At 44.8% G+C, this 71,465-nt stretch overlaps 4 protein-coding genes across 10 annotated transcripts; 1 reads left to right on the top strand and 3 right to left on the bottom strand.

Annotated features, from left to right (window-relative positions):
• Positions 1-44,339: 44,339 nt before the first annotated feature.
• LOC136535671 (nuclear intron maturase 2, mitochondrial-like) lies at positions 44,340-50,646 on the bottom strand. 6 transcript variants are annotated; one of them, XM_066528027.1, is made up of 3 exons: positions 47,522-50,646; positions 45,294-47,193; positions 44,340-44,804 (listed from the first exon to the last, which is right to left on the bottom strand). In XM_066528027.1, exon 1 carries the CDS (start codon positions 50,478-50,480, stop codon positions 48,252-48,254), a length of 2,229 nt encoding a protein of 742 aa, XP_066384124.1. In that variant the 5' UTR covers positions 50,481-50,646; the 3' UTR covers positions 44,340-44,804; positions 45,294-47,193; positions 47,522-48,251. The 6 variants fall into 6 exon arrangements, with proteins under 6 accessions (XP_066384124.1, XP_066384123.1, XP_066384121.1 ...); XM_066528026.1 differs by lacking the exon at positions 44,340-44,804 and adding an exon at positions 45,026-45,181 and having other exon boundaries at positions 45,290-47,193; XM_066528024.1 differs by lacking the exon at positions 44,340-44,804 and having other exon boundaries at positions 45,026-46,619; positions 46,689-47,193.
• Positions 50,647-50,857: 211 nt separating this feature from the next.
• Positions 50,858-57,081, bottom strand: LOC136540620 (SH2 domain-containing protein B-like). Of its 2 annotated transcripts, none has more exons than XM_066532615.1 (12): positions 56,763-57,081; positions 56,155-56,346; positions 55,563-55,763; positions 55,393-55,482; positions 55,080-55,154; positions 54,828-54,995; positions 52,533-52,850; positions 52,164-52,450; positions 51,917-52,079; positions 51,468-51,814; positions 51,314-51,379; positions 50,858-51,233 (listed from the first exon to the last, which is right to left on the bottom strand). In XM_066532615.1, the coding sequence occupies exons 1-12, from the start codon at positions 56,940-56,942 to the stop codon at positions 51,200-51,202; spliced, it is 2,121 nt and encodes a 706-aa protein (XP_066388712.1). In that variant the 5' UTR covers positions 56,943-57,081; the 3' UTR covers positions 50,858-51,199. The 2 variants fall into 2 exon arrangements, with proteins under 2 accessions (XP_066388712.1, XP_066388713.1); XM_066532616.1 differs by having other exon boundaries at positions 51,941-52,079.
• Positions 57,082-61,732: 4,651 nt separating this feature from the next.
• LOC136540619 (uncharacterized) lies at positions 61,733-64,849 on the top strand. Its single transcript, XM_066532614.1, has 6 exons — positions 61,733-62,216; positions 62,303-62,449; positions 63,777-63,872; positions 63,985-64,116; positions 64,202-64,312; positions 64,411-64,849. The coding sequence occupies exons 1-6, from the start codon at positions 61,751-61,753 to the stop codon at positions 64,479-64,481; spliced, it is 1,023 nt and encodes a 340-aa protein (XP_066388711.1). The 5' UTR covers positions 61,733-61,750; the 3' UTR covers positions 64,482-64,849.
• A 3,559-nt stretch (positions 64,850-68,408) lies between these two features.
• LOC136540618 (EPIDERMAL PATTERNING FACTOR-like protein 4) lies at positions 68,409-69,774 on the bottom strand. Its single transcript, XM_066532613.1, has 2 exons — positions 69,334-69,774; positions 68,409-69,240 (listed from the first exon to the last, which is right to left on the bottom strand). The coding sequence occupies exons 1-2, from the start codon at positions 69,431-69,433 to the stop codon at positions 68,966-68,968; spliced, it is 375 nt and encodes a 124-aa protein (XP_066388710.1). The 5' UTR covers positions 69,434-69,774; the 3' UTR covers positions 68,409-68,965.
• Positions 69,775-71,465: the final 1,691 nt, after the last annotated feature.

Genomic DNA, 71,465 nt, shown 5'->3' with positions numbered 1-71,465 from the left:
ACAAGAAGAAAGCCAGCTACCCAATGCCGTCAAAGCCCTTCAGCAAGAAAGAGATATCCAAGCTCGCAAGGCTTTAGCCATGAAGAAAAAACTCAAGCCTGTGGAGGGTACTGCCGATGACGATATCAAAGAAATGGAGGAAGCCGACCAGATTCGCCTGCGTGCGATATTAGCTATCCAATCCTTGTTGAACGTGTAATCTTATTTATTGTATCGGCACTTTATGAGACATTGACATCCTTGCATAATTCTAGCCGATAGTACTGTTATCGGCACTTGTACTTTTATGCATCTATCCAGATACTAGGGTAATATTTCTTTAAATATTTTCCATTTAACGCTCTGGGAAACACAACCCCTTCGAGGGTTTCTAAAATATATGCATTACCAGGAACAGACTGATTTATCCGATATGGACCTTCCCAATTGGGAGACCACTTTCCAAACTTTGAACTTTTAGTCCCAATCGGTAAAATCAATTTCCAGACCAGATCTCCATCGGCAAACTCTTTTACTTTCACCTTCTTGTCATACCATCTAGCTACTCTTTTCTTATTTTCTTCGATACTAACTAAAGCCCTTAACCGATGACCCGCCACATCTTCCAACTCATCCTTCATAAGAGTATTATAATCATCGGCTGTCAGCTGATTTTGAGAATGTATTCGTCTAGAGCCAACCTTAATTTCCCAAGGCAATACTGCATCGTGTCCATATACTAACTGATAAGGCGTTACTTTGGTTGCACCATGATATGACATCCGATATGACCACAAGGCTTCATTTAATACTGTATGCCACCTCCTAGGATTTTCTTCAATTTTGCGCTTAATGAGTTTGATGATCCCTTTGTTAGAAGCCTCAGCTTGACCATTAGCTTGAGCATAATATGGAGAAGAATTTAAAATTTTAATTCCCATACCTACAGCAAACTCATCAAATTTTCCTGATGTAAACATAGTACCCTGATCGGTAGTGATAGTCTGAGGAATACCAAATCGGTAAACAATATGCTCTTTCACAAAATCAATCATATTGACCGATGTCACCTTTTTTAAAGGAATTGCCTCAACCCACTTTGTGAAATAATCGGTAGCAACCAGAATAAATTTATGTCCTTTACTCGATGGCGGATAAATCTGACCAATGAGATCAATAGCCCATCCCCGGAACGGCCATGGTTTGATTATAGGATTCATAGCCGATGCAGGCGCTCTTTGAATATTACCAAACTTTTGACACCCCTGCCATCCCTTAAAATATTTAAAACAATCTTCAAGAATAGTCGGCCAAAAGTACCCATTCCTTCTGATCATCCATTTCATCTTGAAAGCCGATTGATGTGCCCCACATACTCCTTCATGAATTTCACCCATTAAGCTTTTCGATTCATCATTGCTAACACATCTGAGTAAAACTCCATCTATAGTTCGATAATATAATTCATCATCGAGGAGCACATATTTGGTAGCTTGGAACCTTATACGTCTCTCAACCTTTCTATATGGATCCTTTAAATAATCGACAATCTCCTTCCTCCAGTCATCGGTATCAACTGCCGATGTTAGCACTTCCTGAATAGGCTGATACCCTGAAGCATGCTGAGCTAGTCGATTAGCTTCTTCATTATGCAATCGAGAGATATGTTCAAGACGAAAATCTCTAAATCCTTTCAATAATTGCAAACACCTTTCATAATACGAAATCAAAGCTTCACTTCGGCATTCATAAATTCCAGCCAATTGATTTATAACTAGCATAGAATCGCCAAAGATTTCAACAACATCGGCACGTATCTCCTTCAGCAATTCTAACCCCTTTATCAAGGCTTGGTATTCAGCTTGATTATTTGTCGCTGTAGCAACAATCGGCAATGAAAACTCATACTTCTTTCCTTGAGGTGAAATTAACACAATGCCGATACCTGCCCCTTCACCACACGTGGACCCATCGAAGAAAAGTGTCCAGGGAGCAATCCCCAGAGAATCCACCGTATTACAATGCTGAGTGACAAAATCAGCCATCACTTGCCCTTTAACTGCCTTAGTTGATTTGTAGCGTAGTTCAAATTCTGATAATGCTAAAATCCATTTGCCGATTCTACCACTTAATATCGGCATCGACAGCATATATTTGACCACATCGTCTTTGCATATGATCGTACATTCGGCAGATAACAAATAATGCCTTAACTTGACACAAGAAAAGTATAAACACAGACACAATTTTTCGATGGCCGAATACCTCGTCTCAGCATCCACTAATCTTCTGCTCAAATAATAAATAACACGTTCTTTCCCTTTAAATTCTTGAATAAGAGCTGAACCGATAACTGCATCATCAGCTGACAAATATAACCTGAAAGGCTTCCCATGTTGAGGTGGAACTAGCACTGGAGGATTTGATAAATATTTCTTAATTTCATCAAGGGCTAATTGCTGTTCAACTCCCCATACAAATTCCTGATCAGCTTTCAATTTAAGTAGTGGGCTGAAAGCCTTGATCTTACCCGACAGATTAGATATGAATCTTCTAATGAAATTAATCTTACCGATCAAAGATTGTAATTCAGTCTTATTGGCAGGAGCAATCACCTTGTTAATTGCATCAATAGACTTCCTACTGATTTCAATGCCCCGCTGATGCACCATAAAACCCAAGAATTGTCCTGCCGATACACCGAATGCACATTTATTAGGATTCATCTTCAATCCATGCTTCCTTGTGCACTCCAGTATCTTTCGCAGATCGGCTAAATGTGCTGTGATATCTCCAGACTTAATCACTACATCATCAATGTAGATCTCCACTAATGTGCCGATGTACTCATGAAAAATAAAGTTCATAGCCCTTTGATAAGTAGCACCGGCATTTTTCAAACCAAACATCATGACTATCCACTCGAACAACCCCACATGACCTGGACATCTGAAAGCAGTCTTGGGAATATCTTCCTCAGCCATGAATATTTGATTGTAACCTGCATTACCATCCATGAAGCTGATAATTCGATGTCCAGCCGCAGCATCAATCAACAAATCAGCAATCGGCATTGGATAGCCATCCATCGGTGTGGCTTTGTTGAGATTCCTGAAATCAATATAGACACGAAGTTTTCCATTTTTCTTATAAACAGGAACCACATTAGAGATCCACTCTGCGTATCGACATTGCCGAATAAACTTTGCTTCAATTAATTTAGTTATTTCGGCCTTAATGTCAGGAAGTACATTAGGGTTGCATCGGCGCGCCGGCTGCTGATGTGGCCGAAATCCAGATTTGATAGGTAACCGATGTTCAACTATCGATCGGTCTAATCCAGGCATCTCAGTATAATCCCAAGCAAAACAATCTTTATATTCTTTTAACAAATCTGTTATTCGCTGCTTACACTTGGAATCTAACTTAGCACTAATAAAAGTAGGTCTTGACCTATCACCATCACCGATATCTACTTCTACTAAATCATCTGCCGATGTGAACCCTTGACCTAATTTTCCATCATCGGCAAACCTATCCATTAAAACTCCTCTTCAGAACCGACTGCTTGGATCGGTGGAATTTCATAATCAGCAACTCTAAGGAACTCTTTTTCCCAAGCTTCTCCTGATATGCATTTAGTTCGCTCATAAGTATCTGATTCTGCCAATGCGATGATATAAGAAGAATCACCAGGGACGACCTCAATCTTATCTCCAATCCACTGTACGAGGCATTGATGCATTGTAGAAGGAACACAACAATTAGCATGAATCCAATCCCTCCCTAGAAGCAGATTATATGCACCCTTGCCGTTGATAACAAAGAACGTCGTTGGCAAGGTTTTGCTGCCGATGGTCAATTCAACGCACACTGCCCCTTTAGCCGGTGACACATTGCCTTCAAAATCTTTCAACATCATATCGGTTTTGGTCAAGTCTTGATCTCCTTTACCAAGTTTCTGATACATCACGTAAGGCATAATATTAATCGCAGCCCCTCCATCAATAAGTACCTTAGACACAGGCTGCCCATCAACTCTGCCCTTCACAAATAAAGCCTTAAGATGCTGTCTCTCGTCATCGGTAGTTTTCTCAAAAACAGCCATCATTGGATCTAGTGTTAGCTGAGCTACTTGATCAGAGAGAACAACTTCTTCCTCATTATCAGATAGTGCCAGAAACTCCATCGGCAACATGAATACCATATTAACATCTGCCGATGGACCCTTATTTTTGTGTTTTACCTGCCACTGCTGATGACCAGGCCTTTCATTGGAGGAATTTTCCTCTTGGTATAAATCCTCCTGACGCTCACGTTACATCCTCCTTCTCTGCGTCTTTGTCAGACCCTCTGGGCACCATCGAGGAAACTTGGTTTTCCAAACCGGCTGATAACAAGTCCTAGTTGGTTCTACACGACGTATGTTAGGGTCCCTATAGAATATTTCCTCATCGGGAACTCTTGCGTTTGCCATCTCCTCAAGCTCCTCTTGATTCCTTGGAAAATATCCAGCGCGTTTACCAAGCCTCTCATGTACACTAAGTCTGCCCCCCAGCCGATCATGCACTGATGCTCTGCCTCTGATCGGCTCGTTGATAGACAAACCCTGATTACCACGTTGAAATCTCCTTTCTGAACGATTGACTCTGTAATAACCATTACACTCAGGGCAATTTTCAACAGTTGGCAATTTAATACCTTCTTCCCAGCAATGGATGAAAAACGGACATCTCCAATGATCTTTATGTCGATTCCATTCTTCCTGACGTCTCATTTCTTGCTGTTGTCGATATCGGTCATTACGTTGACGCCAACCCTCCTGCTGCCTTCGATGAGTAATCACAATGCCAGGTCGAGGAGGATTTTTGGAACTACTGCTTTCTCCTAGCAAACCCTTACTCTTTGCATCATCGGTAGTTATCCGATGTTGGGGGTCCACTGACGCGTTTTTCTCAGCAGCCTCTGACGTCAATACCTTGGTCTTTCCTTTGGCATCCAACATATTTGCTGGAAAAGGGTGTTGATCAATTTTCATCGGCTTCTGGGTCTTGGAAGTACCAAACTTAATTCTCCCAGATTCAATAGCCGATTGTAACTGTTGCCTGAATACCTTGCACTCATTTGTACTGTGTGAAGTTGCATTGTGCCATTTGCAGTACAAAATCTTCTTCAACTCTTCTGACGATGGGATCACATGGTTAGGTGACAGCTTAATTTGGCCCTCTTGAAGCAGAAGATCAAATATTTTATCGGCCTTGGTGATATCAAAGGTAAACTTTTCTGGCTCTTTTTGACCAAAGGGACAGGATATCGGCTTTTTATTCTTAACCCACTCAGCTAAGCCGATAACTGGTTCTTCATCAGAGTCAGAATCTCCTACTTCTTCAACAAATGATACCTTTTTACTCCAGTTCTTTTTAGGTTCAAAAACCCTAGTATCTTGATCAGAGATCCTTTGCACCAGATGACTGAGGCTTTCAAACTCCTGAGAAGCATATCTGTCTTTAAGATGTGGCAATAACCCTTGGAAAGCTAGATCGGCAAGCTGCCGATCATCCAGCACCAGGCTGTAGCACTTGTTTTTTACATCTCGTAGCCTTTGTACAAAGCTCTCTACCGATTCATCATTACGCTGTCTCAATTTTACTAAATCGGTAAGCTTCTTTTCATGGATTCCAGCAAAGAAATACTTATGGAATTGTTTTTCTAGATCAGCCCAAGTAATAATAGAATTTGGTGGTAATGAAATGAACCATGTAAATGCTGATCCAGACAAAGATGATGAAAATAATCGAACTCTTAATTCATCTCTGTTAGCTGCCTCTCCACATTGAATAATGAAGCGATTGACATGTTCCATTGTTGATGTATCATCTTGCCCAAAGAATTTAGTGAAATCCGGTACCTTGTACCGATTTGGGAGAGGAATTAAATCGTATGCAGGAGGGTATGGAGTTCGATAAGAATAAGTATTGACCTTGGGCTTTATCCCAAACTGATCCTTCACAATTTCTGCTATCTTATCAGCCCAAAAAGCATCAGCCTCCTGCTGACGAACTGGTTGAATTTCTACAGGAGGTGCTTGCTGACTTCCCTCCACATATCTTTGTAGCCCACGATCTCCAGCAATCGGCATATTTGCCGTTACTTGTGGTCCATTAGCCTGTTGGAAAGGATTCATCGGCTGGGCTGCCGATGGTTGATTCTGGAAACCAGCTTGCATATGACCTTGTTGAATCCCTGCAACCTGCTGATTTCGCTGAACTGTATGTTGAACAGGTAACTGTCCTGACCAATCATTATTAGAACTCATCGGTACAAAACTTACCGATGGCTGGTAATTTGCTGATATTGTTGGATAATTATAACTGGTTTGAGGCATGAACTGAACCCCAGTTTGACTCATAGCAGGGGCTTTCTGCTGCATCGGCAGTATGCTCGCCGATAGACTTGAATTGAATGTTTGAACCATAGGCATCTAGAAACCTCCTGGAGTTGGTTGTACAGAAGTAGTTGTGGCATATTGAGGCACTTGAGCCATCGGCGAAACGGCCGATGGTATAGGCGCTCTTCCTACTGCATCAAACACTTGAGGTAATCTAGGATTGAAAGCAGATGACTCTGGAGGCATGCCATATCCCCACCAATTAGTAGGAATCTGGCTATTCTGAGACACAGGGCCTGACATAGCTGATGCCGATAGATCTGTATTAAGCTGAATTCGCCCTCCTGGTAGTACCTGATCTGATTGTATCGGTGTAGATTGAATATTAGGTGAGCCTGCCAATACTGGAGGGGAAGTAACTTCTGTACCCACAACGGCCGAAGGAGCCGATGGAGTTTTGACAGATGCCAGCTCTGGTTGATGATAGGCAGGCCCCACGTAATGTGGTGCCGCTTGTCCTTCTTTGAGAGTTTGAACCACAGCATTATGAACAGTATTGGACAGCACATTGGAATGATTAATCAAAGCATGATTTACTGCAGAATTAACCATCTCTTGAAGTTTACCAGGATTGGAGTCAAAGGTAACCTGCCGAGGCAACGGCAAATCTTGCTTCTGGATGACTTGTCCACTCTTGTTCAAGCTAAACGATCTCAGACAAAGCTGCTTGTATTCTTCTACAGCCTTTTCCATAGCCTGCCTCTGTTCTTCCTTGAGATCTTCTTCTGATACTGCGATAATGTTCCCTGGATCGATCTCGGAATTGAACATATTGATTGATTGGTCCCACCGGGCGTGCCAAAAGATGTGTTGATGCAAAAGTGATCTGCAAACACAAAGGGCTAATACCCGAATCGATATCCAAAGCGTGCCAGTCGATTTGACCTGCTAATCGACAAGGATGAAGATACGAACACTTTGGTCCTGACAACAGCGATACGCCCGGAAGTCACGGCCAAGAGGTGCTCACGCGGAACTCGAGAATCGCCGAAGGTCGCACTGAAGCGATGCAGCTCGCCGAATCAATGAGAACTCGTAAAAAGGAAAAATGTGCAAATTGACGAAGTCGCCGAAAAGTAAGTAGATGCAAATAGGAGTAAAAATTGGTTTTGATATTGATTGATATATATCTTTCTATTACATTGCCCCTTACTCCATATTTATACCCTGATCTAAAGAGACACAACCAAACACAACTAGGACACCAATCCCATATCTAAGGAAACACGTGACTCTTACATGAATCATAACCTAACAAATACAGAAAAGGAAATCAACTCCTATCTATTTCCCTGTCCGCCTCAATTACGATGGAAATCTTACCGTCCTCCTTCCCATCGGCATACTCCCTATTCCATCGGCAGTAGTCTTCAAGTCTTCCTTCATCGGCATACTCCCTGTTTCATCGGCAGTAATCTTCAAGTCTTCCTTCATCGGCATATTCCCTGTTTCATCGGCAGTAGTCTTCAAGCCTCCCTTCATCGGCATCGACAATAACACCTCCAACCTCATCGGCAACGCCCGAGTCCAAATCAACCTTTACATCGACCATCACCAGCTATCGGCAACCATCTTTACAAACTGGCTTTCATTGGCTATCAAAATATTCAATAACTTTCCCCTTGCCGATTAGTCCACTCCGATTATTTTGACACGTGCAAAAAACGGTGTCAACACATTTTTAGGAACTTAACAGAATTTATTTCACAAATTTTGGATACTTATATGAATTGATATTAATTTCCAAAGTTCAACTTAGAATGCAAAATATAAAACTATTCATATTTTCTAGAAAAACAAAAAATGAATTCAACCCACGCGGCCCACTAACGAGCGGCGTGGCCCACATGCGCGCAGTGCACGCACACACGACCCGTAGGCACGACCCACACAAGACGCTACCCATCTGCGCGTAAATGGCCCACGACGGGGAGGCCCGTGTGCGCCAGCATCTTCGCAAAAACACCCTTGAGCTACTGATGATTCACCTTGAGGTCCGCAACACCATTCCTACAAACTGCTCTTTTACAAATAAGCCCCTCCCCATTCGCTTCTTTACCACGGGTCGGTCCTCTGGCCACCCCCGCGCGCACCGGCGCGACGGTGATCGCACTGGACCGCCATGCCGGTCATCCGGGCTCCTCCCTGCCCCCTCTAAGGGCCCGATGCTCTCCAAGATGCAGACGCGAATCGATGGGCGGTGAAGAGATGAGCGGAGACGTGGTCAGGAGCTCCCTCCACGGTGGCGAACACCCTACGACGACGGCAGCCGTGTTCTAGTGAGCCTAGGTACAACCGAGGTGATAGAACCAATGGGTAGACGTTAGAAACTCACCCCGCAGCTACCTGTGGTGGTGGCTTGACTAGGGATGGACTGGGCGTGTTTGGCCATGCGCACACAGTAAGCTCGACGACGGACTGTGGTGGCACCAGGAAAGCAGGGACGGTACAAGTGGGGTGCACAGGGGATAGAGGGAATCAAGGTAAAGACAATGATGCCACAGAATTGGATGCTAAAGCTCTATGAAGGGGTGCTCTAGAGTGGCTTGAAATCGACCATAAGATGACCGACGACGGGGAAAACTCTAAATTAGAGCTCAGCATCGCATGGTTGGGGCAGCGGGCGGGCTTGGCACGTAGCTAGGTTCCCAATTGAGCCTCTGGTGAGCGCAATTACTCCAGAGGTGACCAAGCGCTGCGGTTTGCTTTGGCGCGGCTCGATCGGGCCAACGCGATGCCATTCAAGGCGGCGGTGGTTGGGAAGCACGACATGGCATTTGCCACTTAATAGAAGAGGACAAAGGCGTGACTGAGGATGGCTACATGCATGGGAAAACAAGGGCGGCAGCGACAGTGGCATGGTGAGCAGAGGGACACTGTGCCTCCTTGGTGGGACGCGGATGCCAGGTGGAGCAGGTGCACATGGGGGTGTTGTGACCCTATGCGCGTAATGCACTCGACATGACGACGTGGCGCAGAGGGAACGTGCGCGTGTTGGCGACAGAGGCTATGACCATGCAATGCCACGGCACCCTGAGCGAAAATGATGGCAGCGTCTGGCAGAGCAGAGCTGAGCAATAGAGCGATGTGGGCGGCCCTAGAGGCACCAACAGCAGTGCCAGCAGCAGCGCGCATCGCGGCAGTGAGGGACAGCTGCAGGCTAGGGCTGCCGGCCACAGTGGCCAGCTGAGATTGGCCAGACATGCACATGGCTCAGGAGCGCGGTGACCGCGCCCACATGAGAAACCTGACCAAGAACGTGCCATGCACGCTTTTTAAAGCATTCGAAAAATCTAAAACATTGATCCAATCGCCAAACCATTTTTGCTATACTTAAGAGGGTATATTAGGCTACTAAACAAGCCATAATACAACACCACTCCTTAATCCAATTTCTATACAAAAAATACCAAACATAGCTTTGTCAATCCATTTTCAGACTTAAGAAATAGACTAAGTCTTGAGTTGGATTTGCTTCAAATTCGATTTCCAAGCTATTAGAAATATTAGCTAGTGATATCATTTTTCGACCGCAGGTATTTCATCGTCATCTACAAAGTTTGTAGTTCAAACTTTTTTCAAGTATCGCATATATGTTCCATAGCATTTTTGCTTAATAAAAATTGGGTTTAAACCCTAAATGATATAACATAACTATGGAATCAACTTTCGTTTCGCACTTCTATTGATCGTTTTGAGTTACAGAATTTGATCTACACTATATATTACATGTAGTAACACCTAAACACGATGCTCATGACATGTTTTAGCTAATGATTTATAGTGTAAGACCGAGGGTGTTACAAATCTACCCCCCATAAACAAAATCTCGCCCCGAGATTTTGTGTGCCTAGTGTAGGAAAAGAGATAAGAAGTACATTTCATTGTAAACAACTATGCCAGTGAACTAGAAAGAAGGTGGGGATAATGCTTCGAGATATAACTTTCTTGTTCACACATTGCTTCATTCTCTGAGTGATTTTGCCACTGAACTTTATAGAACTTCACCAAACTATTTCTAGTCACTCTTTCTTTTTTGTCCAAGATCTTGACAAGATGCTCAATATACAACAAGTCAGGCTGGAGGGTTAGTCCTTCAATTTCCATAGCTTCATCAGGGACCCACAAACATTTCTTCAACTGAGATACATGAAACACATTGTGTACCGCTGCTAAAATATCTAGAAGTTGGAGACAATAAGCAACCAGGCCATACCGCTCTAAAACCTTGTAAGGGCCCACGTATTGAGGGGCTAGCTTGCCATGGATACCAAACCGATGCCCCCCTCTCATAGGAGACACCTTGAGGTACACATGATCCCCAACTACAAACTATAAAGGCCTTCTTCGCTTGTCTGCATAAGTTTTCTATCGACTCTGAGCTGCCTTCAAATGACTTTGAATAATACTGACTTGCTCTCGAGCTTCTTTGATGAAATCAGGCTCAAAATATCCATGGTCTCCCACTTCAACCTAGTTAAGTGGTGTCATACATTTCTTTCCATATAGAGCTTCAAATGGTGCCATACGAATGCTTTCTTGATAGCTATTATTGTAAGAAAACTTAGCTAAGTTCAAGCATCCATCCCACTTCTCAGGAAAAGAAATGACACAAGCTCTCAACATATCCTCAAGTACCTGGTTTACCCTTTCTGTTTGGCCGTCAGTTTGTGGATGATAAGCTAAACTTCAGAGGAGACTAGTACTAAGACATTCTTGGAGTTGCTCCCAAAAGCGAGAGACAAAGACTGGCCTTCTATCAGAGATGATAGTAAGAGGAACTCCATGCACGGTCACAATCCGGTCAAAATACAACTTGGCAAACTTTCTGGCTGAATATCTGGTATCCACTGGGAGAAAATGAGCGGACTTGGTAAGGTGATCCACAATGACCCAAATAGAGTTATAGCCCTTGGACATGTGGGGTAAACCCATAATGAAATCCATGGAAATATCTTCCCATTTCCAAATAGGAATAGGCAAGGGCTGCAAAAATCCTGGGGTACGCATATGGTCTGCCTTAATTCGACCACAAGTATCGCACTCCACAACATACTTGGTGATATCCTGCTTCATATTGGACCACCAATACAAGTGGCACAAATCATGGTACACCTTGTTACTCCCTGGGTGGATGGACAACTTGGAATGATGAGCTTCATTTAAAATCTTTCTTCTAATCTCCTCATTTGATGAAACCACCAATCTATTCTTGAACCTTACTACACCTATCTCATCAATGCTAAACTGAGGACCACGCCCTTTGGTAATTAATTTCTTGATGTGAGGAATTTCTAAAGTGTCTTGCCTTTTCTCTATCATAATTTGGTCAATTAAATAATAGACTAGAGCAATGTGAGCTAGCACCTTGGCATGGTTGAGAGACAAAGGTGTTTCTTCAACCTGATATGACTTCTGGCTCAAAGCATCAGCTACCACATTAGCCTTTCTAAGATGGTAATGAACTTCCAAATTATAATCCTTGATTAATTCCAGCCACCTCCGTTGCCTCATGTTTAGCTCAGACTGAGTAAAAATATATTTGATGCTCTTATAATCTGTAAAAATATGTACTTTATTTCCCAATAAATAATACCTCTAAATTTTTAGAGCGTGCACCACAGCAGCCACCTCAAAATCATGGGTGGGATAATTCACCTCGTGCTTTTTTAGCTGACGTGAAGCATAAGCTATCACACGCCCACTCTGTATAAGCACACATCCCAACCTCGTCTTCGAGGCATCACAATATACATCAAAAGGTCGGTCAATATCTGGTTGGGCAAGAACAGGAGCAGTGGTAAGAAATTTCTTCAGACTTGGAAGGCTTTTTCACATGCCGAACTCCATACAAACTGGGCATCTTTCTAGAGCAGCTTGGTCATCGGCTAAGCTGTTTTGGAGAAGTCTAGAATGAAGCATCGATAATAACCAGCAAGACCAAGGAATTGACGAATCTAATACACTGACTTGGAAGACTTCCAATTTAACACATCATGCACCTTACTTGGGTCTATAAAGATACCTTCAGGTGTTAGAACATGTCCCAAAAACTGCACTCGATATAACCAACACTCACACTTGCTGAATTTAGCATACAGCTTGTGTTCCCTTAATTGAGTCAGTACTATCCGAAGATATTGGGCATGCTCTTCCTTGTTCTTGGAATATATCAAGATATCATCAATGAATACTACTACAAACTTATCCAACTCTGGCATAAAGACTGAATTCATGAGATACATGAAGAATGCAGGAGCATTAGTCAGGCCAAAAGACATGACTAGGTATTCATATAGCCCATATCTAGTAGAGAAAGTTGTCTTTGGTATATCTTGCGGTTGGATCTTGATTTGATGATAGCCTGAACGAAGATCAATCTTGGAGAAGACCTTGGCACCAGCTAGTTGATCTAACAAAGTATCAATATGTGGTAAAGGATACTTGTTCTTAATGGTTACCGCATTAAGAGGACGGTAATCCACACACATCCGAAGAGTACCATCCTTCTTTTTCATAAAAATGGCTGGACAACCCCATGGTAAAGAGCTAGGGCAGATAAATCCCTTCTCTAATAATTCCTCTAACTGCTTCTTTATTTCAGCCAATTCCTTCGGGGCCATGTGGTATGGGCACCGGGATATAGGAGCAATGCCAAGTTCCAACTCAATGGAGAACTCCATATCGCTATCTAGTGGCAACCTAGGTAGATCTTTAGGAAAGACATCTAGAAACTCATAAACCACAAGAATAGAGGCAAGATCAGGAGAAGCTTCAACATAAGCAGCAACAAGTAAGGCTGGATCTGAGGGCACAAGAAGAGACATCCTATCCTTAGAAGAAGGAACCCGTAACTCAACAACTCTTTGCTTTAGATCTAAGACTACCCCATATACACGCAACCAGTTTATTCCTAGAATTACATCAATACCTTGCCTAGGCAGCACCATAAACTAGAGGCGATAAGTGTGAGTGGCTAGCACTAATCCAACTATGTCCATTCGAGTATTAATGCACAACTACGCACCAGGAGTACTGATTCTATAGGCAATAGGTATAGCCATAAGAGATATATTGTGCCTTTGTACAAACCCCATGCTCATAAATGAATGCGATGCACCAGAATCAAAAAACACATATGCTGGGTGGGAATCAATGGTAAACATATCAGTCATCACCGGATTATTCTGCAAGATTTCCTCCGCCTTAGTGAAATTAACTTGCCCAGAGCGGCTTACTAGCACCTTCTTGATAATTGTCCACTTGATCAAACGGGAGTTAGCTGAGGGCTGAGCAGACTATGCAGGCTTATTCTACAGACACTCCCGAGCATAGTGGCCCTCCTTGCCACGCTTGAAACAAGCTCCAGGCTTGTTCTCCTGCCCCTAATGAGGTGGGACCTGCTATCCTTGGGGCTACTATTGTTGCTGCTGCACCTACTGGGTAGGTGCATGGTACTAGTTGGAAGGTGCCTGGTAGGTCTGCTGAGGCTGATGGAATGAATGCCCATGCGAAGTTTGATAGGGCACTCGCCTAACAACCTGTACCTTCTGCGCCTAGGGTGACTAGAAGACCCAGTAGCCACCCACTTATGCTTCCACTTAGCCTGAGAGTCACGCTGTAGTCCTTCCATGGCAATAGCAGCATTCATCATAGCACCAAAGGTCTGATAGTTTCCTGTGTACAACTCCTTCTGCAGACTGCAAGAGAGGCCATGATAGAAACAGTCCCTCTTCTTCTCATCAGTATCAACATGAGTCCCAGCATCCTATGATAGATGGTTGAACTTGTTTACATAGTCTATCACAGACATGCTCCCTTGCCTCAGGTCTAGAAACTCCATCAACTTCCTATTTAGAACAATTGTAGGAATGTAATACTCTCTGAAAGCAGCAGTAAACTCTTGCCAAGTCACATGGTGATCCATTGGCTACATGGAATTGAGCGTGTCCCACCATGCACTAGCAGAACCCAATAGCTGCTGCGCTGCAAAGCACACCATTTGCTCCTCAGTTACGGTGAGCAGAAACTTCTGCTCTAGAATATGAAGCCAATGCTCTGCATCCAGAGGCTCATCAGTCGGCATGAACATGGGTGGGTGCGTCTTCAAGAAATCCTAGTACGAGCAGGGTCCTTCGGGACCACGGTCACCACCCCCATTCCCACCATTGCCTCCGTGGCCTCCACGGGCGAAGCCACTGATAGCCTGTGCTAATAGCTCCATGGCACGGGCTGACTCATGACGAGCAGCCAATAACTCCGCCATCATCTCCGCGTGAGTCATCGGAGGCGGTAGTGGTGGTGGAGGAGGAGCCAGAAGTGGGGCCTATGGCTCTCCCCATTGTCGTTCTCATTGCCCCAGCCACTTTCACCTTGGCCTTCGCCAAGGCCATGGCCCGCTCCAGCATTGGTGCTCCCACGACCAGACCTTAGGTTCATCTATAAATAAATAGGAACCAACCATTAGGGATAATCCTCCAGATAAGGAACAAGAGACTAGAGAAATGATAAGACGTCTATTAAAGCACTCCTTTTAGGTTATCCTATTAATTCACTAATCAAAATTATACGTGTATGGGGAGTTTAGCTTAAGCAAGATTCTCTTTTCAGATGTATGCATCGGCCTACCTGTTCACTCAAGCTAGAATCTAGCGGCATTCGCAAAAAAATTTGGCACATCGCATACTCACTTTCCGCTTGCTAAACGATTCTTATGCAGCATAAGTTAGTGTACCTACAGAAACTTGATTAGATAAAACCAGTGCCGCTATTCTAGATAGACCATATTGCTAGGGCTTATACTTATTTATATAATTTTATCACATCCTACTTTTCGCAAAACTTTTGTTGGTCAAATTTTTAGGTTTTGAAAGGAGTTACGAAACTCGTAGGTCATTATTGGCTCTGGTACCACCTGTGGTAGAACCACACGAAATAACACACCTTCGAAGGCGCTCATCTTCCACCAGACACTAAGCACCCCAAAAGCTAGCTACATCAGGCGGATTTCGTCGAGCACACCCCAAGGGAGAACTTGAATAATCCACATTCTCGCCACCCAAGATCCAATAATGAGAACGAGTTTACAATACTTAGTCCATTTCATACAACTAGAATTCTAAGAAATACATTATTACAGTACCAAGTTCAGAGTGCGGAAATTAAATAGCGGAATTAAAATAAACATCTATCAATGATATACAAGGATCCATCTATACCCACCAGAAGAATCCTTCACACAACAGCTACTTCTCAAGCTGCACCTACAACAGGGGTAAATAAACCCTGAGTACATAATATACTCGCAAGACTTATCCGACTAGTGGGAATAATTTCCTGACTCTAAGGGATATGATAAGCTTTATGGTTTGCTAGGTTTCCCTTTTTTGCGGAAAGGAATACTAATAGTGAATCCTTATGTATGTTTATTATTAGCAGTCATGATTAGTTCATTATCTAACTATTCTATGTAAGCACATATTCTACTTTCAAGCAAGAGTTGAGCAAACAGTTCTATTTCATCACCTTTCATCTTCTAGTTCCTACTACGGTGCTAGACTGTAGACAAGCCGTACCGGATTACCCGACGATTCGTGAATCAATGTGCCTAGCTGGGTACCCGAAACACACGCCCCGCTTGTACCACATGCACAAGCAAGACCAACCCGCCACTCTCCTATCAAGGGGTCCAGGTCCTGTCCAAACTTGGACTCTAAGCCCCCACACATGAGTCCTGAACTCAGTGTGGTGCTTAGACCTCCACCATCCCCGCCTCTAATCAGTCGGTCCGAAAAGAGCCAGAACACACGATAAGAGAGCAATAAGCCTTTCCTGCTTCCATAAACAAGTATGTGCTTAGGATAATAAGTTTGTGACTTGCCTAGAACCCAATGCAACGGCCGGTCCTTAACCAACACAGACAGGGAAAACAGTGTAACCAAGCTATGCCCCGTTGGCCGTGGGACACAACCCCTTACACCCACCAATACCCATATCATATCCCTGCTCAGTCTCTATTTTTCCTTTCACCATTTAATCATAAGGGTGATAATAATAATCACATATTGTGAGTAACGACAGGTTACTCACGCTACCGAAAATCCTAAGCATAGCAGCTATGCGACCTATGCTAGTAGGACTCATAGGTTGGTATATCTATGCATGTAGTTTCCATAAAATGCATGTAATGTTAATGCACATCACATATATATATATATATATCTAGTGACCATTCAAAATAAGGGTTATGCACCAGGGCTCACCTTGGGAAGGCAGGGTGTCAGCAAAGTCAGCAACTAATGGCTATGAGGCTCCCTCCTGAATGAGGATCTCCACCTTGTACTCCTCGATTATCTCCTCATACTCCTACTTGTCCACAGTTATGAACTCTACCAACTCGTTATCTACATGCATGAAATGATGATGCAACACTTAGTAATACGACAACAGCAACTCTTAAAATAAGAATACATCTACCAAGCTACTAAGCTAGCTATAATGACTAAGATGCTAAGTTACCTATTATTCCCACTAAACAGGTATTAAACATTTCACGTATTATCTTAACAACTAAAGGCACCCTTATTCTTATCACCGATTTAATATATATACTACAATAAGGAGTACTTAGCCACCATATTTCTCAACCTATTCTAAGGCTACAAAAATTATAGTGAGCACATAATAATCTAATGAACCTACTATAAAAATTTCATGGCCAAAGCTATTACCAATTTGCCACAAAATTCCTATAATTATTAATCTAAATAACATTAACACTTTCAAATGATTTAATAGACCTAACATTAACACATACATGTATAAACTAGCCATACTATCAGATAGACAACATTTTTAGGAACTTAACAAAATTTATTTCACAATTTTTGGATACTTATATGAATTGATATTAATTTCCAAAGTTTAACTTAAAATGCAAAATATAAAACTATTCCTATTTTCTAGAAAAATGAAAACCGAATTCAACCCGCGCGGCCCAATAACGACCGGCGCGGCCCACATGCATGCAACACGCGCGCACGTGGGACCTGCAGATGTGGCCCACGCGGGACGCGGCCCATCCGCGTGTAAACGGCCCGTGACGAGGAGGTCGGCGCGCGCCGGCATCTTTGCAAAAATACACTTGAGCTACCGATGATTCACCCCGAGGTCTGCAACACTATTCCTATAGACTGCTCTTTTACAAATAAGCCCCTCCCCATTCGCTTCTTTACCACGGGCCGGTTCTCCGACCACCCCCGCGCACACCGGCGCGGCGGCGATGGCACTGGACTGCCACGTCGACCATCTGAGCCCCTCCCCGCCCCCTCTAAGGGGCCGATGCTCACCTAGATGTAGACGCGAATCGATGGGCGGTGAAGAGATGAGCGGGGACGTGGTCAGGGGCTCCCTCCACGGTAGCGGACACCCTACGGCGGCGGCGGCGGCCTTGTTCCAGTGAGCCTAGGTACAACCAAGGTGATAGAACCAATGGGTGGACGTTAGAAACTCACCCCGCAGCTACCTATGGTGGTGGCTTGACCAGGGATGAACCAGGCGTGTCCAGCCACGCGCACACGGCAAGCCCGATGTGGGACTGCGGTGACGCGGCCACGTCAGCGGTGCTGGGAAAGCAGTGATGGTACAAGTGGGGTGCGCAGGGGATAGAGAGAATCAAGGTGAAGACAATAGTGCCACAGAATTGGATGCTAAAGCTCTATGAAGGGGGTGCTCTAGAGTGGCTTGAAATCGGCCATAAGATGACAGGCGACGGGGAAAACTCCAAATTGGAGGTCGGCATTGCACGGCTAGGGCAGTGCGTAGCTAGGTTACCAATTGAGCCTCAGGTGAGTGCAATTACCCCAGAGGTGACCAAGCGCTGCGGTTTGCTTTGGCACGGCTCGGTCGGGCCGGCGCGACGCCATTCAAGGTGGCGGTGGCTGGGAAGCGCGGCATGATGTTTGCCACTTAATAGAAGAGGACAAAGGTGTGGCTGAGGACAGCTACACGCGTGGTAGAACAAGAGCGACAGTGACAGTGGCATGGTGAGCAGAGGGGCGCTGTGCCGCCTTGGCGGGACGTGGATGCCAGGTGGAGCAGGTGCACGTGGGGGTGTCGCGGCCCTACGCGCGTAGTGCACTGGACGTGACGACGCGGCATAGAGGGAACGTGCGCGTGTTGGCGACAGAGGCTACGACCATGCGATGCCACTACACCCTGAGCAGAAATGACGACAACGTCTGGCAAAGCAGAGCCGAGCAACAGAGCGATGTGGGCGGCCCTAGAGGCACCAACAGCGGCGCCAACGGCAGCGCACATCGCGGTAGTGAGGAGGGACAGCTGCAAGCCAGGGCTGCCGGCCACAGTGGCCAGCCGAGCTCGGCCAGACACGCGCGCGCGGCTCATGAGCACGGTGACTGCGCCCACGTGAGAAACCCGACCAAGAACATGCCATGCACGCTTTTTAAAGCGTTCAAAAAATCTAAAACATTGATCCAATCGTCAAACCACCTTTGCTATACTTAAGATGGTATATTAGGCTAATAAAACAAGCCATAATACAACACCACTCCTTAACCCAATTTCTCTACAAAAAATACCAAACATAGCTTTGTCAATCAGTTTTCAGACTTAAGAAATCGACTATCTTGAGTTGGATTTGCTTCAAATTCGATTTCCAAGCTATTAGAAATGTTAGCTAGTGATATCATTTTTCGACCGTAGGTATTTTATCGTCATCTACAAAGTTTGTACTTCGAACTTTATTCAAGTATCGCATATATGTTTCAAAGTATTTTTGCTTAATAAAAATTGGTTTTAAACCCTAAATGATATAACATAACTATGGAATCAACTTTCGTTTCGCACTTCCGTTGATCGTTTCGAGTTACAGAATTTGATCTACACTCTATATTACATGCATTAACACCTAAACATGATGCTCATGATATGTTTTAACAAATGATTTATAGTGTAACGATAGATGTTTCCTCTTATTGTTGTTGCCTCCGCCAGGCGGTGCCACCTTTCAGGAATGTTTTTGGTGACGTTGTGTCGTTAGCTAGCACACGCTTTCACCTTTAATGTACACGTCGATGCGTACGTGAGCTCACGGGTGAACGAATACTCCCTCCATCCCATAGCAAGTCTCCGTCTCATTTTTTTTAAGTCAACCAATCTTAACTTTGACTATATTTATTTTTGAGACTATGATGGTTAAGAGTACTTGAACTCCAAGCACCTCTCTCGTTATTATATACCTTGATCACGATGAAGTGGATTTGATAAAATGGATACGGATACAGAACGAAGGTGAGGAACAGATAATAATAGTCTTAGTTTGGACAATGTAGCCAAGAATGCGGTGTGGCTAAATCTTCCCAGTAACAGGTAAGACTGTAAATGTGAATGCAAGGTGAGCGCACGTTTTAGTCGGAATCAGAATCTTATAAAGATGTCACAAAAGTTACGCCGTGGAGTGACCAAAGCAAGCCATTAACCTGGAGCCTGAAAAGAACTAAAGCATCATCAGATTAGATGCTCGTCTAAGGTGGTAGTTATAATTGATTATTAAAGAGTAAAATGCACCGGAGGTCTATTAACTTTCATGGAGGTGTCATTTAGGTCCATTAACTTTAAAACTGTATTTTTTGGTCCATGAACTTTTAAAATGGTTCACTGCAGGTTCATACCCATTTATTTAACCTTAAATCCAAAGTACATTTGCAGAAAACCCCCTACCATTTTTTATCTTCTACGCGCTGTCGCTGTCGCACGCGTTGCGTTGCGCCGACACCACGAATCCTGCTGCCCGCCCACCACCGCTACCGCACGGTGCTCCTGCATGCTCTGCCTCTGCTATAAAACGTGTCCCATCACCATGATTATCCTTACATCAAACTCCTGACCAACCCCTCCAGCCCGATCTGCGACGCATCCCTCCCGCACCACGTCACATACGCGGACGGCTCCGTGACGCGCGCGGCACTGCTGTGGCTCAACCCTGCCGGCTAGGGGCCCTCTTACGCCTTTGGCTTCTTCTGCACCAACCACCAGTTGCCGCCCTGCACCGAGTTCCTCCTCGGCGTGGTCGTCGTCTACTGCAACAGCGGTGGGCTCATGACCTCTGTGGTGCTGTAACAGAACCGACCAAATCATAAGAACGTAAGTACAAAAACAATCACCGAAGTGATCAATTTCCTGTACTTAAGCTCCCATAATCCCGGTAGTCTGGAAATCACGAAGGATTTCAACCAACTCTCGACATACAAACCAAGACCGTAGTGATTCAACACAACACATCATTCGTTACAACATTTCACAAGTGGCATTCGGATTACATCCATCAAAGTTCAAATAAAATATTATAAATCAAGTTCAAATTTATGGAAGCAACATAGTTTAGTACATAACTTCATAGTTTCAAATACATTACCAGGTCTTAGTCATATCCCACAAAAGCATCTTCAGGTACGAGAACTAGGAGAGACCGTATCCAACGGTCTAGTCTTCATCTCTAGCCAGGAGAAGGCAATACTTGCAGCAACCAAAGTAGAACTGGTCATCTGCAACAGATGGGAGATAACCCCTAAGTATGAGAAGGTACTCAGCTAGATTTACCTGTCAAAACCAGAAATAAAAGACACCAAGGGTCATGCAAGGCTTATGAGGTGGGCTAGCTGGACACAATTGCATAAAAGAGCTTATGAATATAGTAACCAATTTAAACTTCGCATCAAGTTTATCATCATTTACCTGTCCACTAGATTTACACCTATACTGGAGCACTCACTTACTAGGAGCAATCAATATTAACCATAGCAGGTATAATAAGGCTGTCATAATCATATCATCATTTCTGAACCATTATGTTATTTAGTGTATCTACTTTGGAGATAAGCCCGTCAAGTTCTCACTAACCGGGAGAGACGGCAACTCGAATCGAATTACAACTCAGCTGAGGGGGTATTCCTAACTCTCACCCTGGCATACTTTGCAAGGGTAGCCATGGGTCACCTTTGGGACAACTCAGGCATCAAATTCGCGGGTTCGATCAGCGCCAGCACTCTCAGGGATTACCCTTCTGCCAGGACGATTAGGACTTTTAAATCACCTGCCCTTAGACTCACGCCTACGGCTTCCTTCTGAGGCGTACTTTATACTTATCGACTCCCGTCCTGAGGTGAGCTACTTGGCTTCGTGGTCGGTCTTCGGACACGGCCAACTAAGAGAGAGGCATGCGTTCAACATAAATAGGAAAGGCTCCAAGATTTAGTCCTTAAGCGACACAGACGGAGTTACTACAAACCGGCAAGCCTCCGCCCGGTCTTCATTTTAAATTAAGACAGGTTCTTTTCAATGATAGCAAATATAGCCAACCGTGCCATATGTATATTCCTATATCTCGCAGGTGACAGGAAATCACCTGACTTCTACCGCATTTAAGCAGGGCTAAGCACTACACGAGCCTGAGCTACATAGGATTTAGGGTATCAATATCTGGACAAGGATTGGATAACCAATGTAGCAAGTGTTTGCATCCAACACCTAAACTTAATGCAACAATATATATATGTAACAATAATACTTTAACTGCATTTTGGAAATTAGGAGGCTTAATATGCTCCGGGGCTTGCCTTTCACAAAGTTGCATGGACGGTGATCCAGGCACTCAACGGCGACCTCGTCTGGCACTTCTCCTGAGGGCTGCACCTCCTGAACCTCCGGTGTTGGTTGCTGCTGCTCACCGCTCGGTTCCTCGAATTCCAGCAGTGTCACACCTTCCGGTACACCTATTGCATACCGATACACAAGATAAATATCATGGATGCATAAGGAATGACATGATTCTCATGATGAATGGATCACAGTAAGTGTTTAACAAAAACATCACTGGACACTCGTTTACCGATTAAGAATAGCTCTATTCAAATCACTTTAAAATATGTATCTAACTTAACTTGAAGAATAAGATCAACTTACCTAACTTGCATAACCTAAGATAAAGATGCTCATCTTTAGTTAAAGACCTAACACCTTTGAACATTACCACAAGCTTAGGAATAGTAAAGGCATACTTAAATAAACAGTTAAAGTCTCATATGCAAACGAGCTGTTCCTTAATTTAACCACAACAAGAGTTCTACAATTTCAAATGACTTGCAAGAGGACATTCTGGAAAACTTATGAAATTCTCTACAAATCATTTATAAACAGCAAAGCATGATTCTTACGTTAACCAAATCGAATTCAAGTAAACATAGAATCTGTCCAGAATTGGTGGGTTTACTAAATTAAATATTTAGTGGTGATGCAAAAGCATAATTGGACCAAACCAAGTTTACCAACTTGTTGTGCATACCAGAGGAACATCAGAAAGTATAGTGCCAACTTCTAAATAAATTATTTAATGTCCTTTTCTAATTTATTTAGTTAATTAGGTGATTAAAGCAACATATAGTAAAACTATACAGAAAAATCTACAAAAATTACAGTAGCTACCTCATGCTTCACATAGACTACCATAAAAATTTCAAAGCAATTGGTTAAGCAGAACTTGCTGTATCAAAAATAACATATGGCAGGGCTATTTATCGCATAATTAGGAAACCCTAATGAAAAGTGTCAAGCAACAGATTTCACATTTTTCCTAGCATCATTCTAGCATAATAATAGCACTCATCAAATTTTACCTTTACTGGATCTATAGAAAAATTATAAAAATTCACACAAGATCCATCCATGCAAACAAGAGAATTTCCTAACTCCTACATATAATGTTCAAAATGTATGAAAATTTAACTACAAGCTATTCATGATATGAGTAGTACACCATAAAAATTTCATGCCATTTGGAGCTACATAGAAAAAGATATAATTACCCCTATTTTCTTCATGATTAAAAGAGATAATTAGCAACTCCATTTTTCATAACAGAACATGGCATAAATTATATTTTAATATAAACTAGACATTATCATGAACTCAACAAAATTGGAACCACATCATTTGGATCTATCAACTAAGAGATACACATTTTTGAATATGTACTCAAATCTATGAAAAAGAATAAACAAAACAAATTTGAAACCCTAACCCTACTGCTGGGCCGGCCCGAAAGCACACGGTGGCCCACAACGCATGCGCCAGCAAACGCCAGCGTGGCCCAGAAGCGGCGCGGCCCACGCCGGTTCCCGCCTGAGTACGACGACTGACGCGCGGGTCCCGCAAGACAGAGAGACAGGCAGGGGGAAGAAAGGACGGCGGCGTAGCTCGTCGCCGATGACAGCTCCGGCGAGGCCATCGGCGCCAACAGGTTCGCCTCACCCATGCGCACCTAGTGGTGCCATCAATTCCAGCTATTACCGTAGCTAGAGGAAATGGCGACGGCCATGGCGGTGCACGGCCACGGGTTGGCCGGCTCCGGCGAGGCCCGACCCCGTAGGGTGCGGCTAAGCTCGGTACAAGCTTCCGGAGTTCACTACCAAGCTAACCAAGCATAGAGGAGGGGATGGGAAGGCCGCGGTGGCAGTTGGCCGCGTGGAGCGCCAACTCCGGTGAGGTCCCGCCATGGCGGCGGTGGAGGAAATGGCGAATACGCCCTTACCAAGCCCCAAACGACATGGATGAGAGGTGGAGGAGGTGGAGAAGAGCACGGCGAAGCTACGAACGAGCTGGCCGACGCGTTTTTGCGGTGGCGCGTGAGCACGAGCTCGTTGGAGTCGCAGCGGCTGTTGCTGTGGAGCTACGGGCGAGCGGAGGATGCCGAGGAAATGAAATCAGAACTGACAAGCTGGTTGGCAGGCGCGCGGGGTGTTGCTCAAGTCATGGCCGGCCATGCCAGGGCGTCCACGGCGCATGGCAGCGCGAGCAGGAGACTGGCGACGAGTGTCACCCACGCGGCGCTCGTTGTCTGATGGCTGTCAGGTACTGTAGCTTGCATTCAAATGACTTGAACCGCCTGACAGCGCAACTTCAACGTGTTAATACGGCTAAACCGTTGATCCATTACAAAAACCGTGTACATGAAAATTGTAGGCCTACCTTTCATCTCCAACTTCTATTCATGGATCATCGTCTAATTCTCCATGGATCAGAAGTTACATCAAGCCAAAGTTGGCTTGATCCAACTGAAACTGGATTTATGACTTAGCAAATTTTCTAAGTGTGAATTCAGCATGGAAATATGACTTGTGGGCCTTGTTTGAACATGTTCTAGCCATTTTCATGAGATGGTCATATTGAGACTTTTGTTCCTTGATAAATTGGCTACAACTTTGGTAAAGGGTGCACAGCCATGCAAGGTCTCTAGGTTGGTCTTTTGAATTAGTCAAACAGTGGTACATTATAGGTCATTTTAAGTCAAACCTCCACTAGAGGGCAATTTAGTCATTTTGGTCCACATGAACAATGTCCCATCAATTACCCTAAGTATAGTTAAGGTGTATTAGACCATAATCAACCACTTTACACAAATGCTATACCAACTTCTAATGATCACATGTGATGAAGCAACAAAACAATCAATTTCACTCTAATGTTGCAATTCCATGTTTCACATGTTTCATGCCTTTGTTGAAATTTTAACTTGCCACATTCCTACCATGTTGCCATGTTTCAAGGTATGAGAAACTCATGTTGCATTCACATGTTGCACTACTACCATTCACAAGCAAATCAAGTATGAAACAAACAGAATTGCGAATGTTGCATACGTATGTTTCAGTGACAATGGCATGATGAGATAGATGATGCATATGTTTATGAAATGAAATGCACTTTTGTGGAAGCTAAACACCTAGGGTGTTACAGTGGTGGCGGGCATCCCGCAGGTGGTCTGGTCCGCCAACCGCGGCCAACCCGTTGGGGAGGGCACGTCCGTGGAGCTCACGGCTCCTGCCCCGTCTGCCGCGCCAACCTCGTCCCCGGCGCCGACAACAACGCCCAGCCAGCCGACGACAACGCGCCTGAGCTACAGCTGCCGTCGGTGGCTCCCGCGCAGGAGCTGCCGTCGCCCACAGCCCCGCCACCAGCGGCTGCTGCTGCGATGGTCATTGACGTGGAGGAGACATAGGAGGAGAGGATCATCAGAGAGGAGATCGACAAGCTGATGCGCATCGGCAGCGTGAAGTGCGCGCTGCGCTCCAAGTCCGGCCGTGCGCCCGCACGGTTCCCGCGCTCGCACTCCACAGGGCACTCGCTCGCAGTCGCAGCGTCTGCCACCACCGACACCGCCGCCGGCACCGAGAGGTTCACGCTGCGTTTGCCCAACCACGTGCTCCGAGACCTCGCCGCGGCGGGGAAGCTCCAGCGCACCACGAGCCTAGTCGTGTTCCGCTCCAGCCGCGGCGGCAGCACGCGTCGTGGCATCAGCGTCAAGACTAGGGCCGGTGGCGATGAATTTGCGGGTTGTGTTTTTTCGGGTGCGTTGAGCAGGAAGGGTGAGCGCGTAGAAGATAAAGAAAGATAGGGGTTTTCTACAAATATACTTTGGATTTAAAGTTAAATAAATAGATATGGACCTGCCGTGAATTATTTTAAAGTTCATGAACCAAAAATACAGTTTCAAAGTTGATGGACCTAAATAACACTCCCACAAAAATTAATGAACCTCCTGTGCATTTTACTCATTACTAAATATCGATCGGCCATAGAGGAGCATATATGCAATGTTTAGCCCTAGCCAAAATGCACATCAGCATCATTTGAGACAGGCACAAACACCAACCACCGTAACGCTAGTGTGCGCACGAGTGATCTCCGTAAGAACACGTGTTCACCGTTGTGAAACTGCTAGGGCCGCCACTCGACCCGGAGTGGCTGCTACCCCAACGAAACGGCGGATCCACATCCACTTTAAAGTTAAAATTTGCTAGCACTCACGTCATCTATAGTATCTGCCTAGTTAGCTCAGATCGACGGCGTGCTTGTTTAGTTCAAAAAAATTTTAAAAAAAATACTACAGTAGTCATCACATCGAATCTTACGATACGTGCATTGAGTATTAAATGTAGACGAAAAAAAACTAATTACACAGTTTTGTTGGAAATCGCGAGACGAACGTTTTGAGCCTAATTAGTCCATGATTGAACACTAATTACTAAATAAAAATGAAAGTGCTGCAGTAATCAGATTACCAAATTTCGTGAACTAAACACGCACGGAATACACAAAATCTGTTGCCTTGGCTAAACTAGCCGATCTGATTCCCTTCTTCACTCGCGGACTGACGGATTCGCCCATCACTAGCCCCCCTCGTAGTGCAAGGGAGGGTGCAGATGCTAGTGGCCACAGTCGCCGCACTTGCTGGGCTGGCTGGACCTGGATGCCAGTGGCTGTGCTGTTTGACCGCTTGTGGTCGTGGATGGACGCATCATAAGCTAAGATCGACCACACGCAATTCCCCGCGTCCTAATCAAATCATTGACCACGTACATGACATTATTATCCTGTTCTGTATCTGGCCAATGGACCCATTTTTTTTTTAAAAAAAAGGAAGAGTAGTGTGTAAGTTCATCAATGGATCAGGCCATCAGGGAAGTGAGTGAATAGTGAATGTTGGTGAAATCTTATTACTCAAGCATCGAATAGCAAATTTTACTCTATTGCATAAAAATTTCATGTCTAAAAAAAGTACATGTCATGATATAAGGAGGGGAGTCTTCGATTATTTCCTATACAATTCTCTTTCTACCCTTAGTCATTCTATTACATGAATATAGCCTTCATAATCCCTAAGGGTAGTATGGTCTTTACATAGTATAATTATGCTATGGGGCAACTCTTCTAGGCTTCGCCGGATGAAGTGAGTCTACGCTACGAAGTGGGTCTCCGCAAGCTAAGTTTATCAGCCTGTTCGGTTGACTGGTTTATATCGTTGCTGGTTCGTGAAGAAGTACTGCTGGCTGGTTTGTGTGAGAGAAAAATACTATTCCGACTAGAAATTTACGATCATTTACGACAAGGCACAGCCAAACGAACAGGCTGTATGTTGACTTCGTTCCGATTGGCTATGTATGTACAGAGAACATGTACGTACATACGAACTCTTTGGCTAAGTACGGGGAACCAGATGTCTGGGCGGTACATCGTTTTCGATGTGCTCAGGACCTCAGGTGTTGCGCATCTATCACCAGTAAGATGGTGTTCAGCTGGTCATGTTATGGCTTATTTCAGCTTATTCTCTCTCACAGAACACTATTAAATCATCCAAAACCATCTGAAATCTACTGTGCAGTCTACCGGCCAAACACGCTGACCCACTCACGCACGATTGTGATGTGTTTATGTGATAATAATGTGAAGGAACAGATTCCCCGATTCCATGGCTCCCGGCCCGTCGTCAGCCGTAGCAGCAGGCAATGCATCCAGCGTGTACGCCACCGATCGAGGTCATTAGACGCGTATCAGCTTATCATCGGGTCAAAGCTGCACTAAGCCGTTGACGTTTCAATTCTGAGATGAGAGGACGACGAGCTGGAGCCGGTTTTATCAATGCAATTATCACGACGACGTACCAGAGACCACCAAATGAGCGCGACGCATTCCATGGATCACATGCCATGTTCCATCTGCTGGGAACATTGGGTACACTCAATCGTTTCAGATAGAATCTGATGCGTACATCACCAACAACCAGTACCAATCGAGACTGTTGGTCTGTTCGCTTGGGTGATAAGCCATGGGCTGAAAGTACAGTTGACTGATTTGTTGTGAGAGAAAAATATTGTTCGTTAGCTGAAAAAGTACGGCTTATAAGCGAAACGAACAGAGCGTGTGTTACCACTTACAGTACATCGGTTAAAACGAGCCAAGTTTACAGAATTGGAGGCTATTGAGATTTGAGAGTGAGAGGCCTGAAATTATGCACCAAAGGTTAATATATATACTTGGTGGGCAGAAGGAAGAGGTGATTACAGACGCCGGCCTGGTTCTTTGCTTTGCAGGTACTCTGAACTAAGGTCTCAAAGTTGTGTTTAGACTGACACAGACGTATGTGTGAGTCGTCAAGTCTGACTGATTAGCCATCCAGCACCTGCTTAATCAGTAGCACTAATCACCTACACCCTCTTTGTTTGGACTTATTTGACTTATAAGCCGTACTTTTTCAGCCAACGAACAGTATTTTTTTCTCACACCAAATCAGCCGACAGTACTTTCAGCCATAACTTATCAGTGAAACAAAACCAAGCGAATAAAGCGCTAACCAGTGGTGATCTTCCACTGTGTATGGATTTGGAAGTTTCTCTGCCAACCCTGCCGACTTTCAGATACTCTCACCTTCCAATATGCATGCTACCGCTACCTTTTAATGTCATGTTCGCTTGTCTGATAAGTAATAGCTGAAAGTACTATTGATTAATTTGTTGTGAGAGAAAAATATTATTCATTGGCTAAAAAGTATGGCTTATAAGCCAAGCGAACGGGACGTTTAGGTTCTTGTATGTGACTGGTATGCTCCTATCATATTCGATGGATGGATGATCAGCGCCCACGGCTACGATTCGATGAAGATTAATTAATTGGTACGTATTGAACTGCTTGTACAGCGACAGCAGGCGTAGTAGCTCTGAACGCTGAACATGGTGTCCGTTCAAGGCCAGAGACTTCCAGAATCCCAATCAGGATACCACTAAATCGACGCCTGATTGGACATCGGTGTTACACGGTGCCCGTGCATTCTGCCACAGCGGCGGCTCTGCCAGAAGCAGCCGGGCGCTAGTGACCTAGCAAGCTTAATTTTTCAAAAAAAAAAAAAAAAAAAACTAGTGACCTAGCTTTGCTGGGTCTTGGGTGGTTAAGGGTTCAATGTAGAAGTGCAGAACGGCACTGCAAGGGGCTAATCGATTGACTCCAACAGATGTACAGTCCAAATTCTTCTTCAGACCTGCAATCATTCATAGCTGATGATAATAGAATTCTGTTTTAAGCTCTCCTTCTGAGTTGAATTGAGGCCACCAAAATCTGATGATACACCTTGCGTCTTGCGAGCTGAACAAGTGTCCTGTCTGACCAGGCACCCAGAGAAGAAACGGGGTGATCGCGCTGGAGGAGTACCTGGACGAACTGCGGTGAGCAAGCACGCCAAAACTGTGGCGTGGAATCTGATCTGCCTTTCCGGTTTCAGAAAATTCAGAGCTGAGTTTCCCCTGACTCTGACGGCATGCAAGAGCACGGCATCTCTGATCTGATCAAATCTCTTCCTTGTCCAGATGGAGTATAAAACATGGTCTGCCCATCATTTTCGGATCATATCTATCCACAAGGCCCACACAAATATTCGCCTCCGTATAGCTTCGGACAAGAAGCTTTCCGGCGGGCTGAAACTGAAATGGATGCATCTCTTGGCCGAACAGAAATGGCGCGAAAAAGGTGACGCATTATTCAAGCATATCTGGATCGGCATGTCGCGGCCGTTCTTAAACAAGTGCCGGTTCACGTCTCCACGAGGGAGTGGAAACCAACCTTTGGCAATGTACAGACGAATCCAAGTCAGTGAGTCACCGAGACAGCGATTTATGCACAAACACATCACGGAAATTATATGTACGTACATGCATACTCCCTCGGTCCCGAAATAATACAATTCTCTTTTTTCGAGAAGTAAAAAAAATCTAAAGAAAATTCTAAAATGTATGATATCGAATGAGTATGTGTAATATATTTTAATAGTAAGCCTATTTGACGTAAATATTGATACTATTTTTTAGAAATTTAATTAAAATTAAGAAAACTGGACTTGATTCAAATCTCGAATTGCACTTTTTCGGGAGGGCGGAGGGGGTACATGCACATATATATCTGTCTCCACTTTCACTTTACGGATTGATGAAGAGTGCTCAGATGAAATTGCGCCTCCCATCTTTAGTTTGCTGGAGGACCATGTTATCGGTGTTGTGGCTTTCAGCCTTTCAGGTTAACTTCAGCAATATTTTCGCCGTCTGCTTCATCAGACACGGAGCAGATTAGATTCTTGAACTCGTCCCCCACCGTGTTGTCGCTTTGAGTGTGGAGAATGAGAATCTTCTAAGATACTGTTTCGAGTGGCAGAAAAATATGGAAAGTGATGAACAGCCCGGTGTTGCTGTTACATTGGTTTTGGCTTACTGAACAAATGGGGAAAAAACAAGTTGAAACACTTTCACTTCAGAGAGGTACTTTTGCGTGTACGAATTGCTCCTTGCCGTATGCGAAGACTGGTGTTAACGTCACATGAATTCTAGTGTGTGGATACCCTTTTGAATTTTTGGATACGGCACTGTGAGCTGACATTGTAGAGATGTAGAATCCCAGACGGACCACCACATCTTGGCTACCATGTTGAGTTGCGTGGTACACTCATTCTATATATGTGTTTTCTTTCTTCGGGACCTTTCAAATCATGGAGAAAATTTCTCGGCTGATGAAAAGCCATATTAAAGGCTCGTCGTTCCACATCTTCAGTATTATCTCTGAAAAAAACATCGATATTTTTTTGAGGAAAAAAAAACATCTATATTACTAGCATGGAGTGTGAACAGTACTACCATTTCTCCATGTTCCTTTAACTTCCTCTGAAATGACATGTTATTTCATCTTGATCAGGTACGACCTTCCTCAGGAAGATCGTTGTGCAGATTAAATACTTTTAGTAAGGACATGTCATCTGTCATTTCCATTATCCTGATGCAAAGCTGGACCTCAAATGATATCTTCAAGGTGCACCTGTCTCTGCAGACGAAAAGGTCCATCAGTGAGTAGCAAATGGAGCATTCCTTCACCCACTACAGAGTACAGGCTCAAATTCTACGTTGGTTGGCAATGCATGACTTGAAGAGATGAAGTTTAGGCAGTTGCAGATTTGGGTTTGTGATTTTGTGTGGACAAATGGCTCCTTGAAGCGAAACCATCAACTTTACTCGAGCGTTCCATAGTGGAGAAGGGGAAAGGTGGACAAGGAAGTGTTAGACTAGTATCTAAAGAGTATAGCCTTCCCCGGATATGGATGAATGAGCAAAGTGCTGGAGTAGTAACTACAGAGTACAGAGTATGCAACGTCAGGTCAAAAATAAAGGAAGGAAAAAAACATGAGCAAAGACAAAGATAGGTTACGTATAATCTTTACTGTACCAAAAAAAGCAAATATATGCATATCATAGAATTGGTGTTTCACCATGTGCAAGGAAGCCATAACATTTCTTTCTGTGATCTGCCACTTAGACATGTCAATGCGAATCATGCAAAAGCGCTGTGGTAGTGAATACGACTGTTCAGGACGCTCTCACTTGAAAAGAAAATGTCATGTTCCCACCAAAAAAGAAAAGATAATGTCAATGCTGTTAACTGTTATTAGCACCCAACAGTTTAGCCCATGTATGAAATAAATCAGACAAAAATTACCTATTTTTTTACAGTGATTAACTGAGCTTAACTTTTTCTTTTTCTTTTTTTTTGCCCGAATGGACGGCAAGAGATTTGGCATAAGGTTTTCAGCTAAAATGTACATGTATAAAGTGAAGGATTCCGGTTCAGATACGCTGAGCAGCATATCATCAGTGAAACAACATCTAGTGTTCAGATAATCAAACTTTGAGGAATACATCTCTCTTTTTGGGTTGCATTATTGCAGTTTTCTGCGGGCCATGCCACTAAAAGTGGTTATCAGCGCAGACGACGTTCTCCCTTCTCCTACAGGTTCAGTGGTTCACCAAATTATTCAGAGGTCAGCCCTATAGGCGAATAGATCATATCATGCAGTGGCAAAACAGGATCCGGAAACAAATAAGCATCCACGGATCGCCCTGCATTTGTGCCTGTCTGCTGCATAATTGAGAAAGAAATGATGGACGATGGCTTAGTGGCAACTCCTGTAGCCCCATGCTTTGCGTCAGCGCAAAGCATCGGTTCCCTGTTCATCTGGACCTGCCCAACACCAAGCTGCATCCTCAGGCAGAGATCTGCAGCTCTTTTCTCTGCAGCAAACAGGATCTGGACACTGTGCCAGTACGCATCACGCTGGCCATCATTCTTCTTCATCATCATCCACGTCCCTGCGCTGCGAATCGGAGCACCGAGCACCTACCATAAACTGAGAATGACAAGACTGTTAGAAATAAACCACGACACGTGTCCACGGCGTGTGCATGTGTGCCGCGTCATGGTGATGTGCATGTCTGGTTATTTTTGGGTTAGGATCGAGTTCACGTGTGGCTCTTGGATGTTGTGTGCCTCCTGGATGGCATGCAATGGCCGAGACCGAGTCTAGTTGAAGTAGTGGTGTGCATGGCGCTGATTTGCATGGTAGAAGCCGCATTGTCTGGATGAGCAAGTGGCTCACAGTGTTGCTGCGCGGGTCCTGCAAATCATGGCGTGATGGCCGGCATGGAGGCGAGCTCCATGGCCTATATGTAGCCCCGATGCTTCTCTGTATTCTTGCCAAGTCCAACGAATATGTAGTCAAGATACAGGCGATTTTGTCGCTGCGGCGTTCGTCACTGGAAAATAGTGTGTCTATTGTGCTTCTTCTGTCTCTCGCCAAGAGCGTTGACGTGTGTGTGTTTGAGTGGTTCATAGACGAAACCAACAAAGACAACATGTGTGCACACTACAGAGGAACAGCTGACAGGTCATTTTCGAGATATAAGCATTGCAGTGGAACTTGTCCTTCTGAAATCAAAGTTGAACAGGCTCTTGCATCACGAGAAGTGGAGAACATGCAACTCAACATGTATTACTTGAATTATTGCATTATTGAGAACGTGCATTCAGCACTAACAATGCTCTTATTTATTACTGCTTTTTTTTTTAGATGGACTATCAAGTATGACTGTCACTGCCCTTCTCCCCTACGGAAAGACTGTTGAATAACTGATGGACTGTTGTTGCAAGAACTATCAAATGTTATGCTTCCTTCCATTTTTCTTTTCTAACAATGTGTCGATCTAGCCGCTGCGTGATAACGTGTCGTTGTTCTAGAAGCAGCGATAGATCCTCCTGCACGGAGTCTCCAACCCCAAGAGATCGGTCGCACTAGAGCAGAGCAGTGGAGCTTCTGCCCTGTTCGCTTGGGTGGCTGATTTATTGCCAGAGAAAAATATTATTCGTTAAGCTGAAAAGACATGACTTATAAGCAACAGGGCGCCTGTCGTGAATTGCTGTAGGGCGCTCTTCCTCGGCATCTGTGGTTCAGTAGGTCCCGGCGGCTGCTAGTCTGCTACTGATCTCCACTCGCATCCACAATTCTAATTCCCGCCACACCGCCGCTGCGTCCTCCGCCACACCAACGGCAGACGGCAGAGGCCCTGAACCGCACCACCGCGAAGAGGACACGAAAGACGCCGGAGAGGGCCACATACCACAGAGACCCGCAGCGAGGGGACGTTCTTGGACCGGAACGCCTCCGCCCTCCGGCTCTGGGGACGTGCCATCGCTTTGGAAATGGAAACTAGAGGCGCGGATCAACGTCGTACGCCGAACGCACTCGGCCGTCGATCGGCACCGTGTGGTGCCGGTGCACGGGTGGCCGGTGCGCGGGTGGGGGCGCTGCCGGCACTGTGCCACAACGGCAGACGACGCACATAGCAGCCTGAAAGCTCATGGCATGTGTGACTGTGTGTTGACTTACGCTGTCAGAAACTAGCGAGATGGTGTCAGGAATCAGATGGAGGAGGAGATGGCCAGATGGGGCTTTGGGAACCTCTCGTCTCGTCTTTCCAATGGCGGGGCCAGCCTCAACTGATCATTGATCCCACTAGCTCAGTAGCGCCTGAATTATTGCCCGAAAGCTATGGTGCAGACTGCAGACCCAATGCAAGATCTTCTTCTTCACTTCATCAAAGGTCAAGGGTTCGAGGGTTGTTATGCTTATGCACTGTCGCGTGGTCCGTGCTGCAGCAACATGGAGATAATGGCGTATATATTGCGGTTGACTCGCGAAGAAAAGGACGGGTTAGCGATCCAGGTAGGCCCGTTCGGCTTACTAGAAACTGATTTGTTCGGCTTGTTTTTTCAGCCGGAACAGTATTTTTCTCTCACAACAATTCAATTAGAATAGTATTTTTTAATCAGTTTCAGCCAAGTTTCAGCGAGCCGAACGGGGCGATGAGAGTTGACTGGTGATCCTGTTAGCTCCTGCGCTGATGAGACTTGAGAGGAACTTTGTAGAGCGTTGGTTGAGGGCGTATTTTTGCGTGATAGAGAAGGGGCGAGCAGAATAAAGGGGCCTCACTCTCACATGACCTGTGTAGGTTCTGTCCAAATCAGGGGGAATGCATGTACAGGAACGGGGCATCTCGTTAGGTTCTTGGTCCCGTTTGGAACTTTGGATGTAAAATACTATCGTATTAAGAAACTACGGTTTTAGAATAGATGTGCAAAACCATAGTTATAAAAATGAGATCTAGAGTGGAATTTTTTAGAACTCCAAAAAAAAATTACAGTCTTAGCATTAATATGGTTTTTAATTTCTAAAGAACACGGTTTTTAAATCTATATAAAGTTTATTGTATCCAAACACTGACACTCCAAAACCAAAATGTTTTACAAAATTCTTGTATTCTTCTAAAACTCCTAAAATATTGTTGTATGAAAACATGCCTTTTTTCTTTCTTGGTACTAAACTACTAGTGCACTATTTTTTTTTGAAACTACTACTAGTCAGTGGCGTAACCAGGGGGCAGCAGGGGTCGTTAAGGTTGAAAACGGACGGGATAATTCCTGACCCAACCCACCCGGATTTCTACATTTGACCCGCCTGTTTCCGTATTCTCGGAAAAAATCCAGAAACGGGACGGGATGCAGGATGGAAGTCGGCGGGATCGGGACAGAAACGGGAGAGCTCTTTTCCCGCCCATTTTCTCGGGTTTCCGTATTTGGGCGGAAAAGACCCGGATTTCACCCGGATTCTTCAAATATGGGTGAAGCCCAATAACAGTAGTAAAGGCCCATCGAGCCCAAAACTTCTAACCCTACCTCTCCTCACTCCTCTGTCTCGACTCTCGAGTCTCCTCACGGCCGCCACCCCGACCCCTGCTGTAGCCTGAGCCCTGAGTACCCGACGCGGCGCCCCAACGACCCCAGCGGACACCGCCGGCGGCCGATCCCCGTGGCCCCCGCCGCATGCCAGTGCCCGCGGCCCCCGTCGCCAATCATTCCCCAAGGCCCCCCGTCGCCCGACAGTTGCCTCCTCCTCCTGATGTCGCGTGACACATGTCCTAGAGGCGCTAGAGCTGGACGTCTCGGGTCCGCCTCCATGCCGCTTGAGAAATACTTGGGGCTGGGCACCATGTTCCTGCCGGCGCCACCACCGGCACCATCTTCCATCAAAGGCAGCACCAGTGGATCCGGATCCATTTCAGCAGCAACAGGTATGTCTCTCACAGTCTCACTTAGTCACTTGTTGAGATGCCAGACTCAAGTTGCATACTTGCATTATTGTTGATTTTTTTGTAGGCAACAAGAGGAAAGCAAGTGAAGTTGGCAGTCAGAGTCCGAGTGTACCACACAGTGTATCAGCCTCATCTTCAGCAACAAAGAATGCAGATCAAGTGATTGGCACTAGCACTGGTGGTGGCAGTGGACCTGGAACTGAAGTTGATGGGGGTAACACTAACCCTAGTACCCAAGAACCAGGTGTTGTTGCTGCTACAGATATAGTGGCCCATGATGGTGACGATGATGAAGAGGAGGTTGTGGGGTCATCAAAGAGGGCGAAGAGGTGCACCTCTACTGTGTGGAAGTATTTCACCAAGCGCACTATTGTCATAGAGGAGGGTGGCAAGAAGTATGAGCAGCTGTGGGGCCATTGCAATTTCCCACATTGCAAGCATAAGTGCAGGGCTGAGTCCAACAATGGAACAAATGCATTTCGTAATCATTTGAAGTCATGTCATAGTATTATCAAAGGACAGATGCAACTCAGGGCTGAAAAAGACCTTGGGAAAGTTGTTAGCACTGTTGTTCCTTACAGGTATAATTATGAGACAAGTCTCAAGAAGTTCTATTTGGCAGTAATCATGCATGAGTACCCATTCAACATTGTTGAGCATGACTACTTTGTTGATTTCATCATCTCCTTGCGTCCTAGCTTTACATTCAAATCTAAAGTCACCAGTAGAAATGATATAGTGGACATATATGAAATAGAAAAGGATAAGTTATATGCTTATTTGAAGACAGTTAAATGTTGCTTTAGTGCAACCATGGACATGAGGACATCATGTCAAAACAAAGGGTATATGTGTGTCACATTGCACTGGATAGATGATGAGTGGCGTATTTAGAAGAGAATTGTGGGTTTCTTTCATGTGGAAGGTAGACATATTGGTCATAAGTTGTCAGAGTCATTTACTGAAACCATGGTGAAGTGGTTTGTTGAGCAGAGGTTGTTTGCCTTGACTTTAGATAATGCATTAAATAATTTTGTGGCAGTCACTGATATTGTTGCTGATCTCCAAGTGAACGAAAAAGCTTCTTTAGTGTGTGATGGGATATTTTTTCATATTAGATGTGGTTGTCACATACTTAATTTGGTTGCAAGAGATGGGCTGGCTGTTATTTCTAAATCACTTAAGAAGATTAAAGCCTTGGTACTAACTGTGAAGGGTTCTCCCTTACAATGGGAAGAGCTTATGAAGTGTGCTACTGAGTGTCGGTTGGATACAACAAAGGGAATTCAACTAGATGTTACATCTAGGTGGAATTCAACCTACTTGATGCTTAAGGATGCCTTGTACTACAAAGATGCTTTCATTCGACTTAAGACATCAAATCAAAGTAAGTATACGAAAATTACTCCTAATGATGATGAATGGAAAATGGCTACAACTGTTTTTCAATGCTTGAAAAAATTCTATGACCTTACTTTATTGCTTTCTGGTACATCATATCCTACTGCAAATCTTCTATAGAGGTTTTTGTGAGATAAAGGAGTTGCTTGATAATTGGTGTCTTGGGGTAGACTTCACTATTAAGAAAATGGCCATTGCTATGAGTGAAAAGTTTGAAAAATATTGGACCTGTTCTAGCATGAGTCTTGCAGTAGCCTGCTTTCTTGATCCTAGGTACAAAAAGAAGCTTTTAGAGTACTACATGAGAAAGTTCTATGGTGACTACTATCAGATTCATCTTGATGAGTTTCTTACTGTTGTGAAGAACTTGTACCAATTTTATGCTAGCTCTAGTTCAAAGAATAAGAGTGATGTGAATCAAAATGAACATCTTAGTCCAACGGATCCTCTAGCTGAAAATAGAGATGATGAACTTGAGAGCTTCTTATGTGATGATCATGGGCCTGATAGCAGTGACACAAATGAGCTAGACAAATACATGGCAGAGCCACTATTGAAGCAAAATCCGTTTGATATTTTATCATATTGGAAGAACAATACAGACAAATACCCTATCCTTTCACAAATAGCTCGTGATATGATGGCCATTCAAGTGTCCACGGTTGCATCTGAATCTGTATTTAGCGGAGCTGGCCGGATAATTGATCCATTTCATAATCGTCTTGACCCTGAGATAGTACAAGCGCTGATCTGCACCAAAGACTGGGTACATGCTGCAAGAAAACGTATTAATTGGCTCATTTGTTCAATTAGAATTTTCCAAATATATGCGATGTACTCATGTACTGTACTGATGCGTATGTGCCTTGACTTGTCATTTTTCAGATTCTAAATCTATTCCTTCAATTGTGGCTGATTTCAAACCTCCAGAAACTATTCCTGTGAGCTCTAGTCACCCAACAGATGATGAGGTATTTGTTTATTTATCTTGGTTGTTGTCTCAGTAACCATTCTTGCAAGAGAAAAATAACATAGCTACATGTTTGCAATTAATCATGAATGCATATGTGCTGAAAATTGTAGAAAAAAGGTGTGATAAGTGATCTAGATGCCATGATTGAAGATGGTGGTGAGCTGTGACTGCAGAGCTTTGTTTCCTTGTGGTAGAAACTTTGTGATGTGTGGACTTATTAAATGTTGCGAACTATTATACTGGATGTTTCCTTGTGGTTGTGACTATGTGATTTGTGAACTTATTAAATGTTGCTTGGTCATTTCTAATATTTTTTGGTTGGTTGTTTGCATGATTAAGGTGCTCTTGAATTCTTGACAATACTTTGTGATTGCTAGCAGTGGTGGTGTGGTGCACTGGTGCCTGGTGGTCTAGTGTTGTTAGTGTTAGCAGTGGCATGCTGGCAGCAGTCAACCAGCCGTGGCATATTGCCTTTTCCAGCAGTGGCAGTAGTGCACTGCATTGCGCTGGTGCTTGACTGGTTGCCACTTGCAGCACCGGTGGCGTACTGTGCAACATATTGATATGAGATTAAGTATGTGATATGAATTATGATATTGACATGTGCAGCAACTAGAGTTATGATATTGATATGTGGTCGTCATTCCGGCTTAAGTTCTCGGTTTTCGCCCGTTTCTGTTATCTTTCCGCCCATATTTGTCTGTTTCCGAACACCCGTATTTTCTATTTCCGCACCCGATCCTGGCCTTTCCGATCCCGATCCTGTTTCCGATGATGAAATGTAGAAATGGAAACAGGAAGGGGTTTTCCTGTCCATTTCCGTCCATTTTCAACATGAGGGGGTCGTGCCCCCCGCCAAGCACAGTAGATTTTTTAATTACCTATATAAATATTTGAATTTACAACAAAATAATATCAATTTTCACCCATTTTCTTATTAAAATATTATGATTTTGGTTATAAATAGTGTAAAAAAATTTAAAGAGTCGTTGAAACATATAATTATGTATATTTTATCATACTGAAAAATACGATCATATTTGTCCAGCTCCCCTTAATTAGGTCCCGTTTGGCAGGGCTTCTCCACTGGCTTCAGGAGCCGTTTGGAGCCATTTTCTACCAAACGGGGTAAAGTAAAATAGCTTCACTTGTGAAGCCCCTAAAAACATGGTCTCACAGTGATTTGGGGTGGGATGGAGCAAAAAAAAGTGGCTTCTCCCGGCTCCTCCTCCAGGCCCCTAAAAACATGTTGCCAAACGGTTTATCAAAACCGCTTCAGCTCCACCGGTGGAACTGTTCGTGGAGCTGAAGCAAAAAAAAAAGACTTTACTAGTGAAGTGAAGCCCTGCCAAACGGGGCCTTAAAATCGCGGGTTCGCCACCGCTACTAGTGCACTATTCATAAAAAAAAGAAAGTGCACTGCTATGCCACATGCAGCTTAGCCGCTTAGGCGGTCACCGGTTCTGAAAAGGTAGCCGCAAAAAAGGGCCGAGCACCGCGATTGAGCCCAAGATTGCGGCCCAACTGTTGCCACACAAGGCCCAGTAATGCTGTTGCAAGGCCGGAGTTCAAACACGGCCTCGCGATTCAGTGGAGGACCATTTCCCGGGGGGAAAATAGAAAGGAAATCTTGTCTAAAAAATAGCCTCTGTTTAATCTGGTAAAAATAATATTTAAGTGATCCAAACAAGATATACTTCATAATAGATTATACTAATCTAATTGGTGGATTATAATTAACTAATCTCTCCGTTTCAAATTATAAGTTGCTTTGATTATTTTTTGTTCATCTATTTTACTATGTATTTAGGCATATTATTATATTTAAATGTATAGCAAAATAAATGTACTAAAAAAATCAAAACGACTTGTAATTTGGAACGGAGGGAGTATATTTTACTTCCAACCTACTATAAGAGAATATAGTTTATAAACAACAATAATCCAACAACACTTATAATCCAAGGTTTCCAACAAACCACATTATTGTAATCATATTATCATCCAAATTCAGAATGCAGATTATAATAACCCAAAGTGATCCACACACATGGCCTAGTATCAGAAATCCCAGAGAGGAGTTCATGGAGTCCTCGAGTCCCCCCGATAGTCCTTTGCTATATGAATCAGGTATAATTATTTTATTTAATTACATCTCATTCCAAATTATAAGACGTTTTGTATTTAGAAAAGCTAAAACGTCTTATAAAAACAATGTATCTATGAGTAAGGATATCATTGACAAGGCTGGCCTGGTGCACCTTGTACTGACCTATGGATTATATTGCTTTAGCAAGGAGCCAAAGATTATTTACCCATGTTCGTCATGGGCCGTATGTTTCCTTACCGGTCAACGGTGAGAATAAGGGGCCTGTTCGGCAGGATTGAAAAATACTGTTCCGGCTGATTGTTGTGAGAGAAAAATACTGTTCTGGCAGGACGTGAACAGTGATTCTGTGAGAGGAAAAACAAGCCAGCCGGCTGGCTTTAAGCCAGCCGAACACGCTAAAGGAAGGATGCCTCGGCACATGAAGGAGCAGGTTCGACAAGATTTCTAGCCTTATCCTTTTTTTCTTTTTAAATAATTTAGTTATTTATTAGTTACTTAATTTTTTCATGAATTTTAAAAATAAAGGGCTAAGATTTGTTTGACATCTTTCCTCTTATGAGGTAAAGTGAGTACCATAGCAGGACTCTGTTGCACGAGGATTTAAAAAAATTCAGACGTCATGGGGGGCCATGGCCCCTGCTAGCCCCCTAGTTAATGATGCTGACCTCTGCCAGGAAATCGTCTTAACGTCGATGCTCAACTTCCCACACAAATTTCTTCATGGCCACCTCCACCAATTGTTGTCCCATCCTTGAAGGTGCAGCAGGAAGCGTGCATATGTAGACAACCCCAAATCCGCCTTTTCCAAGCTTCATTGACACGTTCATTTGAGCTTATTCAGAATTATTTTAAAGCCATAGAATAGTGTTTTTCTCTCACAACATTTTAGCATAAGTATCAACATTAGCCAAATTTCAGCATAAGTGAACAGGTGATTGTCTCGTGAAAGTTTTTGTGGCCTTTCTGATCTTGGCATAGGCAACCTAGGTCGCCACCCCATGGAGGTTCCGCATGGTTTGGACGAGGTTGTCCTGCTCCTTCTTCCACCTCCTGTATTTCGAGTTTAAGGCCCTGTTTGGTATGGCTCCACTCCTAAACTCCAGTAACTCCATCAAAAAATTCAGCCAAACACCCCAACTCCAAAACTCCATGGAGCTGCTAACTTCATGGAGTTGTAGTGCAAATAGAGGTGGAGTTTTGGAGCACCTCTTTTGCTGCTCCAGAACCCTCTCTTTTGAACTTCCTCGTAGAGTTGGTGGGTAATTACCCACCAATGCCACTGGTTACACAGAAAAATGTTTTGCTTCTATTCTCCGAGTCCCCCCCCCCCCCCCGCGCGCATCTCATTTTCCCCATACCAAGCCTCCCTCTGTCCTCTTCTCGCGAGACCGCCCGTTAGGGTTTCCGCCGCCGCCAGGCAGACAGGCGGCCGCCGTCCACCCCCACCATCGGTCGGCCGAGCCCTGCTGCCGTTCTCCTAGCCCCATCAGGCCGCGTAGCTCTACCTCCCGCCATGTCTGCATGAGGCCTGCCGCCTGCCGTAGAAGCCCCGACGTCGGAGATCCCCCGCATGGCCGCAGAAGCTCCGCCTCCCGCCACGTCTGCGTGAGGACTGCCGCTTGCCGCAGAAGCCCCGACGTCGGTCGCAGAAGCCCCAACGCCGGAGATCCCTCGCCCGGCCACCTAGCTCTGCCTCCCTCCACGTCTGCACGAGTCCCGCCGGCCGCTGCCCCACGCCGTCGGAGATCCCCTGCCGGCCGCAGCCCCCCCACCGACGTCCGTAGAGCCCCCCCAAGGTATGGTGCCTGCTTTGTTTTTGGGATGCATGCTCTGTTGTAGATCGATGCTCTGCTATAGATTTCAAGGCATGAATTGGGCTGCATGCTCTGTTATAGATCGATGAATTATTGTAGCAACTGAAGTGTTCACTAGCTTCTATAACATTAGAGTCTTGTTTGCTGAAATTAGCCTGTTGGATAGATCGTTGCATAATGAGACCCTGTTGTACTTCTAGATTGCTGAAAATAGCCTGTTGGCGGTTCAGTATATTCCAGTTGAAATTGCTCAGCATAATGAGAACCTCATATATGAAATTTGTGAGCTCGATAGATGCGTGAAATTGATTGGAACTCGGAGAACACTCAAGTGATGTGTATGTTGTTTGCCGAACAAGTTGGAAAAGGAAATTGGCCAAACACACACTTGAATGCATTTGGTTATACTGAGATTGAGAAAGGATTCAAAGAAAAGACTAGAATTGTGGTTACCAAGGTTCAGATAAAGAACAAATGGGACAAGTTGAAGGAAATTTCAAGGCATGGAAGAAACTAATGCTGAGGCAATTAGGGACTGGTTGGGATCCTATAAAGAAGACTATTGCTATGGATGATGAATGGTGGAAAAAAGCTAGAGCTGTAAGTTGGTTGAGAGGTACGGATTAAAACCATCGAAACACATTAATACATATGAAATGTTGGCCATTTTCCTATTCACATGTGGTGGGTGAGTCAAATAGAAGAGGACAAAATAAGTTCAAACACTCAGGTGAAACCATTAGTAGAAAATTTCATGAAGTTCTAGATTGTGTGATTGCCATGGCACAAGATTTCTTGAGACCAACAAATCCTAATTTTCGCAATGTGCACAAGAGGATTAGGAATGACAAGAGAGCATATTCACATTTTAAGGATTGCATTGGTGCACTTGATGGAACCCATATTCGTGTCTTTATCACCTGAAGAACAAGTGAGATATATTGGTAAGACTAGAATTGCAACTCAAAATGTGCTTGTCGTTTGTGATTTTGATATGCGCTTCACGTATGTGGCTGCGGGTCAACCGGGTTCTTTGCATGACACTAGTGTATTGTACCATTCATTGGAAGCAGATGTAGATGTCTTCCCACATCCTCCTCAAGGTAAATATTTTTGCTTACATTCTTTTTCATACTTGAATGCACAAACTTATCTTGTTTTACATACTTGTAGGCAAGTACTATGTTGTAGATGCGAGCTATCCTAATCGTCCGGGGCACCTAGCTCCATGCAAGGGTGAAAGATACCACTTACCCGAGTGGCATCGAGGTATGAAACTAGATACTCCAAAAGAGAAGTTCAACCGTATACACTCATCTGTTCGTAATGTTATTGAGCGCTCATTTGGAGTATTAAAAATGAAATGGCAAATCCTTTACAAGACGCCAGGTTATTCAATAGTCACACAAAAGAAGATTGTTGCTGCTACCATGGTCCTACACAATTTCATATGTGAACATGCTAGTGTTGATATGGACTTCTAATTTTGATAGAGATCCTACCTACATGCCTACTATTCCGGAAAGGTACAACAAGTATGTCGTGTCTCAACATGCCTTCGATGGATCAACTTCGGAATCAAGCTTTGTGACTATGGACACCTTTCATAATAATATGGCTACATCCATCACCCTAGCATGAAATTAGTGCAATAATTATTATAACGACCTTATTTTGAAACTATGAACTTATTTCATAATTTCAGTTCTAGGCAAATGACATGTAATTTATTATTATTTTGGACTCCACTGCATGTACTTTCATTTCATATTTGTGAGAAGTAGTTCAAGTCGAACCAGGGGCAAGAATGGCAATCTACCCTCAAATTCATCTTTTCTGGAGCTGGGGACACCCTCCCAGCCAAACACCATCATCAGACAGCTCCAACTCTACCCAGAGCTAACTCCACCTGGAGTTCTGGAGTGGAACAGCTCCACCCAAAGTTGGAGTCATGCCAGGGCCTAAATATCCATCTTCGTTAGTCTTCTAATCACACACCATCAAATATAGCTTTGTTTCCTTCCCTTGGACGACATTAGAAAACCATCTTCATTACTTCCATATATCAAGTAAACATCAAATAAAACTTACTCTTAACTGTCTTTATACACAAACAAAAAAAAAAACAGAAAATTCATCACAATGAACATGCGTGTTATCACAGGCTAGCTACAGAAACATCACTCAACCTCTGTCAACTTCAGGTCACCTGGAAATTTCTCTAGGGCCAAAAGCCCAAAACAAACCAAAACCCAATCGGATGTAATTTACAAGCAAACAATTGCAAATTGCTCCAGCACTACATAATTCAATATGTTGTTGCCTAACAATTTATCACTCGCAAACTGATCATGTTTTAAGCACACAACACATGTCCTTATCTCAATGCAACTACCTTATTTCCAAAAGAAGGAATTTTGCTTTGACTGCAGTATGAAACCATGTCTTGGGAGCAAAATGGCCTCACCAAATGGCTAGATCACAATGTCACTAGATCAGATTTCACATGCTACCCAGGCATCTGACCGCAGAGAGCAGTAATTTGTGGCATTTATCAACTGGTTGCGACTAGTTTTACCTTTGATCCTTATAAATAATTGTAGAAACTGCAAAGCCAGATACAAATTGGTCTGCCATCACAACAAGTACAAATTGGTCCCCTAGCATCAAGTCAGATACCATTTTCACAGTGAAGCGATGTTGTCTGTAAGACTAGCTGTAAAGACATACTCAGAAAAAAAGACTGAAATCAGGAAATAATTTCGACCACTGCAATATTAGCAGTGCCATACTGCAGAAAGTACAATAGCGCTTCTTCCACACTATCACACCATTGTCCATTGTTGTGACAAAAAATGCCAGTAAAATTAATACTCAATAGAGAAGTGATAAAGCACATCAACTCAAGAGAGAAATTTCAGTAAATGGTTGCTAGTTGCTACCGATGCATACCCTCTATAACTACAACCATGCTTTTTCTTATCAAACTGTTCAAAATTACATGCACAGGAAAGCTACCAGTGGTGAATCAATCATTACTATTGGCAGGAGCAACCTAATAATTATTCCTTCATCTTTGAATCTTTGATCCAGCTGTGATAAATGCAGGATGGAACATGGTCGTATGAAAATAATTTAGTACATTCACCACATTAAACACACAGCTATGGACTCATGGAGATATATTTCTATAGCTTTTACCTACAAAATATGACTGGGATGAAAGATATGAATGCTGATTATGAAGGCTGTGCGGCAAACACACACAGCCATTGACTTCATCTTTACAGAGGGCCCAGCTAAAAAAATTCAGAGCCACTGCAAAATAAAGATGTTATATTTGCCATAAATTTACAGGAGCAGGACTGACATTGTAAGCTGAAACATATCATCAATACGAATTCACAAATGAAAATATAGAAATCTTGTAAAAAAAATAGAAAGAATGGATAAGCATCTCAAATATCATCACTGCACATTTGTACTCGGTATCGGGACATATCATGTGATGATAATTAAAACACAAGTCTTATCTTGATTTGTAAACAGCAAAGCAATCGAAACTACTGCTAGATATGTTAATCTAGCAAATCATACGAACTAGCAAAATTTCTAAACAGAAATTATCTCAATAGACCTACCTTTCAAAGTACTTAAATCTAACATCTGTACACTATTTCCTCAACATCAAAGACGAAGTTCTTGTGATTCAGAAGCAAGTAATAAAATAGGCAAATAAACAATCTGCCTACTACCTGCACTTGCCAATTAGCCGTGAGTCCAGGAAGCCTTGCACAGGGCTTGAGCTTGGGGAGTGCCGTACAAAGGTAGACAGATCGGTCAAACAAAGACCAAAAGAACAAAGCTCGAGCATTCGAGGCTAGATAGTAAGAACTCATACGACAAAGCCCCTAGTCGTTATACCCCACGGATCTCGCAAGAAAGCAGGGGGGGCGAGGAGGAGAAGGGGAAGGGAGACGAGATGAGCTAGGGGAGGAGACTTGGGACCTCGAGGAGGCGACGGTGCACGAGGAGCCAGCACGCGAGCCACGAGGTCCTGAGTTCCACCATTCCACGCCACAGGTGGAGATTTTTCTCTCACCCATGGGTCGACGTGGATCGGGCTGTGATCCACTCCAACCCACAATCTGCCAAATGCAAATTTAGACCGACCGTGGGACCTTACTCCGGCGTGGGCTGTCTTCCATGTGTGACATGTTTTGGGCCCTGATACACCCCGTTACACGGATAGTCAAACGAGGCCTTAAGATTATCGGCAAAGTAATGGAATCCTCTAAATCCCCTTGCCACCCAACACTGCATCATGCCAATTTTTTAGGTCCCATAACTTGTCACGGGTTCATCCAATTCTAATAAATGAGCCCTACGACACGACAATCGATCCCACATGTCAGCATGTGGTGCTCCATCTCCATGCTCTCCCATCCCTCTTCCCCTCTCTCTCCCGCGCTCTAATCTAGTGTGGCACCGCATCACCGTCGCCATCCTCCATATCTGAGGTCATGACATCCTGTAGTGAAGACGATGAGGCCAAAGTTGGTGCTCCCTACCTAGGCGAAAGAGATAGGTGGAGGTCTACCTTGCTAGTGAGTTCCCGCAACGATCAAGAATGAGGCATGGATCCAACCACCATGGCATACAACGTCAAAGTGTGGAGAGGATTTGGACTGGTTTAGAGTTAGATGATACCCTATGGTAATTTTAGGGACCTAGATGACACCATGACTCCATGAGACAATTCCGAGTACCTAAAAATGGAAATTTTAAGAGTTTAGGAATTACAGATGACACCAAGGACGAGTTTGGACATAAAAAATGTACTTCGAGAGTTCGGGGACCTGAATATACCACACGACAAGTTCAGGATCTGCTTGTGTATTTTACTCAATAGAATATAACCTGCATTGAAGGGCGGGCTTGGTGCAAGCGGTAGAGTCTTACCGCCTGTGACCGGAAGGTCCCGGGTTAGAGTCGCGGTCTCCTCGCATTGCACAGGCGAGAGTAAGGCTTGCCACTAACACCATTCCCCAGACCCTGCACAGAGCGGGAGCTCTCTGCACTGGGTACACCCTTTAGAATATAACCTGCATTAATCATGACCTCACGCAGCTGATATTGTGCACTACACAGCTATTCTGCAAGTACTATAAAGAATATTGCCCGTACCGACAGAGTTTGTTCTAGCAAAACATGTTCAGAATTTTTTTTTTATATAAACCAGGTTCAGCAAATTCAAACATGGTTTGTAAAAAGTAACCCTGGAACAGTACAATTTACTTAACTATTAGCAAACAGGAGACTTGAGCAAACAAAAATATAGTTAACAGCTTACTGTTGACTAAAGTATTAAAGCTGGACAGAAACAACTGACAAAAAATGCTTAAATATAAGCAATTAGGGTTCTGAACACACCTTAAGGCTCATGAACTTCAGGCTGTTTTTCCTCTTGACTGAAAAGATTATACAGATCACAATTTGCACAAGCAGTATGTTGGATAGAATGTGTACACGCTGTTTTTTCCTATGTATTTTCAAATGCTTAAATAGGCTCCCTAAAGTCTCAGTAGACATCAGGCTTGATATATGAGGAGCTAGCCCTGCATGTGGCACACAATTTGAAACCAAGATGAGATCTCCACTAGTTCCTTGAAATGCCATGCAGTGTCAAAGCTCAGATTCACCATCGCCCTCAGCATTAAGGAACAGACTTGACCGATGCAGTGGCACAATTGCCATCTCACTGACCAGGAAACAGACATGTGCTTAGTCCACCATGAAGCAGTCAAAAAAGACATGTCTCACTAAACATTCAGGCTTCATATGTGAGGAGCTAGCCTTGAAGGTGGCACACAATTTGACACCAAAGATCTCCATTAGTTCCCAGAAATGTCATGCTGTGTCAATCCTCATGTTTGAGCACTGGGGACACTATTCACCATGGCCCTCAACGTTAAGGAAAAGACTTGACTGAAGCAGTGGCAGAATTATCATCTCATTGAACATCAAGTAGTCCTCTGCTTAGGCCACCACAAAACAGTCAGCAAAGAGCTAGCAGTTGGTTTCGTGTTTTCACAGTCACGGACCAACCATCCAGTCAATTGAGTCAAATGCCCCTTGGGAACACTAAAGAGTTCGTCAATACTCATGACATTTCAGCAAGCTTTGGGAAACTTTGATTGCCCTCATTTCCTAGCTCTTTTTCATCCAATTCATCAGTATCTGAACCCAGGTCCTCTGTGGATCCTTGGGCATCACTCACTTTTGAAGGAAGTAAAACAGCATTTTTCTTGTAGCGCCACACAAGCAACGAAATATAGTCCTGTGGTGTTATAAGCCCCTCCTCTCTAATGCAGTTTCGCTGCTCTTCCAATGTCTGTTGATCTGTGAGCTTTATATACTCCAGCAAAATCTTCTCATGGTCTGGCCGCCATCCACTTGGTAATGGAGCGTAATCAGGATCAGGAACCATCGACATCCTTGTATACTGAAGACCATCAATTGAATCCACAAGGCCCATTCTCAGCAAATTGTGATACTCTGGCGACTGCCCTTTCTTATCCTTCAATGGCCGACTAAGATTTCTTGACGCAATCTTATAGACCTTTGCCCTTGACCGCAGCTTGTACTTGGCAGCATATAACTTTGCCAGGGACCCCCTTATAATGTAAGAGCAGAAGTTGACAACTTTCTTGCGATTATCAGCGTAGCGATACCACTCTGCCATCGTCAGTAAAAGCTTATTCATCTGAGAATTTGTGTGAGCTTGTGTGGCATGGAACATACGGAAGCATGGTTGTGGATCTGGTTCACGGTCTCCTTTCAAAAACTCGAGCTTCCGAAACTGCTTGATACACTGCTTCAGACTAGCTGTCACCGAGAGCAGTGTACCAACTCCCTTCTCACTAATGATCTTGCCTCCTGTAGCTGTGTAACGCAGCGTTGGGTACACAACTCGACGGCACAGCACATGGTCAAGGAACATGACTCCTTTTGTGATGTGCTCAATAGGGAGGCTCTCGTTATCAAGTTTGATCCTGAATCGCTGATCACAGAACTCAACTAGCTGCTTCCGGAGCACTGCCGCATCCGCTCTTGGCCCCCTCACACCAATCAAGAAATGCCCGCCATATCGAATGTAGTCCACCTTCCTTGTTTTGTCAGGGCCACTAGTGGGAACAAACTCTGGCCATGATGTGTTACCCTGCTCAATACCATCATCCCCTCCCACAACATCCGACTTGGATGGCTTGTAAAACTCCTTAATCTTCTCTTCGATCCACTTATCAAGTTCATCCAGGCACACATTGGCAAGCAACGGGCTCAGCACCCCACAATGGCCCCAATCAGGCTGCGTCTGTGCCTCCTCTGGTGCAAACCCAAAGAACGTCTGCAACCAGTAAGGGTCAGGCTTAGGCTCCCCCTCTGGCAGCACCTTCTTCTTCTGGTACTTCCTCTTCGTCTTCTTCTTCTTTGCTGCAGCCTCATCACTTGCGGTCACCACCGGGGTGAGCAGCGCCGAACGGATCAAATCCACCACCTTTTTATCACGCACATCACGGATAAGCGCACTGACCACAAGCGCAGGATCAGGCGAGTGCAGGAGTGGGGAGAGATCGCCCTTGATATACCAGAGGTATGGCGCAAAGCTGCGGCGGATGGTGCGGATCGCGGCATGCGGGGATCGACCGGGGCGGAAGGCGAAGGACTTTGGCGAGAACCTGGCTTCGTAGACGGGCTCGAGCAGGAGTAGGAGCAGCTCCTGCACGACGCGGTCCTGGAAGGGCGGTGGGCCGGGGGTTGTGAGGAGGGCGCGGAGCTTGCGCTTGGAGAGGGTGGCGGGGTCCGGCGCGTTGGCGGCGCGCGGGGACTGGAGGAAGGGGGTCAGACGGTTGCCGAAGCGGAAGCGGGCGTCGAGTACGGCGTTGCGGAGCGTGAGGAGGGAGGCGAGCGTGGAGGCCGGGATGGAGGAGCGCGGCAGGTAGGAGCCGGTCTCGTCAGCGTACGCCTTCTGGTAGGCGAGCACCCACAGCTCCAGGCGCGAGAGGAAGGGGGTGAGTGACTGCGGCGGAGCGGGGGTACAAGAGCCGGAGCCGGAGGTGGTGGAGGCACAGGCGGCGCGGAAGGAGGATACCCAAAGGGAAGCGGTGATTGCCACCGGGTCGTCGCGGAGGAGCTGCGTCGGGTCCAAGGGGTTCCCGCTCCCGGCACCGACGCCGCCGATGCCCCCGATGACGCCACGGCTTGTGGAGGTGATGGGGTCGGCGACGAACTGGTGGCGCCGCAGGGGGGCGGGAGGGTGGGGATAAGCAATAGAAGAGAAGGAACGAAGGCGGAGGAGGGAGGTGAGAAGCGCGCGGCGAGGCGGCGGCATCGGAGGAGGCTAAAACCCTCGCCGTAGCCGGCGGCGTCGTGGGGTTTTGGCCTTGTTTGTCGGTCTGATGGGGAAGCGCCGAACTGGTGGCGCTGGTGCGTGCACGGCGACGGCGGCGCGGCTGAGTTGCGGCGGGGAGGGATGCCGAGCACCGGGTGCGGCCCGCGGCCAGTGGGGAAGAGTAGCGTGATTTTGGGCTTTGACAGTGGGCGGCCCAATGGTTTTGCCCTCAAAATGACATGGGCGAATGTTTGGTTAGCCTACGAGGCTTCCTCTCGGCTCAAATAGGGGGATTGAAAAGGAACCAAAAAATGACTTGTAGATCAAATGGTCAATCATCAGCTTATGTACATGTGTTTAAGAGCCACTGAAAAATCCTCCAGTTTCGAGGCACATGATAGCTTCTTTTTTCTTTTTCTTTCTTTGTTTTTTGCGAAACACATGATAGCTGGTGTTACTGTTGGTTTCTGAAGCAACTAAACTAGATCTCACTAATATGGCAAAGCATCCTCTCTTTGTACAGACAACGAAGGGAACCAATTTACAACTTGTACATAGTAACAACAGGCAAAATGTGTTATGGGCTATGCTCTTGGTCTCCAGGATGGCAATGAACTTGGATGCGTTGAGCTGCCGGTGACCCTCTTCTCGTGGCCCATAGCAATATAGCAACCTAAATCCTGCTTTTGCATGTAAGTTTTAACAGTTTGAATCCTTGGTCATCTCCGGATGGCGGTTGGGAGCCGATCAACCCTGCATTTGAATGTATGTCTAACCACTTAGCAAGTAATGAAAGGAACAGTGCCTGTGATTCGGAGCCTAGAATGCTTTACCTGCCCAATTGGGATAGTTCAGGTTCCTGGAGCAGCAAATCTTGCAGGTTCTCAGCGCTAGCATCACTGTTATTAGCAGTAGAAAAGAGCAAGGTTCAGAAATTTCGCTGCCAATAGATTTAGAGGACAGGGTAACATGCCAATCGTAGCACACCTGGAATCAAGAGAGAGTAGCCTATGATGAATTGAGTTATCAGAGCCAATGTAAGTGACAACTAGGCTTCCAGCATCTGGATGCGGCCAGCTTCGGGTGGTAGGAAATCTGAGAACAAATGTTCCTGGCTCCTTTAACAGTTCCCTGGAACTTCTTAGTGCATTCTCAGCTTCTTCTATTGTAATCAAGCCCTCTATCCATCTAGGTGTTGTGCAATCCCACAGCTTTTTAATTTTCTCTCTTGACAATGAAACAGCCACTGGGTATAACCAGTACCATAGCCTATCAAATTCGTCTCTTCCTGTGTCCTCACCACAACCAGCAATGCCTCTTAAAACCTCAAGATCCTGAAACAGTGAATACTATGCAATTAAACATTGCACCGTACGCAAAGTATACAACCCTGAGACTGAGAGTTAAGGTACTGAGGCCATCTAAATAAATTCTACCTGCTCTGACAAACCCCTACTTACAGAATGGGCAATGTTCGTAAATTTTGTTATGGTCTCAGGAATGGCAGATGACCAAAGAGCACGTTCATTGTTCTTTGAGATCATGTTCCAAGTGTCAGCACCCTCTCTGAGCAATCGCTTCGACATTAATATTTGGTTTCTAGAAGGGAAAAATAAATTGCAAATTACTGTCAATAATACAAGGAGAGAGGAAAATTTTATCAAGATACAAGAGTTCAATTACCTGTGGTGGGAGCATCCACTATACAATGAGACTTGGTCTGCAAGTTTTACCAAGTCATCTTTGTTAACAGTAGGAGCTGCACCTCTAAGAAACTTTGACCAGTCATATGTGCTGTCTAGACAGTATCTGAAAACCACAGTGTCTGAAAAGGTTTCAATACCATCATCTCCATCTGATCCACTCCAAGAACTTCCTGAATCAAAACTGTCATAGTTGGATGTTGAAGAGTCAGTCCCCATGGCACTCTGTGCTTCTTTGCTTACCACTTTCTTTCTGGCATTCTTATTCTGTATAAATGGATAATGATTATCAAATCAAGAAGTCACAAATTAAGCATAACTTGATAAAGTAGGCTAGCTAATTCATTACCTGTGATACCATTTTGTGGGCCTCTACTACCTTCACCATTCCACCTTCTATCTTGGAAAACGTGGGTGTATGAAGACACACTGAATGTTCACGACCATTTACTTTGTCAGAACTAACAAACCCTTGGCCATTATTGAGCAAGTCAGCTTCATCTGCTGTTGCAGAACTCGCCCGCTTTCCAGGACCCAAGGGGCGGACGGTGCGGCTTCGAGATATACAACGAATCGGTTTGGAATATGCTTCCAGGAAAGGATATCTTTGCATGTGAAGTGTAGAGAATTGAATATGGAAGAGCTTATTGTCACATTTGGAAGAGAGCTGGAATAATCAGACACTACGTTATTATGGACAAGAAACAAACAACTACCATCATAACTTCAAAGAAATGTAATGATACAAATCGTGTTTTACATGGCGCGCTACAGCCCAACTTTGTTGGATATGAGCATCCCTAGGTTGTGGCTGCTGTCATGAGTGCAGCAGCAGGGCTAAGAACAGGAACTGGTATTGCATAACATTTAAGCTTTCATTAGCAGACAGATTTGATACTCGAGATTCAAAAGGTTTTAAATTGCACACAAATCAAATTTACAGAAGTAGTTCATATGTAGTGTTAGTGTCCGTACTAGATATGGTGTATGGCCATTTTATTTTAATCTTTTCACATGCCATTGACTAGTGCTAACTGTCCAACAGTTATGCCTGTGCTGTAATGGCCTAAAACTGTATCATAATGGGCTAGAGTTGCTTGCCACTTGTTTTTGTGGTTGTTTGCTGTTGTCTTAGGTTTGCTAATTGATTAAGTATTCTCAGGGGTCAGGGGTGGTATGTGTCTTGTGTGTGTAGGTTTCCTACTTGGTTAAGTTTTCTTTTAGGGGTGGTTTTTTTTTTTGGGTTGGGTTGCCGGGGGGGGGGGGGGGGGGGGGGGGTGTGGAGGATACATAGTATATCATGGTTAGTGAGGAGCTTTATTTGGAAGAAAGTTACAGCCTCCTTTTATTTGTTGTTTTAGCTTCTATTATTTTCAGAGTACTTGTTATCTACAACTCCAAGGCAATCTTGACCCATTTTATCCAATCCTGCCCCTACATAGGAACACACTGTAGAGGGAGTTTGTACCTTTGAGATTATAAATGCACACTTGAGAAAGGATTAATAGGGTAGGATGGTCATTCTATTTCCATCCTTATCTTGTGCCCAAGCCTAAAACATCAATTATTGTGAAAAGGAGGGAATGTTGTGACAAGTGTTTTCTTCAGCGAAATTGCAGTTGCAGTTTGTGGAGAGCATGTTGGCACTGCCAATGATGGTGCAGTGTGTACCGGTTTTGCGCCTATGCCTCCCAAGATTCGTGGGGAGCACGTATGCACTGCAACATCGGTATGTTCGCACTTTATCGGCTGGAGAGACAGGAATGGAATCCACATTGTGGTTCCAAGCTTGGCTTCATGGAAGGTTTTGGTGATCATTCAACACCTGCACCAACACAGCAACATATAACTGCCCTAGAGCAGTTAGTAGGGGCTCCTACTGAGAGCCTACCCACCCGGGATCGTACCCAGCTACTCGCAAAAAAATCAAGAGGGGACAAACTCCCTCTTTCAACACACATAAAAAAGAAGCAAGGCAAGTTATTTAAAATGATAGTTCATATGTGAATGCCATTGCATAGCTATTTCTAAAAATTGCAGTGTCAGGAGTGAACTGCCAACATTTGGATGTTGAGTCCGTAAATAATAAATAGGCAGTCTTATGCAAGGCAGATAATCTTTTCAAAATACAGAGGGGGGGGGGGGGGGGGGGGGGGGGGGATCAATCCAAATGCATAAAACAAATATAAGAGAACACCAAAATGCCTTCCAACAATTATGATATACTCAAAGCCTCTTCGTCGCTTCACCTGCACCCACAGCCCCTCAAACGAAGAAAGTTATGGAAGTCATTAAGATGGAGTTTAAAAGGGAAAAAATCCTTCCGAATATGCCTTCCAAATTCATTCGTACAGAGGAAGGTGCCATCTCCATGCACCATAAGTAGTTGCAGTGGGGTGCATTACACGTACATGCCACAACAGCCAAACATAGCAAGCAGCTGCAACCTCTGCTAGGCTATAGCACTACTGAGAGAAACATTAAAAAATATGCTTCCAACAGCAACACATGAAAGACAAATAACTTATGCTCCACATCAGAGAGACAGACAGACAGTGACAAGTAATTCCTTTTTGTGTCCAATGCAAGCTGAAACTATATACTCCGTACATAATAAGGAAGGTTTACATATGGAGAAACTCACCTGCGATATCTTGAGTTTAAATAGTGCTCGCCCACGAATAATTGGTAGAGGCCTGCTTATAGCTGCGTATTCAAGTCCTTCGCAAGTTATAAGCAAAGGAGGCTCAGAATCATCCCTTGATTTTGCAACTACTGTTCCATCATCAGCATAGACAAGTGAAGCAACGACCTAGAAGATGTATAAAGTTTGTAAGAACACTATGCAAATAAATAAATCAGTATGATTAGATTTAAAATAAGTAAAAAAATGAACCTCTTTATCCTTCGCAGGTTCACCAAAAGCGTTGGTTAGTACTACTTCCAAAATGAAGTTTCTCCGGCAAGATGCCTGCATCAATAAATTTCCATAATTAGGGTAGCCCATGGTTATTTTGATTTAATCCATGATACGATACAAGTAAATATTTGCTACTATTATTTCTTCCAACTCAAGTGCAATTTCTCAGGTTGCTTTGAACATGCCATATTTTACTGAAATTATCCTCTCTCAACAAAAAACAAAAAAAACTGAAACAAAGAATTCTGCCACCACGTATGAGTTATGACATGACAGCATCTTTGTTTACCTTCCCACCAACGATGCTCCAAATGCCGTCATCACCCTCTTCAATTCCATCAGAGCATGAATAGTCAATAGACAACTTAAATGGTGGGTTCTGCAATTCAATGAGAATATCACAAAGTCTGCACTTACACAGGCACAAAATCCGCCATGCCATTAGCTTAGATGAATCACCTTTGCATATTGTTCTTTTATAGTTCCTAGTACAGATGAAACCTCAATATTATAGATATAGCCTTCGAGCTTGCCATCACTTCCAATTAAGCTAATTTGGTTTGCGTCATCCTGATGGTCTGGCCCATCAAATAGTGAACAAACGGGGGCCTCAGTAGTTAGGGAACCATCAACGTGAAGACGCATAACATTTTCAGTGACCTGACACAGGTAGGTACAAACCAATGTTATAAAACCACCACTTCGACAAAATGTGCGGCCTGTTCGCTGGTTGGTTTCTGGGCTAGTTTGGACTGGCCGGTGTTGGTTTGTTGTGAGAGAAAAACATTATTGGCTGGCTGGTTTGGGCTGGCTGAAACCAACCAGCGAACAGGGTGGTGGAGGATAGACTAACATGTGGAGGTACCAGGAAACAAAGCTCTTTGATGGATGCTGCATGTTTCTTTTTCCGCTAAAAATTGAGGTGCACAAAACACAAAAGAAATAAAAGCAGGGGAAAGTGTCAAACATGTTGCAATTTGTACTTTCATTTGGGGGCTACAAATGCAAAGGTATTCGATAAGGGGTAGGCCTACAGTTGTTTACATCATACCTCACACCCAATGTGGAACCATTTCTCAAGAGGGCATTGACTCGTAGATGATAAATTGGTTGTGTCAGTCCATGGGTAAGAACTAGCAGGACCAGGAGCTTCTCTGTGCAGCCTCATCAACGGGAAGAGCAGCAGTTTGTTTCCTTCACCTAAAGCAAGAAACGGCAACTTATTGCCATCTCCCGCGGTGATCTGCACAATCAACAAATCCAATCGATCAGCACCAATTCTGATGGTGAAACTTCACAAGGAAACCTAGAAAAGTTACCCTTCACTTTTTCCAACGAAAATGTTTTCCCTGAAACCGTATGAAGAAACACGAAATTTCATCAAACTAGGACAGTGGAATCGAGTACAGACAACTAGGACTTTTGCTGTGCTGCGAATGCTGCAACAAGGACAGCCCTCGGGTCTCGTCTTACCCGAGTGATTTGGAGGGTACAACAGCATTTAACACCTAAAATCGAACGATCAAAACAGAATCCGAGACAGCGAAAGCAGCACATCGTTGCTCTCCTCCAGTACCCCGGAAACAAAAACAATTCCTGCAGAAACAATCGCCTGGAAACCACCTACAATAAGTGTGAAGAGAGAAGAATCCATCCAACCTGGTGGAGGATCACCGAGGACGGCCTGGCGGAGGTGGAGGTGGACAGGTAGAGCCAGAAGGAGACGGCGAAGCCTCCTCCCCCGCCGACTCGGGCCGCTCCCGGGTCCAGCTCGACGCGCACGCCGAGGAGGTCGCGGTAGCCGTCACTCCCGCCGCATTCCGATTCCGGCGCCGCCATCCCCCCACAGAGGCAGAGGCTAGGTGAGGGTTTTGCCTCTGCCGTCTTTCGGCGCGTCTGCTCGGGACGATGGTCCGTCCGTTAACGGTTTGTTGCCTGATGACTGTCGACTGGTGTGGTGAGGTGGGGGGAAGTTGGGTGGAGAAATGGAGATCTGGAGCCGTCGGTTTTTCGGTTGCGCTGCTCCTGTTCGCCGGATTGGACGAAGGTAATGTCCGACTAATTTTCTTCTTTTTTAATTTAACGAAAAAAAAAGAAAGGAACAATTGTTTAGCATTACAATGCTGGATAAGATAGACTATGAAAGGGAAAAGGCAATACTGGTTGAACTTTATACGCAATTTTCCGATGAGACTTTCATCTTTCCAGACTATTAAAATTCGGTGGTGTATCTAATGGTAGAGCGGACAAAGCCCGAGCCATCCTTAAGTTTTTCGCGTAATGGAGACCTCCCTTAAGTCTTCCTTTCATTTTTTTTTTGGAGAAGAAAGAAGGAACAGAGAAGAGAAGAAAGGAGGCTCTTCCTTACGAGAGAAAGAAGCAAAGCCCCTTGCATCTTGAGTTGCATCTCCTTCCGACGGCGTTATGGTTGGGAGTGCACCTTCCTTTGTAGCTAGCGGGCAGCTAGAAAACTAAGTCAGGAGAGGCTTATCTCATGATATTCTATCTCTAGCATCTCCTTCCAAGTTTGAATAAGTGCAATTTGTAAGAGGGGCTCCATGGTCCAAGCAGTAGCCAGGGCTCGAGCCACTCCGCCCCTGCTAGTAGGCTTCAAAAGATGGCCAGGGACAGGCTAGCACGCATTGCTGGTGGGCGTAGAGCAGTGAGATAAGGTGACGGAAACAATGTTGGCTAAGACGGTAGAGGACAACAAGTCATGGATCGAGTAAGGGCAGAGGTGGTGGTGGTTTGGTGGAGGGACAAAGAGAACTTGAGCAGCAATGGTATCCGCGTTAGCTAGGGAAGTTAGTAGGAATCCGAAATTGGAGTACCTGGAGCAACGATATTGGCGTTAGCTAGGGAAGTTAGTGGGAATCCAAAATTGGAGTACTCGTGGTTACCCGATAAAGAGATATGTAAGGAAAGCTTACTTTATTCGATAAAGAGACATGTATTGGAAGTTTTTATTCACACGTGGTTATACTAATGAGTAAAAATCTCTACTCATTGGGTAGAGTAGATGCGGATACGGATACAAACTATTTGTACCCACATAGCTATTAGTAAAGTAATTATACTCATCTCACCCATACATATGCCCTCATTAATTCAACCAACAATATCCCTAACACACCTGCAACACAATCAAACTATGAAAATATAAGAATAGAGTGCACTAGAAGTTCTCAAACTTGTTCGGTCGTGTCATCGCAATCCCCAAACTTGCAAATCGCTCATTTAAATCCTCAAAATTATTCGGTTATGTCATCCCGATCTTAAACCTACAAATCGCCCACTGAAATCATCAAACTTGCTCGTTTATATCATTCCGAACCCTAAACTCGTAACTTGCTCATTTAGATCCTCAATCTAAACTTGTCTAGATTTGTGCTCATACATATATGCTGCTGCTGACATCCGTGTTCTCATGTTAGCTCCATTTTCCTCCTCCCTCTTCTCTCTCTCCCTCTCTCTCTCTTCCTCCTCACGGGAGCTCGTAGCTCAGGAGCAATGCGGCTTAGGAGGCATGGCCGTAGGCTATAGGGGCCACACAGCCGGGTCGACATGGCCAAGGCGGCGCTTAGCCAGGGGCTTACCTTGCACTAATATAATGCACGTGCTAACGTCACGGTGACATTTGGTAATCCAAATCAAACAACAAAAAGTGATTTACCTGCGTAATTCAATATTACAACGGAAACACCCACCTCTTTGTCAAAGAGAGCTTTATTATCATGGATTCAACAATATCAATACAAGAGAAGACTCTTGACACAAAACTGAAAAACAATACTCAGTCTTTGACAAGACACATTGGCGAATTCATGCACAACTTTATTTCGCTCAACTCGAAACTTCTCAATTCTTAAGCTTTGCAGCTACCGGCCTTCCTGCGCAGCTCACGGGCGATCGATGCCACTAAGGAGCGATCAGGTTGTACTCGCACGTGTCAACAAAAGAAAGAAAATAAAGAAAACTCACGAACTGTTAGACTCGAGCATGTTGCAGCTTCTGTTTCTGCTTCTACCGAATCCCCTCCCAGCACTGCTTCCTCAACATCCCTGCAATGTTACTGCAGATCACGCCACCCAGTTAATTTTGGTAGCCCATCTCTTATCTCCAGACTATAGTGTCTATTACACTCAGTAGCAGCCAGATAAGCTAGAATTTGTTTGTATTATTTTTGCACTCCATAATTGCAGAAAAGAAAAACCCAGCATGCCCAGGGGCGTGACCAGCCACGAGGGCCAATTTGGAACGAAAAAGTATAAATTATATGATATATTAATGATTTTTTCTGTTGTATTTAAGACTGATTTCCCTCGTCCATTCACCCCTCTAGACAAAGTTAAAATCAGCTCATTGTCCATCTTCGTTTTATTTATTTTTGTTCCTTTTCTGCTGGGAACTCTTTTTTCACATGGTAGAGAAAGACTTGACCTATATTTTCTTGATTATTAAAAGAACTTTCTCTATTTCTTTTTCTATACTTGTCTTGTACTCTTGTTAGTTAAATACCGTGCATACTTATTGTTTGATATTGTTTTATATTTCCAAAAACTAATATACTCACTTTGTTCTAAATTAGAAGTTTTTTTTATTGTTTTATGTGCATAGACTTTTTTATGTGCAGTTTAAGTATACGGAATGTCTTTATTATGTATTAAGAAAAGCCAAAATGCTTACAATTTAGGATGAATGAAGTATTATCTTTTAACACTGGAGTTTTGAAATTTATGTATTCCTCAATTGCATTAATGGCATATCTATATCTATATATGTGTATATATATATATCTTATAATAAACCTAAACCCCACTAGAAATTAATCTCGAAATGCAAGCCATCCATAGCGGCAACTCCCTAGCACATGCAATTATGACACATATCTATTCATGCAAGTTTACATGTCATCGAGCCACATCATCCACTAAACATGCACTATTCGTTCACGTCAGCATACCACGCAACATCACTAAAATTTATTCGTGATCTCCGCAGCAACACATGGAGTATGCTTCTAGTTTGAGTTATTTGAGAAGACACCGATTGTTTCGATAGTGTATCTCAATCTTCTGTATTGTCACTTAGCTATTCTGATAGCAGCGCATATTAATTATTTTGATATTGTATCCCGATTATTTTATATGTATCTAATTAAGTTGTTCTATATTCGTTCTGTTTTCAACACTACTTGGGAAATCAGCATGGGCCATTGTCTCTTTAGGAGTAATTGTTTACGAGTACTACTTTGTGTAGCGTTCGTCGTTGATTCGCCAATATGGCAAATATATACAAGTGTACTTACTTATGTGACGCCTGCCACGTTTCGAGAACATGCGGCTGCACACGGAAGAGGCACACGGAACCAGTCGCAAAAAAACCGTGTCCGGGACGTGTGTTGCTTGAAGGCGTCCTTGTCACGGGAGACGCAGCGCATACTCGCGCGTGTTCCCACCATTTCCTGGCGGATGAACACCCATGAGGCCATCTGGCCATGATTTGATTGCTAACTCCATTTTGAAGGCGTACAGGTGGCGACGATCCAATCAAGCAAATGCAACCGCGTTGCTTCCGTGTTTGAACTCGAACTTATGGTCCGGGAACGTTGAGAGGATAAGCATCGCCGTCCCTGCGGATGCACGAATGTTCAGGTTAACGGCAACATGTCGAGCAAGAGTTTTTTTTTTCTTTCCATTTTTTGAAAAAAAATCTAATATATATCTGTGAGAGAGGACTAAAGGAGGTGCCTTCGACTAAAAAAACAGTCCGAAGTGAAGAGAAGAGCGAAAAAATTGAAATCCGCAAAAAGAAAAGGACAACATGAATAATGTGTCAAAGATTTTATGAGCACGAGAAGAAAGCACCAATTAACCGTTGCTCGGCATTGTAACTAAACGACCACTCCAAAAGTCAAACCCTATTTGAAGTGTGTATACCACGCACAAACGAACCACAGCAACATGGGCTGGGGAGGTGTGCTTAGACGAGCACAAAGTAAAACCCTATTTAATGGATGCACGGCTCTACCAAGAGAGCTAACTCATAGGACCTATTTTGTTGTCTTCGTTTATTTGTAGCCAGACTTGTGTAGTATAATCTATTTATAAGGTATCATGAATGACTTACTTAACCCCACAAACTATAAACCATGTATATTTAGCACATTAAACTTTGTCAAGCCAATCATTTTACCCTCTGTGTTGGTTTGGTCACGTGGGTTTGCTCACGTGGCGCTCAAACATAACAGACAGAGATAGAGCGGCTACAGGGCCCACCAAGTTACACATAAGTTTGATTTTCAGCCTTCAACAAGAAAGCCGGGTAACAGATACGTTCCAACTATTGAAACCGGATAAGTTTAGTCCTCTAACTAATTTGAAAGATGGGTTCTATTTTTTAGAAAAATAATAAAAATCTGATTTGATCTCTACAAGATCTTAATTGTTTTATTTTAAATTAAGAAAATATGATTATTTTAAATTAAAAAATATGAGACTAGTTCCAGTTCTCTTATAAAAGTGTTAGACAGTACCTGTTTATGATTCGGCCTTATCAAAACATAGCAAATAATCACAACCAATCACACGGCAGTGGCGAGAGGACCGGACACAGGACAAATGACACGTCTGCTGTCAAATGGCCAAATGGGGCCCACGAGTCACTCCTCACGGGCAGCACCGCCGCCGCCGCCCACCGCCACAGCCACCTGGGAGCTCGCTTTGACTTCGCCATTTCTTGATCTGCTTGCTGGCTGCTGCATCGTCGAGCCTCGGCGGCCGAGTCAATCCAGGGAGGCGAGAGGCAATAAAAGCTCCCACGCCCCGCATGGCCTCGCCTGCCAACCGCCCCCGTCCCTCCCTTCCCTCCCTCCCACTGAAACGCAACCGCTCGCCCACACACGGAAAAGCGACGACCAACGAACACAACCGACCACACGCGGCGGAGCCGACCCCGACCCCGACCCCAAGATGCTCGCGGCGGGAGGAAGCCGAGGAGGGGTTCCCTGCGCCGCCGCGCCCGCGCTCGTGGCGGTGGCGCTCCTGGCCCTCAGCGCCGTCGCCGCCGCCGACGACTTCTCCCCTCTCGCCCCCATCTTCTCCCCCGTCATCAGTAAGCGCGCGACGAGCACCCTCCTGAGTCCTGACTCTCCGAAGTCCGAACCCCGATCCTTGACGATTCTTCTCATTCGGTCGCAGACTCCATATGCAGCACGGTGGCCTGCGGGCAGGGCAACTGCACGGTGGCGCCGGGCACGCTGGGCTACCGCTGCGACTGCCGCCCGGGCTGGACGCAGCTCCACGTCGGCGACAGCCTCAGGTTCCTGCCCTGCGTCATCCCCAACTGTAAGCAGGACACGCTCCTCCGATCCATCAGCTCACTCCTCTGTTCTGTATTGTAAAGTACAGCACATACATATACTATCAGTGATTCACTGAATATTCTGCTTTCTTTACTAGTCATCACTCTCGCGTCGCGCGTGTTGCGTTGCCTGGTTGGGCTAGCTTACAAGTCACGAATGGCCTGCCAGCACATCTGAGCTAACACCATCCGCCATCCGCACCGTGCGTGCTTCCTTCTTGTTTGTTGCCGTCAGGGTCGACGCATAGGCATAACTAACTGCCACCCCAGCTTGTCTTCTCTTGTCTGCTTTATTTGAGTATATGATAATTTTGCTGATTTGCTTCCTGATAGTCCGGGTGTGTACGGATATTGGGAGAGTAGTGCGCACTCATCATCAGTTCTGCCAGATTCAGTAGGTAGGGTACTAGTACTAGTATACCAAACTTCGCCGGATCATGTTCTGCTCCTGCCAGCTCAAAGGTCTTCAGGGCGGATATGTTGAATTCGGAACCGAATCATAGCAAGACTTAAAATTTCAGGACATGAAACACGTCTGAAAAAGTCTGATGGCTGCAGTTGTACTTTGCACGCATTATGCATCCACATGTATTGCGTGCAAACCCAATCGGGACTACCGGACTAATGTAATGTTTTTTGAAGGAAAAGTATACTAATGTAATGTTCGGCAAGTCCTTTTTTAGTCAACCTTGGGAAGTACTTTTCATCAGGACTGAAAAGTCTGAATGCATATGGGCCCCGTTCGCTGGTCTGAAACTTGGCTGAAACTGGCTGAAAAACACTATTCTGGCTTAATTGTTGTGAGAGGAAAATACTGTTCCGGCTGAAAAAAGAAGCCGAACAAGCCGAATATGGGGTAAGCCGAACATGGCCCTTCTGTGGCATTTCAGTTTCGTTGTCAGTCTATGGTCTCTTCTACTGCTAGAAGAGAAGACGGTTTCGTAAGCTCAGGGCGTGTCTCCATCAGTAAGAAAAAGGATGGCATTCTTTGGAGTGTTCGGGTGCAGTATCATTTTCGGAGTGACTTTATGCATTTTATGCCACAAGGAAATGCTGCTGAAAATTACATGATGCCTTTTATTAGTCTATTTATTTATTCAGCCTGTATATATATTGAATTCAGCATTCACCCTCGCGTGATTTCTGAATTAATTGCCTGCAGCTACCTCTATCTTCCAACGCCACATACAAATTTAACCAGAATATCCATCAATATCCTTATAGCAACAGCTTTCTTTTTGTCCTGGCAACAGTTTTATTGATGCGTACTAATATCATTTCAAATGATCAGATCATGATATTTCCTTTCAGGTTCCATTGACAGCTCATGTTTCAGTGGTTCACCAGCACCAGCACCGGCACTAGCCCTGACGCCTTTGCCAGCACCTAAAAACTTCTCACTCGACCGTAATTTCCACATCTCATTACTCCTGAAACATATATGGTTTTGCTGTAACCATGATGTTTTCATGCCATATCTGTTGTTTTAAATTCTGCCTCTGCCATTCCACACCTACAGCTTGTGAACTAGCATACTGTGGCGCCGGAGGCACATGTAGGAAGAATGGCTCTGGTGTCAGCTACCACTGTGAGTGCAAGGAGGGTTACAGCAACCTTCTCAACATGACCATGATGCCTTGCTTTCAGAACTGTAAGATCAAACGCCACAAGTGATTTGCCTTGCGAAACACAGGCTGCCATATTTCATCCCATAATAATTCATGGCACCACTGTAGGTTCCTTCGGCGCAGATTGCGCAAGCATAGGTATTCATCCCTCCTCAAACAGCCCTCCTGCACCACCTGGCTCTGAGAGCATTTCTAACCAAGGCGATGCAGCAGCACCAGGTACAAAGTTCTTTCAGATGTCAATGAGGATATGCGTGTGTGTTTTCATATAGGGATTCAGGTAACTAACCTACTGGCGTTTTCTTATAACTCTACAGGATCCATTTCACAGCAAATTCTACTCCCACTGCTGGTGGTGGTCTCACTGGCCGTCGGTCAGGCGATATAGATTGAGGATGGAGCATCCCACGGTAGCACTAGACTGTTTTTATCCACGGGACAGGATAGAGTTGATAGCTTGTTAGGGATACACTTTTGGATGTGTGTTGTACTGCTGCATGGTTACATTTGGTGGTTGATTTGCAGTGTAGGAGATGTTGTTACCCGGATCATTTTATGTTGATATGGAATAAAGTGCTTCTGTGAATACTGGGATAAATAAAGAGACTCTTAGCTTGCTTGCTCTGAACTTCTGATCACATTCAGATAATATGACAGAGCTGCCATTTGCTTCAGAGGACAGAGGATAGTGTCCTTCCTTCTTTTTTCTATATGATATGACTTTTGGGTGACATTGGTATCTGAATGTTCAGAGCCTTTTTTTCTTCAGAGGACAGATAAAATTAGGCTATTTTGATTTTATTGCGTTCAGTTCATCATTTCCTTTTTTTTCTACTCTTATAAAAACAACAAGTAGTAATAAAATTTGTATTTACCTGGCAATGCACGGTGTTGTGCTAGTTAAAATAGAAGGAACACGCTAAGTATTTGTATTCGCCAGAATCATTTGAAATACTTTATTATTATAAGATTTATCTTCCTCTCAGTTTCATAAAAGTGAACCACATAACAGGCCATAAAGCCGGCGTGTTTCCTTTCCATGAACAGTAATGATGGGCTACGACGGACATGTAATGGCCCGAGAGTCCTAGTGCCTTTTCATGGGCCCAGAGTCTTCCATCAACATATGGACCTCCACAGCTTCTTCAGTAGAGATTTGTCTTTGGGCCTCCGGCGACTGGAAATAAACTATAGTACTTGCTGGTCGGATAATGTGTTCGTGGATGGCGAAACTGTCGAAACATGTCTTGAGGTATGTCAAAGCTCTGTAAAACTAGTAGAAACTGCCAATTTTGTAGGCACGCATTATGCTGAAATACTGAAAAATAGTACTAAACCCAGTAGTAATTAACAATGCAAAAACTGCAAATTGACCATCCACTTGCATTGCATCCACCATGAACATATTTAGACTGTGCAACTGACAAGGCTAACTGACTGACTGACTGAGTTGTTGCTGTCCATCACACCATCACGTTTGGTTCTCCAAATGAAATCAGCAGGGCAATCCAGTGCAGCGCATTGCATGCGCTCCGAGACACGCAGGTCGCTCCCCATGTTTCCCCAGCTACAGAAGCTGGCCTGCATCGTCGGACAAGAAAGATGCTTGTTTCTCTGTTACTACGAGCACCAACAGCTGGGGGGCTGTTTTCAGATTGTTCCTTGTTTCTGTGTTACTGCTCCGCGTTCTAGACCGTTCGACGGGTATTAAAGTCGACGCTGTTTTACTATGAGAGAAAAATACTATAGATTTAGCGGTAAGCTGGCTCATAAGTTCAGATTGTAGCTTGTCCCTTGGATCTGTGTTACTGCTCCGCGTTCTATTCTACGAGCACCAAGTGGTTGCGCTGCTCACGAACAGGAACAGCAACAGCAACGGGGCGAGCGAGCATGAGCATGAGCATCGCATTGCTCCAAGAGCAAGCAACGTTGCTCCCAAGAATACTGTTAGAAGAAAGCAAACAGGCGAAGCTTTGGCAGCTGCGCCGGCGCAAACTGCGACGGTGCCCAACCCAACCGCCCACTGCTCACACCCTTTTTCGTTTCGAGAGAAAACGGGAGCTGTAGAACTGTAGACAGGTTCAAGAAGCCAGTTTTTCAGGGAGAGCATCGTCGTCACTCGTCAGTTGGATAAGCACACAGATTTTGCTCTTTCTCCTACGTACTGTGCTTCTCAGCAGCGTCTTCTATCTATGTAAAACAGCAGTACTTATCGGGATGAACTGTAATAAGTTTCTCTTTTGCTTGGTGCTTGGTGTTAAGGCTGTAATGATGCTCTCTTATCTCCTTACTCCTTAGCCATCTGACTCTAAGACAGAGTTTAGGCTAGGAGCTCTGTTTTGTGCTCTCTGTAGTTCTTTCCTTCTTAATCGAACTCATGTACTTCCGTTTATCTTTAAATGGAAATGGGGATGGCCTTCGCGTGGAACGGCAGTAGTTATTATATCAGTAAATTGCCCGTCACGGACCTCGTTGTTCTTACTAGTAATATTTTTGTACTTATCTTTGTCATTATTATTATCCAGATTCCAACAGCAGCTGGCTGCTACGAAATGAGAGTGACGCATTAGTACTTGACGAGAGCCTGTAAGCTGTAACCCTTTTTAGGACTCTTGTTCCATCTCCGGCCAGCTTCACAGTAGGCTTTTAAAAATTGCTCGAGGACAAGGCTCAGTGTCCCTGCTATTAGCAGGGCTTCTTTCGGAGTTGCAGCTATTCTTTTTTCCCAGTTTTACCGAGTTTTTTTTTCCAGTATTATAGTGCATAAGATTCTCTTAGACGAGCAACCCTTGAAAACAAGGCCTCACCACCCTCCCAACAGTATGCCCAGAAAATTTTCTTGCTCAAAAAATAATAAATATATAAAAATATCGCTAGCTCGAAATTTGAAGCGTCCAACGGTCCAAGGCGAGAGGAATGAGCAAAGGTTGAAGAGGAGCAAGCAATGAGCAAACCCACCATTTTCGCAAGGGAAAGCTGCAGGTGCTGGCCTCAATGTGCGTGCCTGAATGACACAAAAATGGAGCCTAGCCTGCCAAGGAAGGATTATAATGCAACGATGACTAGCCCTGGGCCTGATGGAGTGATGGGCATGCAGTAGATCAGCCTACTACTAGCCCATGTAATGTGGCATTCAGATCTCAGACTCGGACAGCAAAAACAAAAGCATTAGTAAAATATTTTTTCTTCAGCAAAAACAAAAGTAGCTCTAGGGAACTTATGTTGATTTGACGCGAGTAAAGCAGCAGCAGCATAGTGTCACTGGCTGTGGCAGAGACGAGGAAAAGGCCGGCGTAGCCACTGTTGCTTGACATTGTGTATGGTTATTTCGAGGAGTCGAGTAGCTTCTGTAAAAGCTGGGCTCAAGTACTGTATGGCTACATCCTCCTGTTATTCGCGCCACTGTTTCCCCCTTTCCTCATCTTTTCATCGTTTGGGGGCTCGCTCGACCTGCTTTTCTGTGAGGTTGAGTACTTGTACTGCTTAAATATATTTATTACAAAAAAAATGTTTAACTATTAATAGAATGTCTAATGATGTTTAATATGCACCATACATTTTGATATTTTTATATATATTTAATCTAACTTTAAAAACTTAACTTATCGAGAATGACATGTATCCTTCATTTTTAGATGAAGGGAGTACCTAAATCGATCTCTCTTCCCGCAACCTATGGGTTTGTTCTGTGCTAGTACCTTTGCTTTACTGCACAACCGCGTAAGCCAAAGCCAAAGTCGGAGCAAAGGTATCGGAAAGGCAGCTTCACCTCCGTAAGTCGAAGCTAGACGACACAATGGCATGTTTAGTTACAAATAAATCACCTATTTATAAGTTAAAAATTGAAATAAATGATTTATTTTGTCAAACACCACCAACTTATAAGTCACCCCAACTTATAAGTTTTAAGTTGGTTCACCCTTCTTAAAACTTATAAGTCACACTTTCCTACGTGCGCCCACATCTTTAATGAGCTTATAAATCATCTACAACCAAACGGGCATGACTTACACTGATTTTCAGTCACTCTGACTTAATAAGTCACCTGACTCATGCAAACCAATATTGTCTGAGAATGTTTTCAGTACCTCCTGACTGCACGGATGCACTGGCCATAAGATGGAGATTAGACAACCCTGCCCTGATGACAGGCAAGGGCCTGAAGGAAGAAATGGTTTTCAGGTCTCATCCCCTAGCTCGATCTATCCAGAGCAACGAGATGACAAAGATTTAGAATAACTTAAGAGTACAAGATGATCAAAGTTATTATGCTTGGATGACCATCGCACAGATCATAATCGCATAAAAGTCAGTATGTCCGAACGACCAAGAAGTCCACAGAATCACAGCACAGATCATAATCGCAGGGACTACATCCCAAGAATTGTAGCGAAAGGAAACGGCAGGAAGCAGAAGGCAGAAAAAGAAGAACAAAAATGGCGACACCGACGTCTCTCTCTCTTTGTACTCACAACACACAACCGGTTACTTAACATAGAGTAGGGAGTATCAGACTAGCTCGTGTATCAGCCTCCAAGAACTCTGCAAATGTTCTTCCAATCATTAGAATGGTACTAGAATCGAGGCCTCCATCCATGTTCCATGGTCTGTTATCTCGGGCAAATTTCTTGTTCGTCTCGTGTCCTCTTCTCACCAAGAACCTTCTTTTTTTTTCCTTGCCGTGTTTCTCCATGTCCCTCTCTACACCAGCAGCAGCACCAGTAGAGCTAGCCTCCTCTAGTCCCCTGCGTGCAGTACGTGCAGGCAGCAGCTGCATCGTCGTGGCTGTAGAGTGAGCTCCAGCGAAGCACCAGCATCAGCGTGTGCGCAGCAGGGAGAGGTGGCGCCGCCGTTGCCGGGTCAGGGGTTCGATCAGGGCATGAAGAGCTTGTTGCCGCACTTGCAGCGCCAGGCCTCCGGGTAGTACTCGAGCGGGAAGATCCGGCCGGGCTGGATGGCGACGTGGACGGGGCGGCAGGGGTGGCAGCCCCCGCAGCGGCTGCGGCACGTGGGCGGCGACGACCCCGGCCCCACCAGCCCCCGCCGCGCCGCCGCGCCGCTCCCGTCCCAGGACCACGAGTACCCGTCCTCCTTGGTCGTCGTCGTCGGCGCCACCCCGCCGCTCCCCCTCGCCGGTGTGCACGTCCCTGCAGAAAGGCAAGACAAGACAAGACAGCTCAGGCTCGGCATGTGCTGCGGCCGTGTGCGTGCGTGCGTGTGAGAGTGGCTTAGTGCAATACCGAAGGCGGAGAAGAGCAGCAGGAGGAGGACGAAGAGCAGCAGGGCGGCGGACAGGCCCCGTCGTCGCCGGTCCCAGGCGCTGCTCGGCGGCCAGCCCATGGACGGCCACGCGCCCGTGAGAGCAGATCCCGCTCGCTCGCGCCGCCGCGCCGGGCTCGGAGGCGGAGCAAGGTACTGCAGCTGACGAGCTCGCTAGGCCCCGGGAGGGAGAGAGAGAGAGCGACTGAGGCTGAGACTGGGACTGAAACTGAGTGAGAGAGCTGAGAGCGTGCTCGTGGTCGCGAGTCAATTGGCACGCATGGACCGCGCACGCGCTCGCTCGGGCGGGAGCGGCGGTGGCCTCTGGCCTCTCTGGTCTGGTGGGGGTGTCGAGCGGGCGTGACGGCTGGCTGGCTCCCTTTGCTTGCTATTTGGAGCAGCTAGCCAGCGCGAGCGGAGCTGCCGGCTGGCGCTACGCACAAGGGCGGGGGAGGCAGCAATTCAGAGCAGAAAAAGAGGCGGGTGCCGTGGGTGGTGGTTTTGGTTGCGTTTGGGCGTCGCGGCGTGCGGGCAGCGGGCAGGGGACCCGAGCTAGTAGTCACCCCCGTCCCCCGTGCGTCTGACCAGGTGGGCGCAGGCGCGCAGCAATTCGGGGGCTCGCAGTCTCTGGGTGGGGTGGGGTCTCTCTACCTCTCTCTGCCTCGCGATTCGTGAGGGTCCGGCCCGGCTCGGGCTCTCCGTCCCCTTCCCCGGGGCCTGGCCGCCTGGCCCTGGTCCGGCGTGCTGGGTTGCGTTGCCGTGCCGCCCACACGCGCCGCCTGATCGCTCACTCGGTACGTGCATGCTCTGACTCACTGCCCGGCCGCCCGCCCAGTCCTTTTCAGGAGGCCGGCCGGCCATCAGCTGTGCTCTGCTCTAGTTTTACCAGCAGTAATCAGGCCGCGCGCCCTTAGTTAGTACGCTGATTACGGCTGCGTTAATCTCGCTTGCTTAATTAGATGCAGATGCTGATGGGACCTAGCACCAACTACTCTACTCTAATCTACTCCACTCCACTGTAGAAAAACCATCCCTCCACAGTGGCTGCGCTTGCGCGCGCGTTATGTTACCTGTACGCAAGATGGGCATTTATAGGCTTTTACCTAGATTCCTCCTAGTAGAGCCTCGTTTATATTGTAAATTTTTGTAATCCGGACACTGTAGCACGTTTCGTTTATATTTGACAAACTTTATCCGATCATGGATTAACTAGGCTTAAAAGATTCGTCTCGTGATTTACAACCAAACTATGCAATTAGTTATTTTTTTACCTACATTTAATACTCTATGCATACGTCCAAAAATTGATGTGATGGAGAGAGAGTGAAAAAACTTGAAATTTGAAAGTGATCTAAACAAGGCCTAGTTGCAAAAGTCATCACTTCCAAATCCGAATTTTTTACATTTTGACCCTGTTTTTTAAAAGTTTCTCACAAATATACCTCGATGGAAAGAATTTAAAAAATTAACCCTTAGTTTGGCGCTATTGGTGCTGACGCCGAGCTTCTGGGCATGGTAGATGACATGGCAGTGATCTCGACGCCAGTCACTCTGACGCCGAGCTCACTGTCATTTAACCCCGGCCAACCTTCCTGCCCGATGTTCTTCCTCTTCTTTCTCCTTCCTTTCAGGTTTTTTCTCTTCCCACTTCACCCTACACCACGAATCGGTATATTGGACCTTGAAAACTTTGATTTGATCCGTAGATCTTCGAGAGCAAGGTATCCTCGCTCCTCTCCTAATTTTTTTTCGTATCAATTTGGTATGTATTAGTCGGATTTTTGAACGTAATAATTGTCATCACTTAGGGTTTTATTGTATCCATCAATATATGTATTATAGAACCATAGGATAATGCCAAGGCGTGAAAAAGCTTACAAACCTAGACGCATGTAGTTATGTTATGGATTTATTATTGTGCATCAAATGAGAAACCCTAGGTTTATGGTTTAATGTTAACTGCTTTGGGTTCTTAGAACGAAATTGGTTGTATTGTAGTTATGGTTCTCATTGACATTTATTTATGATGTTTTGATTTATATTTGTTAAATTACATCTGTTTTGTTACATGCAAGAAATGTTTTGGGAGGAGTTTTGGCGAAAACGGCGTCGT

The sequence above is a fragment of the Miscanthus floridulus genome, chromosome 2 (genome assembly GCF_019320115.1).
Source record: "Miscanthus floridulus cultivar M001 chromosome 2, ASM1932011v1, whole genome shotgun sequence".
Classification (NCBI taxonomy): domain Eukaryota; kingdom Viridiplantae; phylum Streptophyta; class Magnoliopsida; order Poales; family Poaceae; genus Miscanthus; species Miscanthus floridulus.
This window is presented reverse-complemented; position numbering and strand designations above follow the sequence as displayed.

Excerpts from the sequence above, each read along its gene's own strand:
- LOC136535671 (XM_066528027.1), bottom strand. The coding sequence starts at position 50,480 with ATGCCGCCGCCTCGCCGCGCGCTTCTCACCTCCCTCCTCCGCCTTCGT.
- LOC136540620 (XM_066532615.1), bottom strand. The coding sequence starts at position 56,942 with ATGGCGGCGCCGGAATCGGAATGCGGCGGGAGTGACGGCTACCGCGAC. Across the intron at positions 55,483-55,562 it reads TAAAAGAACAATATGCAAAG|AACCCACCATTTAAGTTGTC; the intron begins GTGATTCATCTA and ends ATTGAATTGCAG. Across the intron at positions 52,851-54,827 it reads TTAAACTCAAGATATCGCAG|CTCTCTTCCAAATGTGACAA; the intron begins GTGAGTTTCTCC and ends TGATTATTCCAG.
- LOC136540619 (XM_066532614.1), top strand. The coding sequence starts at position 61,751 with ATGGGGCCCACGAGTCACTCCTCACGGGCAGCACCGCCGCCGCCGCCC. Across the intron at positions 63,873-63,984 it reads TAAAAACTTCTCACTCGACC|CTTGTGAACTAGCATACTGT; the intron begins GTAATTTCCACA and ends CCACACCTACAG. Across the intron at positions 64,117-64,201 it reads GATGCCTTGCTTTCAGAACT|GTTCCTTCGGCGCAGATTGC; the intron begins GTAAGATCAAAC and ends GCACCACTGTAG.
- LOC136540618 (XM_066532613.1), bottom strand. The coding sequence starts at position 69,433 with ATGGGCTGGCCGCCGAGCAGCGCCTGGGACCGGCGACGACGGGGCCTG. Across the intron at positions 69,241-69,333 it reads GCTGCTCTTCTCCGCCTTCG|GGACGTGCACACCGGCGAGG; the intron begins GTATTGCACTAA and ends GCCTTTCTGCAG.